Source organism: Elaeis guineensis, chromosome 12 (genome assembly GCF_000442705.2).
Source record: "Elaeis guineensis isolate ETL-2024a chromosome 12, EG11, whole genome shotgun sequence".
Lineage (NCBI taxonomy): Eukaryota > Viridiplantae > Streptophyta > Magnoliopsida > Arecales > Arecaceae > Elaeis > Elaeis guineensis.
This window is the reverse complement of record NC_026004.2, coordinates 19,440,800-19,512,888: the sequence shown is the minus strand read 5'-3', so window position 1 is coordinate 19,512,888 and position 72,089 is coordinate 19,440,800. Positions and strand designations below refer to the sequence as shown.

The following is a 72,089-nucleotide window of genomic DNA, read 5'->3' as shown; positions in this document are numbered from 1 at the left end:
CCCGGTTCTTGAGTTTGAGTTTGATCATTTTCGAACATCCACTTGTGCGTTAAATAACCTGGCTCATTGATTATATTACAACATATTTCCACCTTATGATTTGAATGTATGCTTTCTAATATAATCTTTGGGTGGCACGGAGACATGATCCATTTCTTTGTTTTGTTTTCCGAGCGAAACATTATCTTCAATGGTTAATTATGTTTTTGACATAGTGATTGTACAAACACAAAACCTTGTTTGAAAATGAATCTCAGAGTACGGTTTGGGAAGCGAAATATCAACTGGAGGAGATGTGTACAGCTATGGAATACTTCTCTTGGAGATGTTTACCGGAAAGAGACCCACTGGTGAAATCTTTAATGAAAGCCTAGATCTTCATCAATTTGTTGAGACGGCCTTTCCTACTCAAATTATGAACATCATAGATCCGCGATTGATACGAAAGGAAGAGTATGAAAGTATCAATGACATACAACAAAGGTCTAAACGATCCAAGATACTAGAGTGCTTAATTTCAGTGATCAGCATTGGGCTACAATGTTCCAACAGATTACCCCAAGAACGGATGCGTACAGGAGATATTGTAAAAAATTTGACTGCAGCGAGAGAGATAATTTGCAGGGTCTGAAGTCATAAAGAATGGTCCGCAAATATTACTAAGACATTATGAAGGCTTGCATAAACATACATTATATAGCTGCTGTTACTTCCTTAAGCCGCTTGTTCTTGTTTTCATTTTTCGGTCTGTTTTCATTTTTCGGTTTGTCTTTTTTTATTTTGCCTGCTTTTATTTGAGGGGGTTCGCTTTGGATCCTCTTCTATCACGAGGAATGAGTTTTATCACGAGGAATGAGTTTTATCACGAGGAATGAGTTTTATTTTGCCTGCTTTTTTTTTTTTATTAGTAATGAGTTTTATCATGGTTGAACATGTCCTGTTTTTCCTTAATAAATCAGAGAGGGCACTTTGTGATTTGTATGCTTTTGTTGTACAAGTCTCGTCATAGTTGAACAAGTCCTGTTGTGCTTGGGTACACTTATTTAATTGACTGCTTCGTATTGTTATTAATGATTGTTTTTTGAGAGGAACAAGGAGGAAGTAAGTTACTTCCCCCTCATGAGAACTGCATTAGATAATTTAATGTTTTACAAAAGAAAGAGTATTTAAAAGAAAAGATGGGGCACTTTTACGTAAGAGCCACGCTCACAACACGGTGCATGAAGAAGTCCTATCAAAGCACCTAAAAAACTAGACCCCAAGTAAAAATGCGAACACTCAAAATTAATTCCCCTCCTATACTAAAACAAGGAAAGTGGACAGTGTTTTTCTCCACCTAAGAACAGTCGATTACCCACTGGGAGACAAGGTCCCCAGAAGCTCGTTGCGTCGTTCACAATTCTTGCAGACGTGTGGCCCCCTCCAGCTCCAATTTTGCAAGGCCCTATCCCTTGTAAGATTTACCAAGTTGCCTTAAAATGCGCTTGGCATTGCTATTGTCAGTTAACTGCAACCAACTCCCAGTAGTATGAAGTGCTTATTTAGCTGACTCACCCACCGCATTTGGTTGAAACCTGAATTTTCGTTGGTTGCGTTCCCTCCGCAAACATCAACACCCGATGGCAAAAAGACTTTCTATAACAAGGAAAAGTTAAGAGATGGTTGTATGCTTTCTCCGAGCATCCCATACTTCCATGTACCTCTTAGGAAATTGAGGAACTCTGAAGTCCTTGAAGAGTGAACACTAGAACATCTTGGAGTAGTTGCACTGTGGAAAGAGATGGTCTATTATCTCTCTATTTTCACCACAGAGAGAACAGTGATCTGACAATGCCAGTTACTTCTTCATGAGATTTGAAGTTGTCAGTATTTTATCGAAGCAGCTCAGCCATGCAAAGAGCTTGATCTTCTTCGGCACTGGTAATCTCCAAAAGTAATTACCAAGAGGGGAGATTACCCCACCATACTTAGGGAACAAATAGCATGCATTTATTAATAGTGAATGTTCTTGCAGTGCTCCATTTTTAGAGCCAACGGTCTGGATTGTCGCTGAGCAAGCAAGAAAGCACGATCAAGGAGAGAGCATGAAAATCTCTGGAGGCAAGGGAGCTCAATGGATGTCTGAAAGCTTCTGACATCATTTACATGGGGGTTAAGGATCCATTTGTTTGCCTAAAGAAGTTATCTACAGAGATAAATTGATCCTTTGCTAGCATAAAGAGATGAGGGAAAGCAACTAATAGAGGTGAGTCTCGGGTCTAGACATCGTGCCAAAAGGAGATGAGGTCCCCTTTCCCAAGCTTGGGCCAAATGAATTGCTTAAATAAATCAAAAAGGTTGAGAACACCTTTTCAGGACGGTGAAGCCATGTTCTTCTTGTAGCGAGGAGGAGTTGATGGTAGCTTATTAGAATAGTAAATGGCTCTAACCAGTTTGCACTAGGGCTTGTACTGATCTTCGTAGAACCTCCACCACCATTTCAACAAAGGGGCAGTGTTAATGGAGGTTAGATGCAAAAACCCCAAGCCCCCCAACTTCCAAGGTCTGCAAATCTGCCCCCATTTCACCAAGTGTTTCACACGACTGCCAGGATGCTGATTGTTCCAAATGAATTCACAAAATAGTTGATTGATTCGTTCGCTCATAGTTACTGAAAGCTTGAAAACAGACATCCAGTATCGAAAGATCGCTCTCAACACCGTATTTGCCCAAATTAGATGATCCGCAGGGGTTAAAGCATTACACTTCCACCCACTTATCCGTTTGGAGACTTGTTCAATGGAGGACCAATCCCTACTACGAGGGACAGCATAATGAAGAAAAAATTCAAGATACTTAGAGGTGAAAGTGGTATGGATATTATCCATTCGAATCCGTTTTCATATCCGAATTAATCCGAATATGGATAGAAATTTGAGGATCCAACTAATATCTATATCCATATCCATCAAAGAAAAATAAATATAGATATCGATAAACAACTATCTAACCCGTATTCGAATATCCGAATCTACATATAATCTTATATTATATAATTTTATATAGCATTTATTAATTTTAAAAAAAATATATGACTATATAAACATATTTTTAACTTAATTTATCATTTATTTAATAATATCTTTGACTTTGTAGTCATAAAATTTAATCATCTAAGTTACATCCATCATTATATCCATACTTTCAATATCCAAATTGTATCCGTATTCTTTTAAAATAAATATGGATATGAATTTTTGTATCCAAAAAATATCCGTATCTATATTTGTATTCGTCAAATAAAATAAATATAGATATGAATATGCTGATATTCGATCCATATCCGATCTGATTTCAGCCCTAAAGATATTAAATGGGTAGCTTGGATGCTTGACAACCAAGCATATCATCAGCAAACATTCCCCCAAGATGTTCACTAATTTCCAATCCAACGAGCTGGGATTCTTGAAAGTTTATCTTCAACCTAGTTGCCAGCTGGTAAGCATATAAAATAAATTTAAGAAAATTTATGCTTAGCTTGTCTACTTTATAGAAAATTAATGTATAATCAGCGAAGTAAAGACTAAATGTGTTCAGTGATATGGAGCAAGTTCTGATTCCTTCGAGTAGCCTTTCCAAATTAATGATTTTTAAATTTTGGTGAGAGTATCCACAATCAAAATAAAAAGAAGAGGTGATAGTTTGTTACCTTGCTTTAGACCTCTTTTGTTGAGGTACGAAGACCCAATTGAGTTGTTTATAACAAGCATCGAGGTTGAAGAAATAAACAATAAGGGCATCCAATCAATCCATTTTTTGTCACATCTCCTTTGATGAAGTAGATCAAATAAAAAATCTCAAAAGGCATAGTCAAAAGTTTTTTCAAAATCAATTTTACAGAGGATGCTAGGACTTCAAGAGCATGGGCAAAAAGAGACGATTTCAGCAGCAGCTACAAAACCCTCGAAAATTACATGGCCTTATTCTAAAGTAGTTTGGCAATCCAAGATAAGTTCATCAATCTTAGCATGGAGACTAATGAATAACACTTTAGACAAGATCTTAATCATCCCATTCTTAAGACTAATTGGGTGATAGTCTGATACATTCAAGCATTCCCCTTTCTTAGGAATTAGAGTAACAAAGTTGTAATTCAACCTGGAGAGTGATAGAATATGTAATGGTGGTGGAACATACAACAATAGTATGAGAAACTATATAAAACAATGGAGCAATACAACTTTTTCTCACAAACCCTCTCTTTTTTTTTCTATTCTGGATACCACTTCACCACCCCATACATTCTACAACAACCACCTATTTATAGGTATAAGAAATGACCTTTTGACTCTCCTAATAAATTTATCATTTAGACTTCCCATGTGACTCTTAGATTTTTCATGTGACTCTTGGCTTTTCAATGTGACTTTTGATTTTTCCATATGACTCTTGGTTTTTCCCACTTCAATTAAGTTTACAAAATGACCTTTCGATTTCTTCAAATACATTTAATATTTGCTTTTTCCAACACCCCCCTTAAACTTAATTGTTCTTTCTTCATCATGCCAAGAGAACTTTTAAGCTTGGTGAAGAGCTCTGCTCCTAATGGTTTAGTGAATATGTCGGCAACTTGATCTTGTGTCTTCACATACAGTAGCTTTACTTCTTTATTCTTCACATGTTTCCGGATTGAATGAAAACGCACATCAATATGCTTGCTTCTTTGATGATTCACCGGGTTCTTTCCTAGTGCAATAGCCGACTTGCTATCAATGCTTATCTTGGTAGGTTCCTTTTGCTCAAAATGAACTTCCTTCAGCAAGCTTCTTAGCCATATAGCATGTGATACACATGCGGATGCAGCAACATATTCAGCTTCACATGTAGAAAGAGTAACAATAGGTTGCTTCTTTGACATCCATGAAAAAACTGCATCTCCCATAGAAAATACAAATCCGGAAGTACTCTTCCGATCATCCATGTCTCCAGCCCAATCACTATCCGAATAGCCCACAAGTTCAAAGTTACTATGATGAGAATAAAATAGTCCATCAGTAATAGTACCTTGGATGTAACGAAGAATTCTCTTTGCTGCCTTCCAGTGCATTAATTTGGGCTCCTCCATGAATCTGCTGACTAGGCCGACTGCATATAGAATATCCGGCCTAGTACATGTCATATACCTCAGACATCCTACCAAGCTTCTATAGAGAGTAGGGTCCACAATCTCTCCTTCATCTTCTTTTGACAGCTTTGCTCCACAATCAACGGGGGTGCTTATAGGGTTACAATCTTTCATCTTGAATTTCTTCAAGATTTCTTTGGCATAACCTTCTTGAGATAAGAAAATTCCTTTTTGATATTGTTTAACCTCCAAACCCAGAAAATATGTCATTAACCCCATGTCTGTCATCTCAAACTCCTTCATCATGGCATGCTTGAACTCCTCAAACATTTGTGGATTATTACCTGTAAAAATAAGATCATCCACATACAAACACACAAGTAGAATGTTAGAATTTTTCTCCTTTACATACACAGCATGCTCATAGGGACATTGCTTGAAGCCATTTGCTTTGAAGTAGCCATCAATTCTTGAGTTCCATGCTCTTGGAGCTTGTTTTAAACCATAAAGTGCCTTCCTTAGCTTTAAAACCTTCTCTTCATGTCCCTTCTTCACATACCCTTTGGGTTGTTCAACATATACTTCTTCTTCTAGAAAGCCATTTAGAAATGCCGACTTCACATCTAATTGGTAGATGTTCCAATTACTCTGTGCAGCCAAAGAAATCACCAGACGAATGGTCTCCATGCGTGCTACGGGAGCAAATACCTCTTTGTAGTCAATTCCGGCTTGCTGCTTGTAGCCTTTAGTTACTAATCGAGCCTTATATTTTTCCACCTTTCCTTCTGCATTCTTCTTTACCTTATATACCCATTTCACTCCAATGGGTTCATGACCTTCTGGAAGAGTAATAAGTTTCCATGTGTTATTCTTCTGGATTGCCTTCATCTCTTCATTCATGGCCATCCTCCAGTTTTTATTCTTCACTGCTTCTTCAAAAGAGATTACATCCTCATTAGCATATAAACAAATGAGATTAAGGGGACTCGTCACCTCATAGAGATCTTGAATGCTTCTTATCTTTCTGGATTCTTCATTTGAAGATGGAGATCTCGTGCTAGGTGATGAAGGTGATGTGAGATCTTCAACTTGAGCCTTCACTTGTTCTTCTTCTTCTTGCACCTCTATCATGTTGATGCCCCAATTCCAGATTCCTTCTTCATTGAATTTCACATCACGGCTTATGAGGATCTTCTTCGCCTTTGGATCATAAAGTTTGTATGCCTTGGATCTCTGATCATATCCTATAAAGATGCAAGGATAACTCTTGTCATTAAGCTTGCTTCTCCTTTGATCTGGGATGTGTGCATAGGCAATGCAACCAAATACTCTCAGATGAGATACATCTGGCCTATATCCATTCCATGCTTCTTGAGGGGTCCTTCCTTCAAGATTCTTTGTTGGGCAGCGGTTGAGAATGTATACCGCACAATTCACAGCTTCCGTCCAAAACTCTTTTGGCATTTCTTTCGTCTTCAACATGCTTCTCACCATGTCAAGAATGGTCCGATTCTTCCTTTCTGCTATGCCGTTTTGCTGGGGTGAGTATGGTGCAGTCAAAGTCCTCCAAATACCTTGAGATTTGCAGAACTCCTCAAATGCCTTCGAGGTGAACTCTCCTCCTCGATCTGATCTCAAAGCTTTGATTTTGCATCCGGTTTGGTTCTCCACAAGAGCTTTAAACCTTTTGAATGTCTCCAAGGCCTCACGTTTCTCCTTCAAGAGATACACCCAAGTTTTTCTGCTAAAATCATCAATAAATGTTAGAAAATAATGACGACCTCCAAATGAGACCGGTGTGATGGGACCACAAATATCCGTATGGATGAGTTGCAAAGGCCTTCGGGCTTGATGAAATGACTCTTTTGGGAAGCTAGCTCTTGAGTGTTTTCCAATAATACATCCTTCACATATTCCTTCAGGGGTATCCTCAATGAGAGGTAATCCCTTCACCATCGCCTTCGAAGATAAGAGTTTCAAGGAACCAAAGTTCACATGCCCGAACCTCAAGTGCCATAGCTATGTGTCATCCTTCATGCATGCACTCAAGCACTTTGTCATAACATACTTGATGTTCAATATAAACATTCGGTTCTTGGTCATAGGTACTTTTGCAATCAGCTGATCATATTTTCTTAAGTAAAGATATCTACCTTCCATAACAACATCAAATTCTTTTTCTAATAATTGATCAAGACTTAAGATATTTGTTTTCATATTAGGCACATAGTAAATATTAGAAATGAACTGTTGAGAACCATTCTTGAGTTGAATTAGGATTTTACCTATCCCCTTCACTTGAACTTTTGAGGTATCACCGAAAGAAACATTGCCTTCCATTGTCTCATCTAACTCTTTGAACATGTGTTTGTACCCACACATATGATTGCTTGCACCGGTATCCAAGTACCAAATATTTTCATTGGAAGCTTCTTCTCCCTTCTCTGCTAGTAGCAAGATACCATCTTCTCCTTCCTCCTTTGCATAGTTGACCTTCTCATGCACTTGGTTATTCTCATTATGGTAACATTCTGAGGAGTAATGACCATATTTACCACAAGTATAACATTTAATTTTACTTTTGTCATACCTTCGTCCTCCTCTTGAGAAACCTCGTTGCCTTCTTCCGCTAGAGGGACCTTGTGTGCTTTCTTCATTAGGTAAGACTCCTATGCCTCCTCTTCCTCTGCCATGCCCAAAGAAACCTCGTCCTCGTCCACGGCCTCGTCCATGACCGTATCCGCGGGTATAACTATGACCGCGATTTATTTGACTGCTTTCGCTAGTTGGGCCATCCTTCTTCTCATTGATGGTGAGCTTGCACTTCAAGGCTTGCTCCAAGGATTCTTCTTTCCGCATCAAGATCCTTTGCTCATGGACTTGTAGAGAACCCATGAGTTCATCAACTGTCATAGTGTCCACATCTTTGGACTCTTCAATTGCAGCTACAACATAGTCAAACTTTTGATCCAAGGATCTTAGGATCTTCTCCACCACACGCTTGTCCTCTACATTCTCACCATTTCTTTTCATTTGGTTTACATTAGAAAGAACCTTTGTGAAGTAATCCGAGATGGATTCTCCTTCCTTCATCTTCAAAGTCTCGAACTCGCCTCTCAACATTTGGAGGCGCACCTTCTTCACTTTCTCAACGCCCTTATGAGCGTTTTCGAGGATCTCCCAAGCTTGTTTTGAGTTGGTGGCACAAGCAACCTTCTCGAATCCGGCTTCATCTAGCCCTTGATAGATGAAATAAAGGGTCTTCTTGTCCTTTTTTCTTTGATCGACAAGCGCCGTTCTTTGTGCCGCCGTCTGTGCGCGGTCATCTTGGGGTTCTTCATATCCCTTTTCAACAACCTCCCAAATATCTTGGGAGCCTAGCAATGCCTTCATTTGGATGCTCCAATTCTCATAATTGGTGGTGGTGAGTCGTGGAATGGGGAATTGCATGCTGTTGGACATATTTTCAACCTCCGGGCTCTGATACCACTTTGATAGAATATGTAATGGTGGTGGAACATACAACAATAGTATGAGAAACTATATAAAATAATGGAGCAATACAACTTTTTCTCACAAACCCTCTCTTTTTTTTTCTATTCTGGATACCACTTCACCACCCCATACATTCTACAACAACCACCTATTTATAGGTATAAGAAATGACCTTTTGACTCCCCTAATAAATTTATCATTTAGACTTCCCATGTGACTCTTGGATTTTCCATGTGACTCTTGGCTTTTCAATGTGACTTTTGATTTTTCCATGTGACTCTTGGTTTTTCCCACTTCAATTAAGTTTACAAAATGACCTTTCGATTTCTTCAAATACATTTAATATTTGCTTTTTCCAACAGAGAGGTCATAAGGTGCATTATAAAAGTTAGAGAAAAGCTTCAACATGTCAGATTTTAAACAATCCCAGTATCTTTGGTCGAAGGAAGCTTGGAATGCATCTGGCCTTGGCGATCTATCCTTTGCCATTGGAAAAAATTGTAGATCGAATTTCTTCCTCTGTTAATGGTTTAACGAGGAAACTTAAATTACAATGTTTTTCATGGTAGAGTTTCTTTCAATTGAGGCAAACCAAGGTAGCTTCTTTAGTTCCCAACAAAGTGGTATAATAAGAGAGAAAAGCTTGATGAATGGCTTGATGGTCATGAAGAATATCATTGCTATGTTGAAGCTCAAATATCTTGCTCTTTCTCAGGCGGTTACTTGCTGAGATGTGAAAAAACTTTATATTTCTGTCACTGTCTTGTAGCCATGAAATGCGAGATCTTTGCTTCCAAAATGATTCTTCCTGTTGCACTAGCCAGTCAAGATGAAGTTTCAAGTTCATTCTATTCATTCTTTCCTCAGCACTGAGGGTCCTCAATTCTTCTAGTAAATCCAAAGCATTGATTTGATTACAGATAGAGGTTTTCCTATGGGTAATATTACCAACCGATTGTTTACTCCATTTCCTAAGTTTGGACCTTAGATAGTAGAGATGAAGAACCATATTGGCAGCCCTATCCTCAAAAGCTGGAGCTTCAGACCACCAGCTCTTGATGACACCATCCAAACTGTCGTAGAAATACCATATGTTTTCAAATCAAGAAGGCCTCTTAACCTTCTCATTGTTCTTTGTTGTCTATCTTGTAGATAGCTAAAGAGGCACATGATCTGAAGTTGCACGAACAAGGGGAATGAGCTCAGAGAGAGGGAAGGCGTTATGCCAAGACATGGAGACAAGACTTCTGTCTAATTTGGCGAGACTAGCACAATCTCTAAAGTTCGATCAAGTGAATTTGTGAGAGGTTGTACTAATCTCTATAGAGCTAATGAGTTGATAAAGGAGTTAAGAACCTTACACCTTTTAAAGCTTCTAGGAGCATCAGATCTTTTAGAGAAAAATCTGTTTACGTTAAAATCCCCCACGATTGCCCATGGGTCTTGAACGAAGCAATGAAGATCTTCTAGTTCAGCCAAAAAAAATTTACGACCTTTATCGTCATGCGAGCCATAAATATTGGTGATAATACACTTCTCCTGATTGCTACGAATTTGAAAAATCGTGCTGAAGGAATATTTATCGAAATGAAATGACATCCCCTCAACCATATTTAGGTCCCAAGCAGTAAGTAATCCACCTGAAGATCCAATAGCATCTGAGACATAGAAATCCTCGAACCTAATCCCATAGATGGAAGTCAACAAAGTATGGATGAAATGATCAAAGCTTCATTTCCTAAAGGCACACAACCTCATAGCTAGAATCTTTGATGGTACTTGTAACCAAGCGATGTTTCGAAAAAATCCGACTTCTCCTACATTCCAAAACAAGATCTGTATGAGAGCATGAGAGATCAAAATGACCAATGCTTTTTGAAAAGCAGATATAGCCTAACATCCCAAACTAGGGCTTCATTCTTGAAGAGGTCATAGGAAGAGAGTGAAAGAAAATCAGAAACTAACTTCCTAATGCAATATAGCTTGCAACACAACAACGTTGCACCCAAAGACAAGAACTTCATTTGGGGTGAAAACAACACGGCAAAATGGGAAACACCACTGAACACTGCCATTCTTGGAGGGTCTATCACGAACAAAACATTGCATTCGGGAGCTTCCCCATCAAATAGCATAGGTGATCGAGGCAAACTCCTTGGACCGTCCACAACATTGCAGCCTTAGGGTCTTCTTTTTTGCAATGGAAGGAGATGTAGTGTCCTCTGAGAATAAAAAGTCACATGGATGCCCCATCTTTATAATATTACCTACTGTTAGAGAGTTGATGAAGAGCAAATCCTCCTCCCTCAGATTTTGCTTGGCAATACCTAGAGATTTGAGTTTCTTCGATCAGATTCTATAATTTTTAAAATAATTTGCATGTGTTTATACATAGATTACGGTGAATCCCAATGAATGCATCCTTAGTTGATTACTTCATGTCATGGAACGCAAACAGTACTGCTAATTGGTCGTGATGGACGCATTCAACTTGATCTGGGCATGCCCAAATGCATTTGCGAGTGATGTGAATTAGTTGAATATTACAAATTAGAAGTTGGAAATAACTAAATTAAGGTGTTTTGGGATTTTCTTGTTAGGTTTTGAAGTTGATTTGGTTGGTCTAAATTAACGAGAAAAATGATTTGCTGTCCAGAGTGTAATATGAGCTTAAGAATTGCTTTAAAGCCTTATAAGTTCCCAATACATATTGATTTTCTGGCCTGTTGTGGTCATTGATGTCAGTATAATGTCGTGATTTTAAACAACCAAAAGAATATATATACATAGACATGTATGTGTATACATACATATATGTATACATACGTGCATGCATGCATATGTATATATATATACATATATGTACGCATATATATTATATTGAAATTCTTCCACTCGTTGTAGTCAAAGCATATATCACCTTGGATGGAGCTCAATATCGCAAGACGAGAGGGATTACTGCATGCAACTCCATATAATTTACCTTATTTCACTGTTTTAGTGTTGTGCTTTGCTGGGGAAGTGAGAAGAGAATGGTATGATAAGTCAATGATAATCTAATCACTTTTTGCAGATGAATCAAAGGCACATCTGCATTTTTTTGCTCTGGAAGAACCTAAGGTTTTTAACATACATCCTTCATTCTGAATTTTGATAAGAATGTGACTGTTTTTTTCTTTTGAAAATTCAAAGTAAGTCTTTTTGTTATACACATGTAACTATTTTAAAGGTCAGTACTGCTTACATGATGTTTTTATTTATTTATTTTTGGACGTGAATTACTCTTGGATTTTTTAGATTTTGTAATCTTGATGGAAGTTAAAGGTATGGATGACACATAAGTTATGTTGTACATGACGCTTATACATGTAAATAATGTCTTTAATTTTTCCACTGCATCTAATCATTTTAAATTCATTTTTTGCAATCATGAGTCTCCTTAATTGTTAGAATGGTTAAAGGCAAGAAGGGAATGATTGACTTGAAAGATTCTCTTGGACCAGGCTTTCTTTTTTTTTTTTTTTTTAATTAAGAGAAGATCAGACAAAAGCCTCATTGCTCTGCTTTTTTCTTTTTTTGAATTGTGCGCATTGCTTTTGTTCAGCAAATAAAAGTGAAGATTACATAAGAGAACGGGAGGGGGAAGAAGAAAGATGAGGGCGGAAGAAGTTCCAAAAGTTATTGAAAGATAATATTTCTGTATTTTAGAGCCACAAGATCAGTCCATTCATTCAAAATAAAAATCGAAAGGATAAGCCCCAGCATATTATATTCTAAATTGCAGAATTTACATATATTACTTTCTATCCGTGAGGACCAGTAAGATGCAGCTGCTAGAGTATCCTAACTACGGTTTTCAAAATCGATACCAGATACTATTTCGATCAGCCGGCAACATAAATTGGTACCATCCCGTATCAGATCGGACCAGCGCAAACCGATAAAAGGAGGAAGGGATGAACCGGAGAGGAGGAAAAGAGAGTATGAGAAAAAAAGAGATGAAGAGAAAAAGAGAGGGGAGGGAAGTAAGTGGAGGCAGCGAAGGTGCCGTCGGTGGCCACCGTGGCTCCGTGTCTTCTGCGGGAGAAAAGAGAGAAGAGAGAGAGGGGGAAGGAAAAGAAAAAGTTCGAGGGAAGTCCGCGGAGAGGCCGTTAGAGAGCCTCTGACTGGCCGCTATGGTTGTCAGGTAGTGTAAACACCACCTGCGGCTCCACGGCCATGAAACAGGGGCGATCGCCTCTATTTTAAGATTTTTTTAAAAAAGCTTGACAATAGTGAACCGGCAAACCCATTGCAGGCTTCACTATTTCTGAATTTTTTTTAGAAAAAAATGATGAAATAGTGAAGCTGGCAAATCTATTGTCGGCTTCTTTGTTTCTCAACTTTTTTTTAATAAAAAAATTGAAATAGAGAAAACATCATTGGGTTTGCTGGATTCATAGTCATTTCTAAAAATGCGATGCAAGGAACGGGGCGGTCGCCCCTATTCTGTAGCTGCGACTTCGCTCACTGGCCACAGCGGCCACCTAGCGACGGTAGAGATCCTTCTCTACCGCTGTCCCCGCCATCCGGTAGCATCCCCCTTCTCTCTTTCTCTAGGGGGTTAAAGCCCCTATCGGGCGACACTGAGCTTGGATGCCTCTGTAGCCCTCCGACAGCCTCGATAGGCTAGCTCCGCCCTCTGGCAGTGTCGTCATTTGGCATCTCCCTACCCTCTTCTCTCTCTCTCTCTCTCTATCTTCCTCTCTTTCCCTCTCTCTCCCACAGTGCCGGCATATGCTGCTTTCGAAGCTGGAACCGTTCTTTTTTTCGCCAGTTTAGTTCGACACGCCCTGAACCATCCGATTCGGGATGGTTCTGAAAATCATTCCCAACTAATCTATTCATTTTTTTCTTGATAATTTGCTGTCTCCAAGTTGTTCATGGGCTGAAACCTTGCATGGTAAATTGGCTTGGTTGAGTCAACATTAAAACTGTTTACTGATGCTGGCTGAACAGGACAATTAAGGAGCAAATGATCCAAATATTCTTCATTTTTGTAAAGCACACGAATGTAAGTGATGAATACTTAATTTAAGTCACTAGAGATATTAAATATTATAATAATTGATATTATTTTATTAAAATTTGATGCTCTCTAATCTATTTTATAGATAATTGGGAGTTTAGATTCATATGACTCAAATTAGACTCAAATTGGATTAGACTTGAGTGAACCAAGCAACCAGCTCCTATTCCAGTGTGAACACGACTTAAAGATCAATGAAGGAGAATCAATATGAAGATCCAAGAGTTCTTATTCATGCTTCCACCTCTCTTTTTATGAAACCCTAGCCTCCTCACTCTATAAATAGAACCCTAAGGCCTCCATCTTCTTCAATCAAGCCAACTCTAAATTCTCTTCAAGCTACTCTCTTTCTCTCTCTCTTCTTCTTCTCTATAAGTCTAGGAGAGGTACTAACCTAGCACGACACTATATTCCTCCACAGATCTCTTTTTCATGTCTCATCAAATCTAGAAGAGGTCCTAATCCTAGTGCCGCTATCTTTTTTCTTCTACATATCCGCTTCCATCAACCTTTCTTTCTTGGAGTTCCTAGACCAAGTCTTTCTGCCATCCTGCCACTGTCTGCACGGAGGAAGATGGTGGATTAAAGGAGATACATCCACCATCGGATGCAGCAAGAAGATCAATTTGATTTAGTTGTCTTGTATCGTAATTTTATTTTTCTTTATGTATGCTTCTTTATTTGATTAATGAAAAGTAATTTTATTATAATTTTCATGCTTCTTTCTTAGTTTCTTACAATCTATTATTTTTTTCTTTTGTATTGTCAAAACAATCAACTAAGATTCCTGCAGATACGATCCCAACTCATCCTATCTACATAGTAGTGAGTAGGGTTAATTTTGGTGTGCTAGATACGTATCAAATTTTGGTACCGTTGCCAGAAATCTTGACGTAATTATTTTGAAAAAAAATCAAAAAAATCTATAAAATAATAAAAAAAATATTTTACTATTTTTAGATTTTTATTTCTTACTTTAGATTACTTGACTGCCTTATATGCTTTACTGCTTTATATTTTTAGTTGATTATTTTTTTCTCTTATACTTTTATTTTCCATACTTTACTTTGCTGATTAGTAGTTTGCCTTTTATTGTTAGTTAATTTATTTTAATTACTTAATTACTTTCTATTTATTTTTTTAAAAAAATTTCTGTCTTATATTACTTTTCGTATATGATAGATTTACTATTTTATATCTAGATTTCTTTATTTGCATGCATAAAAAAATTTTCTACTTTCTATAATCTGGTGATCTACTGCTTTCTATAGGTTAGAATAATTTACTACTTTATATAATTAGTAATTTTTTGCTTCCTAAGTAGATTAGATTCTTTACTTTTATTTAGATTATGTAGTTATCTTTTATTCTTAACTATGAGATTACTTTATTTGCATAGTGAGTAGTTACCTTATTTATTATTATCTATTATTCCTAGTGATTTACTATTTTTCATAGCTTAGAATAATTTATTACTCTAAAAGTAAATTTAATTTGTTGCTTTATTTGTAGGCTACCTACTTGCTTTTTAATCTTAGCATTATTTACTTTCTATTTAATTAGATTTACTAGATCTTCTCATACCTAATTAACCTAATTTAAAACTCACCTCTTATTCTTTTTTGCTTAAAGATAATATAATATAAAAAGAATACAAAGACACCACATAACACTTGACTAATATAAATAAACTAATTAAATTTTAAAAGCTACTTAACATGTTTGGATACTTTTTCCTTTTGCATTGCATATTTTCATAAAAACTTTTAAGGGCAAAATCTTAATCAACATAAGGTAGGGATTTCATCACCCTTCCTTGACCCACAAAACACCATCTTGCAATTGCATTGACCTAAACTTCTAATTTAAAATCGATTAGACATTGACCCCTAAAGATCCTCGAGCTCAGTAGGACAAAAAATCCTAAAAGTTGGATCGGGCTCAGGTTAGTCAATTTAACTGGTGTCTAGAAAAGTGGTTCAGGAATTACGTCTCAAAAAAAGATGGTTCATTAATTGATTCCGTTCACTTACCTGATCAATACAGTTGGTGTCTAAGGAAAGCAACAGGGGGATCTCCACCAACCTTATATTTATCTAGCTAGTTGAGCGGCTAATCTGCTACTTGGAGTGCTTGAAGGTGACCTTGACAGTTAGGAGCTATCTAGATCTAGGATAATCCATAGATAAGATTAATTGAACCACTTGATTGTTAACTAAAAATATCAAATCTAATTAATTCTTCTCTATCTTCTTAGCATTAGAACTCCTTAGGTTCTTTTCTTTAGAACTCTTTTTCCTCCTCCTTTTCTCCTCTTCTCTTTCAAAAAAAATTTTTTTTATTGAAATTAAAACTCGATGAGATCTTTTGGGTGTATGCTAGGACGTCGATCATTACAACCTGATTTACACCCATTAGACTTAGACCTAGAAAGAATGATTTGAGTAAATCAAATCAAAATCATGGATCCAAAATAAGAGACTGACCCACCAAGATAATTGAGGGAGTATTTTACTCCCTCATCTTATACCTACTCGTCATATATCCAGCCTCCTCCTATGGAGGTGGCACAATACGAAATCAAGTCTAGTATTATTCAAATGCTACCATCATTCTATAGACAGATGAACGAGGATCCATATAAACACTTAGATGAATTTCTTAAGATATGCTCCACAGTAAAAATCCAAAACTTCTCTGATGATGCCCTCAGATTGAAACTGTTTCTTTTTTCACTTAAGGACAAAGCCAAGCATTGGTTAAACTCCCTAGATTCCATAATCATTTTAACTTGGGACCATCTTCAGAGAGAATTCCTCAAGAAATACTTCTCAATTAAAAAAATAAATCAAATTAGAAAAGCCATCACTGATTTTTTTCAATTGGATGGTGAACTTTTTCATGAGATATGGGAAATGTTAAGAGACCTTATTCATAAATGCCCCCACCATGCTGTCCTCAAATGGCAACTTGTTCAGTGTTTCTACGATGGTCTATCAGAGAAACACTGATAAATGATCGATGCATCGTGTGGTGGGACATTCTTGCTAAAGAGTGAGGATGAGGTTTGGCAACTTTTTGAAACACTTAATGAGAACTCCCTGCATCATATCTCTGCCATCTCTAGAGAACAACCCATGTCTCAATAGAAAAGAGCTGGAATCTATCAAATTGGAAATGTTATGGATATCCACAGTAAGATAGATGAGTTATCTCAAAAATTAGACCGTCTTCTGAATACTGGATACTCTTCGACTCTACCTAACATAGTCCAAGATGTTTGTGCATTGTGTGCAAGTCTGACCCATTTTATTAGTGAATGCCCAACCGCATCTCAATTTTCTGAGTTTGTGCACGAGCAGGTCCAGCAAGCTCAAACCCAACAAGCTCATAGATCGAAAAATAATTCATATTTTGAATACTTATAATCCCGACTGGAGAAACCATCCAAATTTTTCTTGAAGACCACAGTCAGTGGTTGGTCCTGCTGTACCTAGACCTAACTATCAGGACCCGATATATAGACATGGACCATACCATCAGTTCCAAAATGCTCCTCAACCGTCTATTATCGGTCATAGCTCAGCTTTTGAGGAGAAAGTTTTAAAAGTACTAGAACGATTAGAAGTCAACACCCAAACCCTTAACTCCCACATGCAATCCATTGCTAAGCTAGAGATCCAAATAGGTTAACTAGCAACCACAATCAGTAGGAGGGAAGGAGAAAAATTACCTAACCAATCTGAGAGCAATCCGAAAGGGTAATTCATAGTTGAGAGCTTCAATAATCTAGATACCTTTTTTGATCATGCCAAATTAATCATGACTCTCAAAATGGGAAGGTCATTGAACACATGAGTATAACCAATAAGACTTACCCTAGACCTCTGACCAAGTCTGAATCACCCAAGAATAAAGAGGACCCAAAAGTAGAGAATAGACCAACTGCACTGGAATCACCTTACTTGCCTAAAGCCCCTACTCCTGCAGATAAGAAGGGAGGAAGACTCGACGAGATGTTAGAATTATTTAAGCAAGTCCAAATTAATCTCTCCCTTCTAGACGCAATCAAACAGGTCTCAGCTTACGTAAAATTTTTGAAAAAAATATGCACTCAGAAACGTAAATCCCGATCATAACTCCCAAAGAAAGTATGCCTCACCGAACAAGCTGGCTCTATATTCCATCATGTTATCCCTCCAAAGCTTAAAGATCCAGGTACCACTATCATTTCTTGCATTATAGGAGACTTTCACATCAAACAAACTCTCCTGGATCTAGGGGCCAGTGTGAACCTTTTACCTAGCTCGATTTATGAACTTTTTGGATTTAGAAAACTGAAACCCACGTCGGTCACTTTACAGTTAGCTGATAGATCAATTAAGACACCACATGGGATGATCGAAGATGTTTTGGTCAAGATAAATGAGTTCTATTTTTCAGTTGATTTTTTGATTTTTGACATAGAACTGAGTGGCAATCCAAGGCAAATTTTCATTATCTTAGGCAGACCCTTCCTAGCTACAGCAAACACATGCATCAATTGTAGGACAGGAGTTATGGACGTATCGTTTGGGAATAAAAAATTGAGCCTGAATGTGTTCAGTGCATCCCAGGGACCATCAACTAATAGTTGCTTCGAGATAGATACATTCGAAGACATCATAGAGGAAGCAACATAAATGATTTTTGCACATGATTCTCGAGAAACCCACTTGACGCACTTTGGAATGGATGACTGTGATATGGAGAGAGGTAGCGAAGAAGTAAATATTCTAGTTGATACATCAAATGCTGAAACTACTCCCCCTTGAACAATCAAGTATGAGCCATTGTCCGCATTAGCCAATACATCCACAGTCCCGTCATTAGAATCACCACCTGCAATAGAATTAAAGCCACTTCCAGTCGCACTCAAGTATGCATTCCTAGGACCTAATGACACCCTCCCAGTGATCATTGCATCAGACTTGACCCCGGATCAGAAAGCACAATTGGTTGGTGTTCTGAAGGAAAACAAAGAGGCTATCGACTGGTCCATTATCGATCTAAAAAGAATTGACCCCTCCATCTATATGCACCACATTCATTGTGAGGCAGATGCCATCCCCATCTAGACATGCAGACGAGACTGAACCCAAACATGCAAGAAGTAGTGAAGAAAGAAGTGGTAAAATGGTTAGATGCTGGAATCATCTACCCCATATCCGATAGTAAATGGATCAGTCCTATCCAAGTAGTACCTAAGAAATCAGGTATTACTGTGGTGGAGAATGAAGAAGGTGAATTGTTCCCCACTCGCACACCATCTAGCTGGCGAGTATGCATTGACTATAGGAAACTAAACGCTGTTACTATAAAGGATCATTTTTCATTACCCTTCGTCGACCAAATCTTAGAACAGCTAGTGGGTCAACATTTTTTCTATTTTCTAGATGGTTATTCAAGGTACAATCAGATACCTATATTTTCAGATGACCAAGAGAAAATCACTTTCACTTGCCCTTATGGCACTTTCGCTTTTCGATATATGCCGTTCGAGCTCTGCAATGCACCCGCTATATTTCAACGATGTATTTTGATCATTTTTTCAGATATGGTGGACAAATATCTCGAAATTTTTATGGATGATTTCTCCATGTTTAGAACCACCTTTGAGGATTATCTTCATAACCTCTCCAAAGTCCTTAAGCACTGCATGGAAACAAATCTGATTTTAAGTTGGAAAAAGAGCCATTTCATGGTTCGAAAAGAAATCATATTGGGACATATTATTTCTGAAAGGAAGATTAAGGTAGACAAAGCCAAAATTGAGGTCATTTCAAAACTATCACTCCCTACTTCAATTCGACAAATACGATCCTTCCTAGGTCATGCTAGATTTTACAGATACTTCATTAAAGATTTTAACAAAATATCGAGACCCTTGTGCCATCTGCTAGCCAAAGACACGCCATTTGTCTTTAATGAAGAATGTCTACAAGCCTTTCACACATTACGAACAGTCCTGACAACAGCACCCATAATAAAATCTCCTGATTGATCCTTTCCATTTAAAATCATATGTGACACTTTTGATTTCACAATAGGGGCCATCTTAGGTCAAAGAATCAATAAGGAGCCACATGTGATCTATTACGCTAGCAAAACTCTATTCGATGCCCAATTGAACTACACCACGATAGAAAAAGAGCTACTAGCGGTGGTATTCATCCTTGATAAATTTCGTTCATATCTGTTAGGGTCTAAGATTCTAGTATATTCTGATCATGCGGCTCTGAAATATCTGCTTTCAAAGAAAGATACTAAACCACGATTGATCAGATGGATTCTTCTGCTTCAAGAATTTGATCTAAAAATCTGACTCTAAAACATCTGCTTTCAAAGAAAGATACTAAACTATGATTGATCAGATGGATCCTTCTACTTCAAAATTTTGATCTAGAAATTCGAGACAAGAAGGATTTCAAAAATATGATCGCTGATCACATTTCTAGAATCTTAGTTGGTCATACGATGAGTATAAATGAAGTTTAAGAGAAATTTTCTAACGAACAATTTTTTGCAACTTCCTCTGATCAAATCCCATGGTTTGCCCACATCGTTAACTATTTAGCAACAGGACAAGTTTCTCTCTATTGGATAAAATAGGAGAAGGATCGATTCTTCTCATAGGTCAAACATTATTATTAAGAGAAATCTTAATCGTTCAAATATTATTCTAACTAAGTGATTCGACGCTATGTCCCTGAGAGTGAGTATCAAAGTATACTTACCTTTTGTCACTCTCATGCATACGGGAGACATTTCAATGGGAAGAGAACGATCGCGAAAGTATTACAAAATGGGTTTTACTGACCGACATTGTTTAAGGATGCACATAAATTTTGCCTTGAGTGCTTGCCTTGAGTGCTTGCGTTGTCAACAGATCACCCAAAGAACGAATGCAGACAGGAGATATTGTAGAAAAATTGACTGCAGCGAGAGAGATAATTGGCAGGGTCTGAAGTCATAAAGAATGGTCCACAAATATTAGTAAGACATTATGAAGGCTTACATAAACATACATTATATAGCTGCTGTTACTTAAGCCGCTTGTTCTTGTTGTTGCTTCTTGCGCTCACCTCTTTCGATCTGTTTTCATTTTTTGGTTTGTCTTTTTTTTTTTTTGCCTGCTTTCGTTTGAGGGGGTTCTCTTTGGATCCTCAACCATCACGAGGCCAACAAACATCGGGATGAACTGTTCCATGGATTTGTAATGAATCTTATCATAGTTGAACATGTTCCTGTTTTTCCTTTGATATATCGGAGAGGGCATTTTGTGATTTGTATGCTTTTGTTGAGCAAGTCTTGTCATAGTTGAACAAGTCCTGTTGTTCTTGGGTACACTTATTTAATTGACTGCTTCGTATTGTTATTAATGATTGTTTTTTGAGAGAAACAAGGAAGAAGTAAGTTACTTCCCCCTTATGAGAATTGCATTAGATAATTTAATGTATTACACAAGAAAGAGTATTTAAAAGAAAAGATGGGGCACTTTTACGTAAGAGCCAAGCTCACAACACCGTGCATGAAGAAGTCCTATCAAAGCACCCTTTTCTTTTCTTCCCGCGGCTTGTTTTTGACCGAAACAGGGGATCTTTGATCCCCTCATTGGTTGGCCGGTCGGCGGCGCAGCCGGCGCGGGGATGGTCGGCGGCCAAAGGAGAGGTGATCCGGCGGCAAGAGGCGGCCAAACCGGTGGTCGGCGGTGACCACCGGCGACGGAAAACGGCAAAAAGAAGGATTTCTTCCGCAACAAAATCCGACGACTCCGGTCGCCGGCGAGCATGCACATCGGCACGGGAAGGAAGGGGAAGGAGAGAGGAAGGGGAGGAGGCTTACCTCCGTCGCCGGCGAAATTTTTCCGGCGAGAAATTGGACGTCACAGTGATGGGTCTCCGTGAGGAATTTCCAGCGATTGCCGCCGTTTTGCCCCGGGATTTTCGATGGAAAGGAGAGAGGAGGGATCTCCTGCTTAAATAGGGCCGGAGGGAGCATGTCTCCGACTCCGATTGGGAGCCGGTGAACGGAGGAAGAAGACTCCCTTCGGGAGTCTTCTCCCCTGTTTTTTTTTTTTTTTTTTTTTTTGTGGGCTGTGGCTGATTCTGGGCCCAATTTGGGCCGGGGTGATACAGAAAATGCGCTCATATTTGCAAAGACCCCGTCTAACGGAACCTCGCCTTCAAAGCTGTTTAAAGAGAGATTCAGAAATTGGAGCGAGTGAAATATTTGGAGGTATCCTGGTACATGCCCCGATAGGTTGTTGCTTGAGAGGTCCAGAAATTGAAGGCCTTTTAGATTGCCCAATGATGTCGGGATGATCCCTTCAAAAAAATTACTCACTCATATCGAGGTTTGCAAGGACCACGCATTTGCCAATGCTATCAGGGATTTCACCACACAATCTATTCTCAGAAATATCTAGGTTATTGACATTTATCAGGTTGCCAATTTCGGAAGGTAGGAGCCCATGTAATGCATTGTGTGACAAGTATAGGCCTAAGGATAGAGAAGGCAGGCTAAGAATCTCTATGGGTATAGTGCCTGTAAGCTGATTGTCAGAGAGAGCGAGAAACTGCAAGTTCTTGCAGTTTCCAAGTTGGGTTGGAATGCTTCCACTCAATTTGTTTCCTTGAAGTTCAAGCCGATTCAATTGACTAATGTTTCCGAGTGAAGGTGGAATTCGGCCAAGAAAATTGTTGTGAGACATATTCAGTACATGCAGTGCATTAAGATTTCCAAGAGAGGCAGGAATATTACCTGTGAGAAGGGTTGACTCCATGCCAAGTACCATCAGGTTTTTCAGGTTCCCTATATTTGAAGGAAGGTTTCCAGATATCTGGTTATTGGAAAAAGCAAGGACCTGGATTTCTGTGGAGAGGTTGGATATTGAATTGGGTAAGACACCAGCAAGATTATTGTTGTCGATTAGTAAAATTGTCAATTTGCTGCAGTTGGTTAGAGCAGTGAGGAAGCTCCAATCGTTTTCCTCCTTGGCTGCTAGTTGGTTCCCATCAAGGGACAAGACTGACAGGTTCTGTAAGTTTTCAAGGTTGCATGGGATTTCTCCACGGAGATTGTTCATTTGGAGCTGAATGTAATACAGCCCAGAAGCATTAGATAATGAAGAAGGGATACGTCCGGTGAACTGATTGAAGGCCATGTCGAGCCAACTGAGGTGGGGAAGAGTGCTGCCTATGTGAGATGGGATAGTCCCTCTGAGATTATTTTGTCCCACACTCAAAGCCTTGATACTTGAGAGATTGTATAGACAGGAAGGAATCATGCTTGATAACTGATTTAGTGCTACAGCGAGGACAATAAGAGAGGGTAGACGGCACAAGGAAGATGGAATGGCTCCCGACAGGGTGTTCTCTGTAAGACGAATATTGGTGGCGGAGGACAGGTTCCCTAACCAAGTAGGGATGCCCCCTGTAATCCTGTTGCTGGACAGGCGGAGGTAGTCCAAAGAGGTGAGGTTGGTGAAAGAAGTTGGGATGCCTCCTGTAAGATCATTCCATCCGATGTCCAAGACAATGAGCTGAGGAAGTGATCCCAACTCATGTGGCACTTGTCCGTTGAGAAGGTTCTTATGTAGGTCAAGTGTAATTACCTGTCTGCAGTTTCCAAGACTGGATGGAATTGGTCCTTCCAAAGAATTCAGGCTTAGATTGAGATATCGCAGCCGATGCACAAGGCCAAGCTCTTGTGGAATGGATCCTTTGAGTTCGTTTTCTTGGAGACTGAGTCTGCGGAGGAATGTGAGGTTGGCTATGGATGGTGATATGGTGCCAGCTAGGCCAAGAGAGGGTAAGTCCAGAGCAATGACCCTCTGAGGGTGCCGACTGCCACATGTGACACCTTTCCACTGGCAGAAATGAAGCGACTTGTTGTCCCAGGAGGACAGAGCCCCAAATGGATCATTATATATATTAGACTTGAATGAAATGAGAGCCAAGTGGTCACTCCTGCTTCTGCTGTTATTCCTGGCCACCAAGGAGGTTGCACTGCTGGTGATGGCAGGAAATTGGGGAGATGGGATCAAAATATGACATAAGAGTAGAAGAGTGGCATGCATGAGAGAGGACCACCAAGATGCCCTCTTTGAGTTGCAGAGACAACCCATGTACTCTAGGAAGTTGAGAGGAAAAGAATGAATAAGATAACTTGGGGGAAGCTTAATTTGGATGACCTTCTAAGAGCTAGCATGCAGACTTTATAATAGGATTTCTTGGCCGGTTGATGTCTGGAGGAGTCTCTATTTAGTCAGGCTTAGCGTGGTTGGTGGGTCTTTAAAAAAGAAACTGAGGAAAGATGAATGAAATTACCTGCCAGCTGGCATTCTAGCGAATCGAATTTCTGCCGCACATCCATGCACAATAATTGAGCGTGAATTATGGAAGAACTAAAGAAAGCAGTAGTCTTGCCGCCTCATGTACGTTTTCGGTGCACGGTCTTGTCCTATAATTGCATCGCATGCATCCTTTCAAACTTGAAGTTTTTAATGTCTCAAATACTTGGACGCAAGGAACATTTCAAGATAACTTTGTCACATTTTATACCACCAAATCACGGTGCATTTATAATTACATATTTTTTCTAACACTAATTTGAAAATTGATTATCAAGTCTATATAATAATCAGCAATCATTTTTATAAACTTAAACATAATTATTCATTATATGCATATCAATAAACATATGCGTAGACATGGAAGATACAGTTGTTTTCGTGTCTGATTTTTAGATGATTCCTATGTTGGATTTTTGTTTTTCTGGAACACCTGACATCTGGCACCTATCTCATGTCCAGATTACATTAACCAAATGCTCGCTTAATAGAAATCTCAATCTTGTTTTAAGAAATTCAGAAATCTCATTCAAAGTGTCACGCCCCGAACCCAACACCCGGGTCGGATACGTGATAGTCGCACAGTCCTTAGAGCAAGCCCTAAAGAATATGCAAGGCCAAATTAAATCATTACAACCTTATCAACCATAATATTTAATTTCAATAATAATTCATAAAACTTACATAATTACAATTAACATTCCTTCAATCCTCTGATCAGGTATCAATGGTACTCTATCTATGCATCCGCTCACTCACAAATCCATACCATAGCCAACCATGGACATCTTGTAACTCTGAGAAAAAAAGAAAGATGAAGGGATGTGAGCTTTATAGCCCAGTAAGAATTCCCATATCACATCAATATAATAATATAATCTGAAAATAAAGATAAGCAATAACACATAAAAGCCGATGTTCACTATCCAAAATACTGCAAACATTTATAGATTATCTGTTTTATCAAAAGAGATGCACTATCATATATTAATAAATGAAATAATTTTATTCAACGATTGTTTCATGTCTTATCTTTCTATTTTCTTCTGTTATCACATCATCTTTAATCCTTTTCTTTTTGGTTTTGGTTTTGGACTACCAGAATCATGCGACGATCTTTTATTCGGATCGATTTCTGTGATCTTCCTCGGATCAAAATATTCATGATCTTTCTCGGATCCAATTCTTCCACACATAAGCCTGTGGGGGCTGTCTCAGGCATAAGCTCCTGGCAGGCTATTCCACATGACAAGGCCAGTCCAAATCATATTTCTCTTTCTTTTTATTTTCATGAAATTATAATATTTGACTTCATTAATCAATTCAAATTTTGCAGTGTAATAAATATGTCATACCCATATAATAATGCCATAAATCGCTGATACATATGTATTGATATAACATACTCATGCTCAAAATCACATAAATAAATAATAGTGTCTCAGATATAACAAATTCATCGATCTCAAATTCAATGATGCAAAATCAATGAGATAAAACCAAAGGTAAAATAATATATATAATGATGATCATGTACAGGGATTTTTACCTTTACCAGTGACTGATCTAAGCACAGAAATCAATGTTCTTCTTTGATTTATGAATTTCTTTAACAAAATATTTCATTCGATATCTTATACAGACAATCGTATCTCTTCATGACCCTGATCAAATATAAAAATTATATATGAAGAAAATTATCGATAATCGATCCTAATAACACAAATCGAGGACCTCTCTTAGGATTAATCAAAATTAGGATTTATCTAAGTATCTGGATCCTCCACTGATCCATAAGACTTTTAGAGAGAGAAAATTCATGAAGAGAGAGAAAATCCTAGAGAGAGAAAGTAGAGAGAGAAAGTGGAGAGAGAATCTTCATATCCTTCAGATGAGGCAATCATGGTCGAGATCATCAGAGATCATATCAGGATGACTCAATATGGATTAACCATGATTGATATTATCAATTTCGAATAAAGATCGGATCGGGATCTAATCTACTGTATGAATTTCAGAGCAATCTCAGATCATCTTATTTTTATTTCAAATTTATCCTAGGGTCTGTGATGAAATCAAAGAGAGAGAAAGACTGTAGAGAGACAAAATCCATAAAAAGAGAGAAAGATCTAGAGAGAAAAATAGAGAGAGAATCTAGAGAGAAGATAGAGAGAGGAGAGGGGAAAGGGAGAGAAAGGAGGGAGAGGAGAGAGAAAATTCTCTCTCTCTCTCTCTTTTCTTTTTCTCTTTTTCTTTTTCTTTTTCTTTTTCTTTTCTTTTCTTTTCCCTTTTTTTTTTCTTTTCCTTCTTCTTCTTTCTTTTCTCTTTTTCTTTTCTTCTTCGGGCTCTTTCCTGGCTGAAACAGGGGACCGGCAAGTCCCCTCCTTTTGATCGGCCGTTCGGGCGACGACCGACACGGCGAAGGCCGGCGGCAAAGGGGGTAACCCTCATGGGTTTAGAGAGGCCAAACCGGTGGTCGGCGGTGACCACCGGCGTTGGAAAATTGAAGAAAAACAGGCAAAAATAGTGGTTCTTCCGCAACAAAATCTGACAACTCCGGTCACCGGCAAGCGTGCACATCGGCACGGGAAGGAAAGGAGAGAAGAGAGGAAGGAGGAGGAGGCTCACCTTCGACGTCGCCGAAGCTTTTCGGCGAGAAACTGGGACGGGCACAGTAAGGGTATCCGCAGCACTTTTCCCGACGATCGCTGCCGATTGACCCAAGATTCTCCGGTGAGAGGGAGAGAGGAGGGTTCTCCTCCTTAAATAGAGCTGGAAGGGGCTCTTTCCGACTCTGATTGGGAACCGGTGAACGAAGGGAGAAGACTCCCTGAACGAAGGGAGAAGACTCCCCTGTTTCTTTCCTTTTTTTTTTTTTTTTTTTGTTTGGGCTATGGCTGATTCTGGGCCCAATTGGGCCGGGATGTTACACAAAGAATTCGATCCCATATGGTGCGTTTGTAATGCTAGTGCTGAGTATTTCTTTGAGCAACAAGGGACGGCACAGGACATTATTTTCAGGCAGAAGTCTTTTTGTTTTTTTTGGTAGCAAAGAGAAGCTTCATTTATATTGTACTGAAAGATACATGGAAGTAACAAAAGTATGTTGCTGTATACACAAGGGGCAACCCTTATGCAAGGATAATCTTTTGACTGAAGTCTTTTGACTGACTTGCTGTGGAATAATCTGTGAGCGCTGATACCAACCCTAAGGGACGAAAGCAGGTCTTCAAGACTTACCATCGAAGCGGGTCTTCCACGCAGAAAGTTCTTGGACGAAAGCAGTGGCTCTTTACCAAAAAAAGAAAGAAGCAGTAGTCTTGCCCGCACATGCACCTCATTTTCAGTGCACAGTCTTGGCCTATATATAATTCCATCGCATGCATTCTTTCAAACTGGTAGTTTTTAATGTCTCAAATACTTGGACGCAAGAAACATTTCAGGATAACTTTCTGACATTTTATACAAGCAAATCACGGTGCATGTATAGTTACATATACATTTGTTTCTAACACTAATTTGAAAATTGATTATCAAGTCTATATAATAATTAGCAATCATTTTTATAAACTCAAAGATAATTATTCATTATGTATACATATATCAAGAAACATATGCGCGCATGCGCGCGCGCACACACACACACATATATATATATATGTATATGTATATATATATATATATATATACATATATATATATATATGTATATATATATATATGTATATGTATATATACATACATACATACATACAAGTGATCATGTGAATCTTTTTTTCTATCGATTTCAGACTCAAACCTAGCAATTGATCAACTCCTCGATCTACTAACTCCTAAATAAGACGTTCTGCTCGACTTCTTTTTGTGTAAATAATTGCAACTCTATAATCAAGATCAACATAAAAGTCACAAACGATCGTAGACGATGGAAATATTAAGATTAGTAGTTATAACACTACAGATCTAAAACTCCTCCCAATATCAATCAATTAGCTTGGGTTTGTCTAGATTCTGGATCATCCACTGGTCCATAGAGTATCTAAAGAGATAAAATAAAAAAATGATGAAAAAAAAATGTAGAAGAGAGAAAAATGGAAGGAGAGTTTTTTTTTCCTTCTTCTTCTCAATCAACTCTTCCGTTTTCTTCTTTCTTTTCCATAGAAAAGGAAAAAGAAAGTTCCAGGCCGCCCACCTTCTTCGGTGACAGCCCCAACAATAGTGATCCCAACAACTCCAACTATAGTGGCTCTGACCTTAGGCAATCCAACCATGGCTGTGTCCTGTGACACTAATTGTCCTAGTGGAAGAAAAGAAGAAAAACAAAAATAGGAGAAGGCCTAATCCATCATGAAATTTGATGGCTAATAGCTCAATCAAGCCATCAAAAGCTAAGAAAAAGTGAAGAAGAATAGGAGAGCAATACCACTACCCGATAATAGATTGATGGTGGCTCATCGAAAACACGATGAAAAACCCAGTAAATCCCATGGATTTCACCAGCAATTTGGCTAAAGATCAGGACGATGCTTAGAAGAAGAGAGAGGAATTTACAGGCTTAGAACTCCAATGAACCTTAGTGTCACGCCCCGAACCCAACACCCGGATCGGATACGTGATGGCCGCACACTCCTTAGAGCAAGCCCTAAAGAATATGCAAGGCCAAAATAAATCATTACAATCTTATCAACCATAATATTTAATTTCAACAGTAATTCATAAAACTTGCATAATAACAATTAACATTCCTCCAATTCTCTGATCAGATACTATGACACTCTATTTATCCTTCTGCTCACCCGTAAATCCAAGCCATAGCCAATCTAAGTCATCCTGCAACTCTGAGAAAAAAAAGAAAGATGAAGGGGTGTGAGCTTTACAGCCCAGTAAGAATTCCCATATCACACTGATATAGTAATATAGTCTGAAAATAAGGATAAGCAATAAAATATAAAATCTCATGTTCAATGTCCAGAATAATGCAAACATTCATAAATTTTCTGTCTTGTCAAAATAGATGCATCATCATATGTTAACCGGTGAAACACTTTTGTTCAACAATTGTTTCATATCTTATCTTTCATTTCTCCTTTCATAATCATATGATTTTTAACCTTTTCTTGCTGGCTCTGGACTATCCAAGTCTATACCTCAGTCATCATCCGGATCGAATCCACTTTAAAAAGTCTTTCAAGACTGTCCCAGGATGAGCTCCTGGCCGGCTGTCCCACGTACCAAAGCCCGTGAGAGGCTGTCCCAGGCATAAGCTCCTGGCGGGCTGTCCCAGGCATGAGCTCCTGGCCGGCTGATCCACCTGTAAGCCAGTGGGGGCTGTCCCAGGCATAAGCTCCTGGCGGGCTGTCCCAGGCATAAGCTCCTGGCCGGCTGTTCCACATGACAAGGCTAGTCCATACCATATATCTCTTTCTTTTCATTTAATCATTATGTGTTGATTTCATCAATCAATTATGTCTTGCATTATGATCAATTCAGATATGTCATATCCATATAATCATGCCATCAATCTCTGATACATATATATTGACATAACATACTCATTGCTCAAAATCAAATAACAGTATCTCAGGTATAATAAATTCATCGATCTCAAATCCGACGATGCAAAACCAACGATGCAAGACCAACAGTAAAATAGCATATACATAATAGTGATCATGTACAGGGATTCTTACCTTTACCGGTGACTGATCCAAACACAGAAGTCAATGTTCTTCTTTGATTTATGAATTTCTCTAACAAGATATTCCACTCGATATCATATGCAGACAATCATCTCTTCATAACCCTGATCAATATAAAAATCACATATATGGAGAAAATTACCGATAATCGATCTGATAACACAAATCTAGGATCTCTCTTAGGATTAACCAAAATTAGGATTTACCTAAGTATCTGGATCCTCCACTGATCCATAAGACTTCTAGAGAGAGAAAATCCATGAAGAGAGAGAAAATTCTAGAGAGAGAAAGTAGAGAGAGAAAGTGGAGAGAGAAACTTTCGTATCCTTCCGATGAGGCACTCATGATCGAGATCATCAGAGGTCCTATCAGGGTAACTCAATATGAATCAAGTGTTACAAATTTTGAATAGGATCGAACTGGGATCAGATTTACTGCACGAATTTCGGAGCAACCTCAGATCATCTTATTTTCATCTTCAACTTTATTCTAGGATTCATGATGCAATCAGAGAGAAAGAAAAGATCCTAGAGAGACAAAATCCGTAAAGAGAGAGAAAAGTCTAGAGAGAGAATCTAGAGAGAGAAAATGTAGAGAGAGAAGGTAGAGAGAGGAGAGAGAAAAGAGAGAGAAAGAAGAGAGAAAGGAGAGAGAGGAAAATTCTCTCTCTTCTTCTTCTTCTTCTTCTTATTTTATTTTATTTTATTTTTTTATTCTTTTCTTTTTCCTTTTTCTTTTCTTTTTTTTTTCTTTTTCCTTTTCCTTTTTCTTTTCTTTTTCTTTTTCCTTTTTCTTTTCTTTTTCTTTTCTTCTTCTTCTTCCTTTCTTCTTTTCTTCCCGCGGCCACCATTGGCTGAAACAGGGGAGGACCGTGAGGTCCCCCCCCTCGGTGGCTTGGGCTCCGGTGGCTTGGCCGGAGATCCGATAATGGTCGGCGATGGGGTTCGGCCGGCGGTGGCTAGCAGCGGACGGCCGGCGGCAGGGTTCGGCCGGGGAGAATCAAGAAGAGATCGGAAAACAGGGGGATTCTTTCGCGACTGATTTTCGGCAAAAACGGTGGCCGACGGCGAGGCTTTGGGCCAGGGGAGAAAGGGAAGAGGGAGAGGAAGAAGGGGAGGGGCTTACCTTGCTCCGGCGGTTGAGAAGAGCTCCGGCGAACCCCCTTTTCTTCCGATCAACCATCCACGGTATTCCTTGAGAAAATCTCTCAAATCCCTCGAATTTCTTTGAAATTTTTGTCGTAAAATCTTAAGGGAGGACGGGGGATCTTTATAGAAGAGATTTCCTACCCTAGTCGGACTCTTTGAGTCCGATTCCGCAGGTAACGGAGAGGAAGAAGACTCCGGTTAGGAGTCTTCCTCCTCCTCTGTTTTTTTTTTTTTTTTTTTTTTTTTTTTTTTGTATGGTTTTGGGTTTTGGGCTTGATTCTGGGCCGGGATGTTACATTCTCCCCCCCTTCAAATAATTTCGTCCCCGAAATTAAGTTATATTGTTTAAAATATATTTCGAAGTATAAATTCTTCATGTCATTCTCAAGCTTACGATAATGTCATATATATTATTTATTTCTCATGATCTTGTTATAACAAAATTATTTAAAATTTCAAACTCATCCCTTCTTATTGATTTCTCAACTTTTTGAAGAACTGTAACATTTTAAACTTGTATTAATATACCACCGTTATTTGTCTAATACATTTCACTCGAAATTCATAATTATCTTATACTACCCCTGATAAATAAAGTTCAAACATCGAGCACTCTTTACCATCATCGATTTCTTTCTTCACTTGATTTTCCAACAAATTTTATATATAGACTCTCATCTTAAGAAAAATCTCAATCTTCTATATCAGTTCGAGTAACAATATTAAATTTAAAAAAAATATGAGATCTATGTCAGGACATTCTAAATTTGAACTAATATCAGAACTATCAAGCTATTAATAAACTTGAGATATCTAGACTTTCTTGGCATTATCTATAATGAAGCAACCTACTAACAAAAATTATCCGACTATGATCAGATAAAAAAATTATTTTTTATTAACAACTAATGTATTCCATAATATCTTCAGAATCAAAGAATTAATATTTCTAATCAATTTAACCCACCATGCTTTTGCTGCGCACTTTGATCTTAATTTATCAATTTATATAATTATATCAAAGATAAAAATATCTTTATATGTTAGATCAATCCAGAATAGATCCAACCTTCAAATTTCATATAAGACTTAGGACAAAATTTTAAGTTTCTTTATCTTTACTACCTTTGAGTATAGCATATAAAAATTAAAATTTGATCCACTTTCTATGTTTGAAATCATTGCATAAGTTTCATCACTCTTCAAAAATCCAACATGTCTAGAATTAATTGGAGTTAATCTTAAATTTACCTTACAATCATTTAGATAATTTCTAAATCAATCTTTCTTTTTAAAAGAATTAATTCTAACTTGACAAATTAGAAGAACTCAAGCCAACATCTTTATAAATAGAATTAACTTGATTATTTCTTATAGAACTCTCTTCATCACAACCCTTAATATTAATCGATAAATCCATACAAAATCTTGTCCCTTGTATAAGTAATTCAAAATCCGTCACATCCTACTGATCTTTACATAAAGTTTTAATATCTCTTCATAATCTCTAGTGATCTTAAACCTAAGCTCTGATATTATTCTATCTCATCCTAATCATTTATATCGTAATCTCCAATGATCATAACCTAAGCTCTAATATCACTCTATAATATTCTAATCACTTATATCATAATCCCTAATGATCATAACCTATGCTCTGATACCATTCTGTCACGCCCCGAACCCAACACCCGGATCGGATACGTGATGGCCGCACACTCCTTAGAGCAAGCCCTAAAGAATATGCAAGGCCAAAATAAATCATTACAATCTTATCAACCATAATATTTAATTTCAACAGTAATTCATAAAACTTGCATAATAACAATTAACATTCCTCCAATTCTCTGATCAGATACTATGACACTCTATTTATCCTTCTGCTCACCCGTAAATCCAAGCCATAGCCAATCTAAGTCATCCTGCAACTCTGAGAAGAAAAAGAAAGATGAAGGGGTGTGAGCTTTACAGCCCAGTAAGAATTCCCATATCACACTGATATAGTAATATAGTCTGAAAATAAGGATAAGCAATAAAATATAAAATCTCATGTTCAATGTCCAGAATAATGCAAACATTCATAAATTTTCTGTCTTGTCAAAATAGATGCATCATCATATGTTAACCGGTGAAACACTTTTGTTCAACAATTGTTTCATATCTTATCTTTCATTTCTCCTTTCATAATCATATGATTTTTAACCTTTTCTTGCTGGCTCTGGACTATCCAAGTCTATACCTCAGTCATCATCCGGATCGAATCCACTTTAAAAAGTCTTTCAAGACTGTCCCAGGATGAGCTCCTGGCCGGCTGTCCCACGTACCAAAGCCCGTGAGAGGCTGTCCCAGGCATAAGCTCCTGGCGGGCTGTCCCAGGCATGAGCTCCTGGCCGGCTGATCCACCTGTAAGCCAGTGGGGGCTGTCCCAGGCATAAGCTCCTGGCGGGCTGTCCCAGGCATAAGCTCCTGGCCGGCTGTTCCACATGACAAGGCTAGTCCATACCATATATCTCTTTCTTTTCATTTAATCATTATGTGTTGATTTCATCAATCAATTATGTCTTGCATTATGATCAATTCAGATATGTCATATCCATATAATCATGCCATCAATCTCTGATACATATATATTGACATAACATACTCATTGCTCAAAATCAAATAACAGTATCTCAGGTATAATAAATTCATCGATCTCAAATCCGACGATGCAAAACCAACGATGCAAGACCAACAGTAAAATAGCATATACATAATAGTGATCATGTACAGGGATTCTTACCTTTACCGGTGACTGATCCAAACACAGAAGTCAATGTTCTTCTTTGATTTATGAATTTCTCTAACAAGATATTCCACTCGATATCATATGCAGACAATCATCTCTTCATAACCCTGATCAATATAAAAATCACATATATGGAGAAAATTACCGATAATCGATCTGATAACACAAATCTAGGATCTCTCTTAGGATTAACCAAAATTAGGATTTACCTAAGTATCTGGATCCTCCACTGATCCATAAGACTTCTAGAGAGAGAAAATCCATGAAGAGAGAGAAAATTCTAGAGAGAGAAAGTAGAGAGAGAAAGTGGAGAGAGAAACTTTCGTATCCTTCCGATGAGGCACTCATGATCGAGATCATCAGAGGTCCTATCAGGGTAACTCAATATGAATCAAGTGTTACAAATTTTGAATAGGATCGAACTGGGATCAGATTTACTGCACGAATTTCGGAGCAACCTCAGATCATCTTATTTTCATCTTCAACTTTATTCTAGGATTCATGATGCAATCAGAGAGAAAGAAAAGATCCTAGAGAGACAAAATCCGTAAAGAGAGAGAAAAGTCTAGAGAGAGAATCTAGAGAGAGAAAATGTAGAGAGAGAAGGTAGAGAGAGGAGAGAGAAAAGAGAGAGAAAGAAGAGAGAAAGGAGAGAGAGGAAAATTCTCTCTCTTCTTCTTCTTCTTCTTCTTATTTTATTTTATTTTATTTTTTTATTCTTTTCTTTTTCCTTTTTTTTTTTTTTTTTTTTTTTGTATGGTTTTGGGTTTTGGGCTTGAAAACCCAAAATAAAAAAAAAGAATCAAGCCCAAAACCCAAAACCATACAAAAAAAAAAAAAAAAAAAAAAGGAAAAAGAAAAGAATAAAAAAATAAAATAAAATAAAATAAGAAGAAGAAGAAGAAGAAGAGAGAGAATTTTCCTCTCTCTCCTTTCTCTCTTCTTTCTCTCTCTTTTCTCTCTCCTCTCTCTACCTTCTCTCTCTACATTTTCTCTCTCTAGATTCTCTCTCTAGACTTTTCTCTCTCTTTACGGATTTTGTCTCTCTAGGATCTTTTCTTTCTCTCTGATTGCATCATGAATCCTAGAATAAAGTTGAAGATGAAAATAAGATGATCTGAGGTTGCTCCGAAATTCGTGCAGTAAATCTGATCCCAGTTCGATCCTATTCAAAATTTGTAACACTTGATTCATATTGAGTTACCCTGATAGGACCTCTGATGATCTCGATCATGAGTGCCTCATCGGAAGGATACGAAAGTTTCTCTCTCCACTTTCTCTCTCTACTTTCTCTCTCTAGAATTTTCTCTCTCTTCATGGATTTTCTCTCTCTAGAAGTCTTATGGATCAGTGGAGGATCCAGATACTTAGGTAAATCCTAATTTTGGTTAATCCTAAGAGAGATCCTAGATTTGTGTTATCAGATCGATTATCGGTAATTTTCTCCATATATGTGATTTTTATATTGATCAGGGTTATGAAGAGATGATTGTCTGCATATGATATCGAGTGGAATATCTTGTTAGAGAAATTCATAAATCAAAGAAGAACATTGACTTCTGTGTTTGGATCAGTCACCGGTAAAGGTAAGAATCCCTGTACATGATCACTATTATGTATATGCTATTTTACTGTTGGTCTTGCATCGTTGGTTTTGCATCGTCGGATTTGAGATCGATGAATTTATTATACCTGAGATACTGTTATTTGATTTTGAGCAATGAGTATGTTATGTCAATATATATGTATCAGAGATTGATGGCATGATTATATGGATATGACATATCTGAATTGATCATAATGCAAGACATAATTGATTGATGAAATCAACACATAATGATTAAATGAAAAGAAAGAGATATATGGTATGGACTAGCCTTGTCATGTGGAACAGCCGGCCAGGAGCTTATGCCTGGGACAGCCCGCCAGGAGCTTATGCCTGGGACAGCCCCCACTGGCTTACAGGTGGATCAGCCGGCCAGGAGCTCATGCCTGGGACAGCCCGCCAGGAGCTTATGCCTGGGACAGCCTCTCACGGGCTTTGGTACGTGGGACAGCCGGCCAGGAGCTCATCCTGGGACAGTCTTGAAAGACTTTTTAAAGTGGATTCGATCCGGATGATGACTGAGGTATAGACTTGGATAGTCCAGAGCCAGCAAGAAAAGGTTAAAAATCATATGATTATGAAAGGAGAAATGAAAGATAAGATATGAAACAATTGTTGAACAAAAGTGTTTCACCGGTTAACATATGATGATGCATCTATTTTGACAAGACAGAAAATTTATGAATGTTTGCATTATTCTGGACATTGAACATGAGATTTTATATTTTATTGCTTATCCTTATTTTCAGACTATATTACTATATCAGTGTGATATGGGAATTCTTACTGGGCTGTAAAGCTCACACCCCTTCATCTTTCTTTTTCTTCTCAGAGTTGCAGGATGACTTAGATTGGCTATGGCTTGGATTTACGGGTGAGCAGAAGGATAAATAGAGTGTCATAGTATCTGATCAGAGAATTGGAGGAATGTTAATTGTTATTATGCAAGTTTTATGAATTACTGTTGAAATTAAATATTATGGTTGATAAGATTGTAATGATTTATTTTGGCCTTGCATATTCTTTAGGGCTTGCTCTAAGGAGTGTGCGGCCATCACGTATCCGATCCGGGTGTTGGGTTCGGGGCGTGACACTTAGAACTCTTCTTCTCCATCAGAATCGAAGAAAAGACTCTGACCGCGAGTCTTTCTCCCTGTGTTCAGCATATGAGCAGTGGCCCAGGTGGCCATTCTAGGGCCTCTGGACCAGGCCCGAAAAGGAAACAGCCCTTGCATGCATCAACTTGACGCATGATGTCTATAAGCATATATTGGGACTGTAAATTTGCACACATTCTCCACACCCGTGCAAAGGAATATATGAACCATAATCTCATCAACAACCACAGACTAACATGCAGGAGTGCATCCCGCTTTGATAGTCAGATTAAGTAGCACCAGCAAAGCTGAAAGGGGAAAAACTATTCTTTCAGCAAGAAGACTGAAGAACAGGATAAACCAAAGAACAAATCTAAACATGATCAACAGACGATGTAGTAGCATTACAGAAATTTCAGCAAAGCATCAGCCTTCAAAGTAGCGCACTCCAAACTTGTACATGTACCAACTAGCATATTTAGACAACAATATATATATATATATATATATATATAAAGAGAGAGAGAGAGAGAGATGCAAAAACAATATCCCGAAAGAACATCTAAAAGCACTTGCTGTGAACAATGGCCAGTGCAGACTCATCATATTCTGCCTTTCATATCCACATCTGCAATGCATTTAGAATAAAAGGGCAAGCAAAGGAAACCATCAGAAGAGAAGGAAAATAAGGCACCAAGGCAGATCCAAAATAGGGGACAAAAGACAAATGATGATGGTTCACCTGCTGGAATGTGCTAAGAGAAGCCAAGACGGAACCTCCAATCCACACACTATACTTACTTTCAGGTGGTGCCATCACCTTGATCTTCATGCTGCTAGGAGCAAGTGCGGTGATCTCTTTGCTCATACAGTCAGCAATGCCCGGGAACACGGTGGACCCTCCACTAAGCACAATGTTCCCATACAAGTCCTTCCTGATATCTACGTCACACTTCATGGTAGAATTGTAGGTAGTCTCATGGGTACCAGGGGTTTCCATACAATGAGAGCAGGCTGGAAGAGCACCTCAGAGCACCTGAAGCGCTCAGCCCCATTGAGAGCAGGCTGGAAGTGTAATAACCCAGATATAAAAAAAAAAAAAGAAAAGGAGAAAACAGAGGATATCGGAAGGAAGAAGACTCCCGTTAAGAGTCTTCTTCCCACCGTGAAAAGGAGAGGGGGAATCCGAGTAAAAAATGGATTCCTCCTCTATAAAACCCCCTTTCCCCTCCCTTTAGGTCTTTATCATGGGATTTTGAGAGATTATTAAGAGTTTAGAGGGATTTTTCCAAGAGGATCCATGGGTTCTTAGATGGGAAAAAGGGGTTCGCCGGAGCTCTTCTCAACCGCCGGAGCAAGGTAAGCCCCTCCCCTTCTTCCTCTCCCTCTTCCCTTTCTCCCCTGGCCCAAAGCCTCGCCGCCGGCTACCGTCTTTGCCGAAAATCAGTCGCAAAAGAATCTCCTATTTTCTGAATCTTCCTTTGATTTTTGCCGGCCGAACCTTGCCGTCGGTCGTCCATTGCCTACCGCCGTCTCCACCTGTTGCCGGATCTCCGGCCAAGCCTCCAAAGCCCGAGCCACCGAGGGGGGGACCTCACGGTCTTCCCCTGTTTCAGCCAAGGGTGGCCGCGGGAAGAAAAGAAGGAAGGAAGAAGAAGAAGAAGAAAAGAAAAGAAAAGAAAAAGGAAAAAGAAAAAAAAAAAAGAAAAGAAAAAGGAAAAAGAAAAAGAAAAAAAAATAAAAATAAAAATAAAATAAAATAAAATAAGAAGAAGAAGGAGAAAATTTTCCTCTCTCTCCTTTCTCTCTTCTTTCTCTCTCCTCTCTATCTCCTCTCTCTACCTTCTCTCTCTATATTTTATCTCTCTAGATTCTCTCTCTAGACTTTTCTCTCTCTTTACGAATTTTGTCTCTCTAAGATCTTTTCTTCCTCTCTGATTGCATCATGAACCCTAGAATAAACTTGAAGATGAAAATAAGATGATTTGAGATTGCTCCGAAATTTGTGCGGTAGATCTGATCCCAGCTGATATTATTCAAAATTGTAACACTTGATTCATTTTAAGTCACCCTGATAGGACCTCTGATGGTCTCGACCATGATTACCTCATCTGAAGGATACGAAGGTTTCTCCCTCCACTTTCTCTCTCTAGAATTTTCTCTCTCTTTATAAATTTTCTCTCTCTGGAAGTCTTATGGATCAGTGGAAGATCCAGATACATAGACAAGTCCTAATTTTGGTTAATCCTAAGAGAGGTCCTCGATCTGTGTTATTAGGATCAATTATCGATAATTTTTTTTATATATGATTTTTATATTGATCAGGGTTATGAAGAGATGATTGTCTACATATGATATCAAGTGGAATATTTTGTTAAAGAAATTCATAAATTAAAGAAGAACATTGATTTCTGTGCTTGAATCAGTCATCAGTAAAGATAAAAATCCCTATACATGATCACTATTATATATATGCTATTTTACTGTTGGTCTTGCATCGTTGGTTTTGCATCGTCGGATTTGAGATCGATGAATTTGTTATATCTGAGACACTATTATTTATTTATGTGATTTTGAGCATGAGTATGTTATATCAATATATATGTATCAGCGATTGATGGCATGATTATATGGGTATGACATATTTATTACATTGTAAAATTTGAATTGATTAATGAAGTCAAATATTTTAATTTCATGAAAATGAAAAGAAAGAGAAATATGGTTTGGACTGACCTTGTCATGTGGAATAACTTGCCAGGAGCTTATGCCTGGGACAGCCCCCACAGGCTTATGTGTGGAAGAATCTGATCTGAGAAAGATCATGAAGAATCTGATCCGAGGAAGATCATGAAGAATCTGATCTGAGAAAGATCATGAATGATTTGATCCGAGAAAGATCATGGTCACTTTGATCCGAGAAAGATCATGAATATTTTGATCCGAAGATGATCATAGAAATCGATCCGAATAAAAGATCGTCGCATGATCCTGGTAGTCCAAAGCCAAAGCCAAAGCCAAAGCTAAAGCTAAAGCCAAAAAGAAAGGATTAAAGATGATGTGATAATAGAAGAAAATAGAAAGATAAGACATGAAACAATCGTTGAATAAAATTGTTTCACTGATTTAACATATGATGATGCATCTCTTTTGATAAAACAGATAATCTATAAATGTTTGCAGTATTCTGGACAGTGAACATTGACTTTTATGTGTTATTGCTTATCTTTATTTTCAGATTATATTATTATATTGATGTGATATGAGAATTCTTACTGGGCTGTAAAGCTCACACCCCTTCATTTTCTTTTTCTTCTCAGAGTTACAAGATGTCCATGGTTGGCTATGGTATGGATTTGTGAGTGAGCGAATGCATAGATAGAGTACCGTTGATACCTGATCAGAGGATTGAAGGAATGTTAATTGTAATTATGTAAGTTTTATGAATTATTATTGAAATTAAATATTATGGTTGATAAGGTTGTAATGATTTATTTTGGCCTTGCATATTCTTTAGGGCTTGCTCTAAGGAGTGTGCGGCTATCACGTATCCGACCCGGGTGTTGGGTTCGGGGCGTGACAGAATGGCCGGTATCAGAGCTCAGGTTATGATCATTAAGGATTATAATATAAGTGATTTAAATATTACAGAGTAATAATAGAGCTTAGGTTATGATCATTGGAGATTACGATATAAATAATTAGGATGTGATAGAATAATATCAGAGCTTAGGTTTAAGTTCACTAAGATTATGAAGTGATATCAAAACTTTATGTAAGATCAATAGGATGTGACAGAGTGATATCTGAGCTTAGAGCTTAGGTTATGTTCATTTGGAGACAATGATACAAGTGATTAAGATATGACAGAACAATACTAGAGCCCAAGTTTAAGGTCACTAGGGATTGTCATATAAGTGATATCAAAATTTTGGGATTATAATCAATAGAGTATGATTGATAATATCAGAGTTTAAGATTATGATCATTAAGGATGTAATAGAATGATATTACAATATAGGTTATGATCATTAGAGAATATGATTTAAGTGGTATTTGAGTTTAAAGTTATAATTATTCAGAATTATAATTTTAGTAATATCTAAACTTAGGTTATGATCATGAGGAACATGATAGGTATAAAAGAGAAGATTCAATATTTAGATTTTGAATCAATAGATATTAAGATAAAATTTATGTATAAGTGGCATATGTTATCTATAATAAAATTGACGAGTTATATCTTAGATTTCAATTAGTAAGATTGACCTAAGTATGAAAAGAGTTGACCTTGGAATAAAGTGGGAGGTATTGATAAGATATGTTGAGTATACTAGAGGATTTTGGAATGTAAAACTTATATGATTGAAGATCATGATAATTTTTTTTAATTTCGATGATAATTGTCTGAGCATTATGAATTTTGGACTTATCAAAGAAAGTTAATTAGGGTATGGTCTAAGAAGAAATTACATCATATGAGAGAGAAATATTTTTTTTTTTTGAACACTGAACCTATAAGAGGTCATATATGAAACCCAATCTTAGATAAATATATATATATATATATACTTAAATTTTATTATGAGAATATGAGATACACATCTTGATGAAATTTTTGGTTACTCAAAATATCATATTCTGAATATGATTCCTTGATCTTTCAAGTTGCATTGAATTTCAAGTCAATAGTTTATTTTTCTAAGTGGATCAAAAGTATTTTGATATTGTTGTTAAATTAAAGAAGAAAATTTATTTTGTCAAAGTATGATATACAGGTTATGATGAAATCCTTAATAATTCGTATTACTATCTTTGGATTAGAATTTTTTAAATTTTTTGTGATTATTGAAGATGGTGAAGTGTATTAATTATTCAAGTCAAAGTTTAGATATATTTTTTAAATTGAACTAGGACATCTTGCTAGTGTTAAATTTTGAATGACTTATACAAGGGACAAGATTTTCTATGGATTTATCGATTAATATTAAGGATTGTGATGAAGAGAGCTTTATAAGAAATAATCAAGTTGATTCTACTCATAAGGATGTTGGCTTGAGTTCTTTTAGTTGTCAAGATAGAATTAATTCTTTTAAAAAGGAAGATTGATTTAGAAATTATTTAAATGATTGTAAGGTAAATCTAAGATTAACTCCAATCGATTCTAGACATGTTGGATTCTTGAAGAGTGATGAAACTTATGCAATGATTTCAAACATAGAAAGTGGATCAAGATTAATTTTATATGCTATACCCAAAGGTAGTAAAGATAAAGAAACTTAAAATTTTGTCCTAAGTCTTATATGAAATTTGAAGGTTAGATCTATTCTGGATTGATCTAACATATAAGGATATTTATCTTTGATAGACTTATATAATTTGGTAAGTTGAGATCAGAGTACGCAGCAAAAGTGTAATGGTCTAAATTGATTAGAAATATTAATCTTTTAAATCAAAAGATATTATGATGGAATACATTAAGTTGTAAATAAGGAAGGATTTTATTGATAATGAAAGGATGCTATAAATTTTGATCTAATCTGATCATAGCCGGATAATTTTGTCAGTAGTTTGCTTCATTGTAGATAATACCAAGAAATTTTAGATATCTCAAGTTTATTAAAAATTTGATAGTTCTGATATTAGTTCAAACTTAGAATGTCCTGACATAGATCTCATATTTTTTTTAAAATTTAATATTGTTACTCAAACTGATATAAAAGATTGAAGTTTTCTTAAGATGAGAGTCTATATATAAAATTTGTTGGAAAATCAAGTGAAGAAAGAAATCGATGATTGTGAAGAGTGCCCGATGTTTGATCTTTATTTATTTTTCTATCAAGGGTAGTCTGAGATAATTATGAATTTTGAGTGAAATGTATTAGACAAATAATGGTAGTATATTAATACAAGTCCAAAATATTACAGTTCTTCAAAAAGTTAAGAAATCAATAAGAAAGGATGAGTTTGAGATTTCAAATAATTTTTGTTATAACAAGATCATGAGAAATAAATAATATATATGACATTATCGTAAGTTTGAGAATGATATGAAGAATGTATACTTTGAAATAGGTATCTCAAACGACATAACCTAATTTCGAAGACGAAATTATTTTAAGGAGGGGAGAATGTAATAACCCAGATATAAAAAAAAAAGGAGAAAACAGAGGATATCAGAAGGAAGAAGACACCCGTTGAGAGTCTTCTTCCCACCGTGAAAAGGAGAGGGAGAATCCGAGTAAAAAATGGATTCCTCCTCTATAAAACTCCCTTTCCCCTCCCTTTAGGTCTTTATCACAGGATTTTGAGAGATTATTAAGAGTTTAGAGGGATTTTTCCAAGAGGATCCGTGGGTTCTTAGATGGGAAAAAGGGGTTCGTCGGAGCTCTTCTCAACCGCCGGAGCAAGGTAAGCCCCTCCCCTTCTTCCTCTCCCTCTTCCCTTTCTCCCTTGGCCCAAAGCCTCACCGCCGGCCACCGTCTTTGCCGAAAATCAGTCACAAAAGAATCTCCTATTTTCTGAATCTTCCTTTAATTTTTGCTGGCCGAACCTTGCCGCCGGCCGTCCATTGCCCACCGCCGTCTCCACCTGTTGCCGGATCTCCGGCCAAGCCGCCAGAGCCCGAGCCACCGAGGGGGGGGACCTCACGGTCTTCCCCTGTTTCAGCCAAGGGTGGCCGCGGGAAGAAAAGAAGGAAGGAAGAAGAAGAAGAAAAGAAAAGAAAAGAAAAAGGAAAAAAAAAAAGAAAAGAAAAAGGAAAAAGAAAAAAAAATAAAAATAAAAATAAAATAAAATAAAATAAGAAGAAGAAGGAGAAAATTTTCCTCTCTCTCCTTTCTCTCTTCTTTCTCTCTCCTCTCTATCTCCTCTCTCTACCTTCTCTCTCTACATTTTCTCTCTCTAGATTCTCTCTCTAGACTTTCTCTCTCTTTATGGATTTTATCTCTCTAGGATCTTTTCTTTCTCTCTAATTGCATCATGAACCCTAGAATAAACTTGAAGATGAAAATAAGATGATTTGAGATTGCTCCGAAATTTATGCGGTAGATCTGATCCCAGCTGATACTATTCAAAATTGTAACACTTGATTCATTTTAAGTCACCCTGATAGGACCTCTGATGGTCTCGACCATGATTGCCTCATCTGAAGGATACGAAGGTTTCTCTCTCCACTTTCTCTCTCTACTTTCTCTCTCTAGAATTTTCTCTCTCTTCATGAATTTTCTCTCTCTGAAAGTCTTATGGATCAGTGGAAGATCCAGATACATAGACAAGTCTTAATTTTGGTTAATCCTAAGAGAGGTCCTCGATCTGTGTTATTAAGATCAATTATCGGTAATTTTCGTTATATATGATTTTTATATTGATCAGGGTTATGAAGAGATGATTGTCTGCATATGATATCAAGTAGAATATTTTGTTAAAAAAATTCATAAATTAAAAAAGAACATTGATTTCTGTGCTTGGATCAGTCATCGGTAAAGGTAAGAATCCCTGTACATGATCACTATTATATATATGCTATTTTATTGTTGGTCTTGCATCGTTGGTTTTGCATCGTCGGATTTGAGATCGATGAATTTGTTATATCTGAGACACTGTTATTTATTTATGTGATTTTGAGCATGAGTATGTTATATCAATACATATGTATCAGCAATTGATGGTATGATTATATGGGTATGACATATTTATTACATTGCAAAATTTGAATTGATTAATGAAGTCAAATATTTTAATTTCATGAAAATGAAAAGAAAGAGAAATATGGTTTGGACTGGCCTTGTCATGTGGAATAACTTGCCAGGAGCTTATGCCTGGGACAGCCCCCACAGGCTTATGTGTGGAAGAATATGATCTGAGAAAGATCATGAAGAATCTGATCCGAGGAAGATCATGAAGAATCTGATCCGAGAAAGATCATGAATGATTTGATCCAAGAAAGATCATGGCCACTTTGATCCGAGAAAGATCATGAATATTTCGATCCGAGGAAGATCACAGAAATCGATCCGAATAAAAGATCGTCGCATGATCCTGGTAGTCCAAAGCCAAAGCCAAAGCTAAAGCTAAAGCCAAAAAGAAAGGATTAAAGATGATGTGATAATAGAAGAAAATAGAAAGATAAGATATGAAACAATCGTTGAATAAAATTGTTTCACTTATTTAACATATGATGATGCATCTCTTTTGATAAAATAGATAATCTATAAATGTTTGCAGTATTCTGGACAGTGAACATTGACTTTTATGTGTTATTGCTTATCTTTATTTTCAGATTATATTATTATATTGGTGTGATATGGGAATTCTTACTGGGCTGTAAAGCTCACACCCCTTTATTTTCTTTTTCTTCTCAGAGTTACAAGATGTCCATGGTTGGCTATGGTATGGATTTGTGAGTGAGCGAATGCATAGATAGAGTACCGTTGATACCTGATCAGAGGATTTAAGGAATGTTAATTGTAATTATGCAAGTTTTATGAATTATTATTGAAATTAAATATTATGGTTGATAAGGTTGTAATGATTTATTTTGGCCTTGCATATTCTTTAGGGCTTGCTCTAAGGAGTGTGCGGCTATCACGTATCCGACCCGGGTATTGGGTTCGGGGCGTGACAGGAAGAGCACCTCAGGGCACCTCAAACGCTCAGCCCCAATGATGATGACCTGGCCATCAGGTAGCTCACAGCTTTTCTCAACTGCCGAGCTGCTCTTGGCAGTCTCGAGCTCTTGCTCATACTCAAGGGCTACATAAGCAAGCTTCTCTTTTATGTCACGAACAATTTCCTGCTCGGCTGTGGTAGTGCAAGTATTTCAGTCAAAATCTTCATCAATGCATCCGTCAGATCTCTACCAGCAAGATCAAAGATCGGGACTGTGTGGCTGACACTATCATCAGAGTCCCGCACAATACTTGTTGGGTGGATGTCTGACCAGGACATTATCTCTCAAGATCTTTTCAATACCGCACGATACAGCAGAAAGAACTAAGAAATAAAACAGAAAACAATCAAAATACGTGGATCAGCCAAAAAAGGACTAACATCCACGGGGCATTCAAACTTTACTATGAAAAAGAAATATTACAAGAGGAGATCTCATTCTCAACCCTTGTACACCCAATTTCTCTCTCATAGAAAGTTCTTCCTCACAAAAGCTCTCTCTGGGAAGATCCTCCTAAACTCCTGAAGCGACTGCTGTCCCGAAGCCTCCTGCTCTTTAATCTTCTCAGCGCCGCATCCCTCTCTCTTCTTCATGGATTTGGGTTTCCCACACCGCACGATGCCACGAGGCCACAATGTCTCATTTCCTCTATACAGGCCTTTATAGGCTTAAAAACCCAGTTAGATTAACATAAGAACTTCTAATAAAGCCCAAACAAGGCCCACGGACCGTCGGATCATCACCGCAATCAACCCACACCCTCCGATCACGCTCCGATCCATGAAATAGTGCCGTGGACTGTGAGAAATGCATGAGAAATGCCCACGCGATCCACCGTGGATCGAAAAAAATGGGCTCCCAACGGCGCCTGGGCCTCGACCAGCCCGCACATGGGCCTGGGCCGCGCTCGCGTGCCCTGTGCGCCCAGGCCCTGGCCAGCCCAAGCGCCTGGGCCGTGCGCCGCGCGTTGGGCCACGCCCAGCCACATGCTGCCGCACCTGGGCCGTGCACGGCCATGCCGCTGCCGCTCCGCCGGCCCGCTGCCGGCGGTCCTCCACCGCCTCGAGTTCCGTGCTGACTTTTTTCGCACGTATCTTAGCCATCTGAACTCTGTTTGAAGTGATCTTTGTCTCGTTGGACTCCATTTTTCGTCGCGGACCTCACTGTGGGATCAGTGTGGACTGAATCTCGAGATATCAAATCTTAACAATACCTTCACAGGAGGAACAGATGAGGCTGATATGTATTACCATTTGGTAAGCAATGTTTAACAAAACAAAAGGTGAGCCTCAAAGTAATCTGTCAAGTTTTGACAATGCATAATTTCATCATCTAGACCATGATAATTTCCACAAAAATTCATTTCTTAAAGCCAGGGAGTTTCGATTTCTCCAAGAAAACCATAAGAGAGTGTAGTTCTGCCTAAGAAGTAGAAAGATAAAATGATAGCAAACAGATTGCTATTTTCCTAAATTGAATCACAAATCTAGACACCAAAAAACTACCATAAATCTAATGATCCCTGGAAATGATGAATGTAAAACAAAGAGAGGGAATCAGAGCTCAACGATGCAGCTAGAAGGTTAACTCTTGGTGAGCAAGGTAGCAATAACAGAAGAGAGGAAGATTTGATTCTATTTTTTTTGGCAAATAATCTTGACTAGTTCTTGGGTGAAAGCATATACAAACATTCAAAAAACCTTTGATTACCCCCATAATGATATAGCACAACTAAACAGAACAATCTGAAAATTGGCAGAGACAGAAAAACTATGTCGAAGTACCTTGATAGAGAAGATTCATTAACCTCACATTCAAATAAAGAATATAAATAAACATACCTGTTGTAAGTCTACTGGCATAAAGAGAGAGGACTGCTTGAATGGCAACATACATGGTAGGGACATTAGATGTCTCAAACATTATTTGTGTCCTCTTTTCCCCGTTGGCCTTCAGGTTCGGAGGGGAGACGAGCAGCATGTTCTTCAGGTGCTACACAGAGCTCATTGTAGAATGTATGATGTCAGATCTTCTGTTAAAATTTGATGCCTCGAGATTCGATTCTTATGGAGCCCACAGTGAGGTCCGTAATGAAAAAAGGAGTCCAACGAGTCTAAGATCACCTCAAACGAAGTCCGAATGATCAAAATATGCTCGATTGAAGTTGGCACGAAACCCTTAACGGCGGAAGACTAGCAGCGACTGGCGGTGGGCCGGCGGAGTGGTAGTGGCGCAGCCGCATGCTATCGGTGGAGTGGTGGTGGTGCTGCTGCGTGTGGCAGCGTGCAGCCCGGGCTCGGCAGCGCGCGGCCTGGGGACAGAGCACGGCCCAGCACACAAAGCGTGGCCCAGGCCTAGGCGCATGCGGGCGCAGCCCAGGCCCACGTGCACGCGAGCGACAACTAAATATGATAAAGAAATGCAAAGAACGACAACTAAATATTGTGAGTAACACAAGCTAGATTCACAATTGGTATAAAGCTTTATTTAAAGTGGAGAACTAAGTTTTTCATTTCTTTGATATTCAAAGAATGTACCAACTCTTATCCAGCACAAAACCATACCACTTTGGAACTATACATGAATAACGATGAATGACATAAAAAAACAGCTACCGAACTTTTCAAAAACCACCCAGAAGATCATGCTTATGTGAACCAAGGGGCAGTTGATATAGGTAGGCACCATGATGCATTTCATAGACAGAACATGAGACCAAACCACAGCCTAGGCTACTTACCTTCAGAGTTACATTATCTTATTTTATTTTTAGATCAGAACACTCAAAGCTACAATGACAACAAAAAAAAAAAAAAATGGAAACAACAACTTCAAAAAGTTCATCCTTGCACATCTAGACTAAAAATCCAGAATTACTTGGAACAGTGGGGTCATTATGTTAATTTGGATTAAAAACATGCTCACTGGATATCTCTGTATTTACCTTTACTCAACATTTTGCTAATAAAGTATTAAAAGTGAGAAGATAGGTAGAGATACAAGTACAACGAGAATCCTCAATGATAGAAGAAAATCGTCAACAAAGTAGCATTCTTTTATTAAAGTCATGCAGCTTTTATCCATAATTTAACCAAATGCACCAGCCCCTTAACAAAAGAAAAAGGTGCAGCAAAAGCAGAAGGTAAATTTCCTTTAAGTTTTGGCATCTTGACTATCAGATTTCTAGGCACGCTAATATGGTAAAGCAGGGAATAGGAATCCTGATTTCACGGTTCTTGTAGAGGAGGGACAGCTACACTGACAAATTATCCTATATTCAAATACCATATAGAAACTTCACTGAGGCATCTCATGACTACCATCAATATTCCTTCCCAAAACAGATATTAGCATCTTAGTATGTTTTGAGAACATTGTAAGACATTTCTAATTAATTAAAAAGGCTGGTGTAACTAACCCTGGAATTAGATGGCAACAAATACTGGTGTAAGCCACTGAATGGAATCTATTGGTTAAATTGAAAGAGAGATTAGGAGTCCTATTAGACCTTGAAAATCCAGTCTCAACCTAATATTTGGGAAAATAAAAATTATTGCCCCCTCCATAATAACAAGAGAACAATACAATTTTAAGAAAAATTCTGTCATGGTGTGCATGCAAACTGTTAAGAAATCAGAAATGCAAAGAAGGTAAAATAAAATCTAATAACAGTGAAGGTAGATCAAAAGGAAGTAAAGAAAAAAAGGGGAAAAAAGAAAAGATGAAATCCATCTTAAAAAAAAAATTATTCTTAATATTTCATAAAATCCATGTAGAGTCAGCACCTATCATTGATAGATATCCATATCGACCAAACAAGCATAAAATGCTTTTTAATCTTAAGAAGACTTCCAACCAACTTACGCTGACCAAGGCTCACTGAAAGATATTTTTGCTTAAAAAGGATCACTATTAAAACTAAACTCCTAGCATCTATAGTTATTAACTTCACCATGTAGATGACTTTAAACTCATTGTAGGCGAGAAGTAGAAATTTCTTTTCGGTGCTACTTGTATGCTTGACCTCATCTCCATATTGGCATAGAACTTGAATGGACTCATGGTTCAACCTTCTTGGGTAAGGGCTCCAAATTTTGTTTGCACAATTCACCCTCAAAAGGATCTTATAGAATTCTCTACATATCCTAATTTCAATGGATAAAATAACATGACACTGTTACTTTTCAAAATGAAAGTAGCATATTTATTAACACAACTTTGATGTGTTATATCTTAATCAAGGATCTACATCAGCTAAGAGTACAATTGCCATACGTATCGAAACAATACTCATAATGCTTTATCAGTAAAAGTTCTGTGAGTGAATTTTGCATTATAAAGTCTCTTATTTCCACAGTCACAATTAAACCATGAAAGGAGTTGTTGGAACCAAGCACTTGATCTCCCTATCAAGATAATTCACAAGATCCAAATACTACAAAAATTTCTTGTTGGTGCAACTTTCCAAATGTCAAAAAAGAATTCACCTTCAATCCTACTGAAGGCTTTTCTATAGGTGCAATTCCCACTATAAAAGCTCACCATTGATATCTAGCAGTACTTTCTTCTAGCACTCAAATTGCTATGATCATTTTGGGCAACAATTTGCTGTCCAACAATATTACACATGAACCATTAGCTGTGTATCTTGCATTGGAGAACTTTAGGTATATATCTCTAAGTAGAACAAAGACAACATAACGAATTGTGCAAGCTTCTCTTCTATGTGCCTTGTTATGACAAATGCAAGCTTTGCTTCTATGTGCCTTGTTATGCAACACTCCAAAATCTAGTAGATATCATGAAATTTTCTTCGAACCTCGAGTTCAAAGATTCTTTTAACAGCAATTCACTTATATTCAAACATGAATCAACAGGACCTTTCATGTGCGATACTTCCATCCAATACTAAATACCGATGGAATTTTTTGTAGATGGAATAAGCATGGGATTTTCAACAGTCAAGGACACATGTACTATTTTGATAAATGGAGGCAACTTATCTCCTATTGCTTCTTTTTCTTGGAAAATATATCTACCTGAAAGGTTAAAAATTGTGTTGTCCTATAAAAAACCTCCATACAGTTGATAAACTCTGAAACAAAAGATTGTTTGGACCTTACTGATGCATGTCCTAGCACACCAAAATTAACCCTACTCACTACTATATAGATAGGGTGAGTCGAGATCATATCCGCAGAGATCTTAGTTGATTGTTTCAAAAATGTAAAAGAAAAGAATAATAGATTGTAAGAAACTAAGAAAGAAGCATGAAAATTATAATAAAATTATTTTTTATTAATCAAATAAAGAAGCGTACATAAAGAAAAGAAATGAAATTACGATACAAGACAACTAAACCAAGTTGATCTTCTTGCTGCGTCCGATGGTGGATGTGTCTCCTTGAATCCTTCATCTTCCTCCATGCAGACAGCGGCAGGATAGCTGGAAGGCTTGGTCTAAGAGCTCTAAGGAAGAAAGATTGATGGAAGCGAGTATGTAGAAGAGAAAGGGTAGCGGCACTAGGATTAAGACCTCTCTTAAATTTGATGAGATGTGAAAAAAAGATTTGTGGAGGAATATAGTATTGTGCTAGGGTTAGTACCTTTCCTAGACTTATAGAGAAGAAGAAGAGAGAGAGAGAAAGAGAGAAGCTTGAAGAGAACTTAGAGTTAGCTTGATTGAAGAAGATGGAGGCCTTGGGGTTCTACTTATAGAGTGGAGAGACTAGGATTTCATGAAAAGAGAGGTGGGAGCATGAATAAGGACTCTTGGATCTTCATATTGATTCTCCTCCGTTGATCTTTAAGTCGTGTTAACACTGGAATAGGAGCTAGTTGTCTGGTTTACTCTAGTCTGATCTAATTTGAGTCTAATTTGAGTCATATAAACTCAAACTCCCGATTACCTGCAAAATAGATTAGAAAGCATCAAATTTTAATAAAATAACATCAATTATTATAATATTTAGTACCTCTAGTGACTTAAATTAAGTATTCATCACACCTTCCAACTTGAACTTTTACTCATCCTCGAGTAAAATAGATACATTAGCATTGTGCACTAAATTATCCTTGAATCGAAAGTTATCCTAGACATTTCTAACTGCAGTGGATATCCGGTTAGATCATTAATGAGGTACTTCACTGGATTATCAATTCAACCCAATTAATGGTTGAGTATTAGCCATAAAAATTTTTAAAGATCTTTTTTCACCAACTTTTCACTCTACTCTTTAAGTCCTCTAACTTGATGTGAGCAAGGTTTATTGTCTTCTTACGATTTAGTCTCCTTATTCTTCCTCTTCTTTTTTTTTTATAAAAATATTTACATATATAGTCAGTGCAATATCGTAACCCCTTAAGTTTTCTAATTGACTCTTGTAGCGAGCTTTAGGCCAATGACTCCCAAACCAGTTGGCTTTAGGATATTAGGTATAAAATATCCCTCAGGCTTACTGACTCGAGTCAAAAAGGCTACAAATTAAAAACTGACTATACAAGAGATTTCTTCATATTCTCACCTTTTGATGCGAACAACAATGCTTACTTAGGTGAAAAAGTCCGATTAATTAGTGAGAAATGCTAAAAATCTCTCTTTTTTAATTTTATCTTTTTTATAATAAAAATAAATTTTTGCATATCTCGACCTTTCCACCCATACCCCCATAAAACAGATTCTTCATTGAGATGGTGGGAAGAGGGTTCTAGAATCACTCCAAAATTTAGTCTGATCTAAATTCTCCCATTAATTGGACATCCTTAATAATTTTTTCTTCAATATCTCTAAAATTATCTAAATCGTTAATCACTCATTGATTAAGGTGCTTAGTTAACTTCAAATAGAGATAAAATTCAGAGGAAGGACACCACCTGAGTTTAATGTGTGTAATCTTGATTGAGAGGTCCTTCATTGCTGGGCGTGGTGTGTTTTTGACTTCATTGATCGTGGTGCTCCCCCCAACTTGGCTAATTATCTTTCTCAAAAATTTCTACAAAATAAAAAAAAATGGATAACTAAAAAATAAAATATTCACTACAAGATATTTAATTTTTTGCAACAAAATTTTTTCGATGCTAAAAATTATATTTTCATTACTAAAAGTATTTACGACAAAAACTTCCGTCACTAAAAGTTTGTGGAGAAAGGCTCGTAGCAAAAGGCCTTAGCGATGAAAAAATTTTATTTCATCATCAAAAATAGTCAACCTAAACGACGAAGAGTTCGCAGTATTAGCGATGAAAATTTTTTGTCGCAAGAGCTTAAATTTTCATTGTTAAAATTGCGATGAAAAATATTTTCATCATAAAAAATATTTTTTTATTTTTTTTATTTTAGCGATGAAAATTGAATTTTGTCACAAAGATTAGAGATGAAAATGATTTCATCATTAAATATAGGGATTAAAAAAAATTCCTTTAATATTTTGTGATGAAATTTTTTTTCATCACAAAAATTGCGATGAAAAAAAAATTCATCACAATTTTTGTGATGAAAAAAAAAATTTCATCACAAATAATTGTGACAAAAGTATTTTCATCACAATTTTTGCCTAAAATTAAAATTTTGTAATAAAAAATTGTGATGAAAAAAATCATTGCTAAAAGTAAAATAAAGAAAAAAATAATACTTTTTAGCGATGAAATTTATGTTTTGTCACAAAATTAGCAACGAAATAAAAAATTTCATCGTAATGTATAATAAAATTTTATTTTTGGGTTCATAAATTTTTTTTTATGACAAAATTAATATTTTGTTGCTAAATTAAATTTTGGATAAAAAATTTAATTTTTATTTTTTTATCAAAAAAAATCTGTTCAAATATAAATTCTCAGATCAAACATATTTTACATAACAATATATTAACACAATAAAAATATTCTAATTCAAAATATCAATTTTAAGTAACAAAAAGTTTCATAACCATCGTTGTCATATACAAAAGTATAAGTCCATACACCATTCTAAATTTAAAAAAACTACAAACTAGGTATGATCTAACTCGTTGGCCTCGTTCCCTTCTCCAAGCATCGATTCTTGACCCGATATGTGTCGCGATGATGGTGCAGAGGTGGTGTCATGTGACTATAGAGGTGCTAACTCAAAAGCATCAATATCGAGCCATCCCACCATCGCAGCCACTATCCTCTCAAGCATCTGACTACGATTCATCCAGTAACTAATCTGATCTTGCATCATGCTCATGGATGTCCTAACTGCCTCTGGCACCGATGCATCATCAGACCGATCGGATGATAAACTGCATAATTTTTTGGACCGCATGCTATGACCAGATCCTAGCTGTCGTCCGAGGATGGTATCCAGAATCGTATTATCTGTCATCAAACAAACCTGCTGCAATCCAGTATCACTGTCAAATCTAACCTCCCTCATCGTCTGCTTTCTCAATTATAACATTTTTTTCTTCATAATAAACAATAAAATCATAATTTTTTTTCAAACTCTTTAAAAGTATTCAAAATATAGAGTAATGATACTTACATGACGCTGCCTCGCCTCCTCGATCATGAACTTGCCACTCTTGTTTTGATAGAATTTAGCATAGGCATCGACTCCGGATAGTCCCTATTCAAACAAAAGAAAAAAAAAATATCAAAATAATATAAATATTTAATAAGAAGTTACAAAGTATGATTGCAAATGTAGTTACGTACCATCCTCTTCGTTCCCTGTGCAAAGGAGGCACTTCCTTGCATGTGAATAGAATCAATCTTACTCATATTCACCTTATTCGCCTCCTATTATCGCTATAAATAACAAGCAATTATAACCAATAAAGGACATAACAAAATTAAAATAACTTGAAATACTAGACATACCTGAAATGCCTCACTTCCAAAATGCTCACATAACCACCGCCAGTCGTCACTAGACCCAGCCCAAGTTCTATAAGGCTGGGTCACAGGATCAATCTCCTTCACCTGCAGCTCATTGCAGTATTTATGAAGCCTACATCATCGATCTCTGTATCTATTTGCAGCCATTTTGAGAATACATGCCATCACTTCTTCGTCGGTGCAATCCTCGAAGTCAATATTATCCTACACAATCATCATAACAAAAAGCAAATACATGAAATTATTTATATAATAAAAAATTTATTTATATAACCAAAAATAATATGGATCATGTAATGATATGCAAGACATCCAAATTTAATTCTTACCTTGATGTGAGAGACTAGAGCATTGCAGTATCGAGGAGCTACATGCTTGAAACTTTCAACGGCCCACGAAAAATGATTCCACATATACAAACTGATCTCATTTGTGACGATACTAGCCTCTGTGCCAATCAGATGATCTCGAAATATCTGTACCTTTGGCTTTTCATTGTGCATATGCACATATTTCTCCAAAAAAAGACCCCTACTAGGACCATGCACTACACATCGATGCTGTGTTCCTGCATGTAAAAATTCCTGAAATGAACATATATCATGTATCACTAGATGTATATAACAAAAAAATATATATGGTTTATAAATTAATAGAGATGTACCTGTAAGGGGATGATGCTGCGGTGCCATGACCTCCGGCTGGGCAAGCTCTGGCTGAGCACTAGTCTGCTCTGTAGACTCGGACAACTGAGTCTCATCTAAATCCTCTGACTCATCATGCAAAATTCTAAAGTGAGGATGTGTATCATCAAGCGGAGCCTACTGTCTACCTCGCGAACGTCTACATCCAGGACCAGTCATGATGCTGCAATAATTAAAATAATTTAAATCAGCACGTAATCAAAAAAATTCAAGTATTATATGATGTAACAAAAAAAATAAATTGAATTACTTATTCATATTAATTATTATTCTCAGATTCTGAACTTATGTCCATATAGTCATCTTCGATGGGACTCATAGAAGACTTCGATCCTGAAGTGCTATCATCATCGTCGTTAATGAAGTCATCATCCATATGTGATTGTAATCCTAAATTATTATTAGATTGTGCTCATGCCTGTGCCCTTATCAATGATCCAACAATAGGAACATCCTCAGGTTTGCAGTCATCTCTTTGCAATTGTCCTATGTCAACCGTGTCATCTGGTACTAATATGTTATCTGGTACTTACATTTGATATGCTTCATTTTCAATAATTGCATGGACTTCATTTTTTAGATCTTCATCGTTTGAGCATATGAAAAGTATAGGATCAAACAAATGCCTATGCTGAGCCCTTATTGTAACTCACCAAGGCTCTTTCATTTTGTTATCATCAATATACCACACTACTCTCACTTGCTTTGCAAAAATATAAGGATCACTTTCGTACCATATGTGATCAGTGTGGACACTGACGAGTTGAGGATCTATAATAATTGGCCTGTGTCATCTTAAGTCATACTATCGATACTTGAATAACACAACCCATCGAAGATCACTATATCTCAACTCTATAACCTCATGTAGAACATCAAAAAAATCTATTATTTCATCTTTGTGCTCGCCCTCTACGCTTATTCCACAATTCTGTGTGGTTCGATCATGATCACGATTTTTCATTAAGAACTACACACCATTGACTATGCATGCTGAATATACTGATACACGTCTATCAGATTTTCGTGCAAGTATGGCTAAGTCATTGCTGATACAATTTTGATTGTCTATACGTAGCTGAGCTATCTACAATTAAAAGAATAATAAGCAAGTTAAATTTGATAAAATAAATACTATATAAATGAATCTTTAATCATGGATGAACATTAACATAACTTATCCGTTCGTCAAACCATGATGCGAATTGATTTCTATGTCGTGCCATTGCTAATGTAGGATTGATTCTTCTGAGCTCACTTTCGTGCTCACTGAAGTGATACAGTAATACCATATATATTTTAATTTAGGGTCCATGTACATTCATTGATATATCAACAAATAAAAATTAAATGTATATACTCACATCATATACGCTTCTACCTCCTCGCAATTGTTTAGCACATACCAATGCATGTCATCCGTTTCTTATGGTGTCAACATTCAAAAATCTTTTTTACCATATGATCAAGCAACATTGGAGAATACGGACAATCCATCGGTCAGAATCTCGTCAACATAGATATTCTTTTGTGGCCTTGTAAATTTGGTCTCCACTCTCTGAAGGTATATAGAGTAGAATGTCAGACATTCATTCATAACATGTGCCTCTGCTATTGAACCTTTGGGTCGTGCTTTGTTAGTGATGGCACTCTTGTATTCTCGCATCTTCCTATTCAATAAATTGTCAATTGATATACATATATAATAAGAATATAATAATGAATAATAAATATTACAATATCATGCAATTATTTTTCAATTTGGTACATCCATCTTGTATGTACTGGCCCACCCAATCTAGCCTCATGTGGAAGATGAACAGAAAGATGCACCATGATATCAAAGAAGGCGGGAGGGAATATCATCTCGAGCTTACAAAGAGTAATGATAATCTTCTTCTCTAATATGTCGATCTGGCTTCGTCTTAATGTCTTTGCACATAAGTCCTGAAAATAAATTTTAGATCAAGTAACACATCACATACATTATTCGGCAATAATCCGTGCAAACCAACTGGGAGCACATGTTGTAGAAGCACATGACAATTATGACTTTTCATCCCGATGATCTTCCCATCTTTTGGCTTGATGCACTGTTTCAAGTTTGAGGTATATCCATCAGGAAACCTTACTGATCTCAAATATGAGAGAAATTGATTTCTCTCTCTTCGGTTTAGTACATAACATGCCAGTGGGTTCACCAGCCTATCTCCCTGTTGAATCAAATGTAATTCCTTTCTAATCCGCATATCCTCTAAGTCAAGACGAGCCTTCACGGTATCCTTCGTTCTTCCTTCGATATTGAGAATGGTATAAAATACATTATCAAATATGTTCTTTTTAATGTGCATGACATCAAGATTGTGTCAAAGAAGAAGCATTTTCCAATATGGAAGATCAAACAACTTGCTCTTTTTTCTCCAATTTTCGATACTTGTTCGCACCCCTACTTGGGTGGCCAGACCCTTACCAAATATAACATCATGTGGGTTGGGTAACTAATTTAAAATATCATCCGTAGACCAGAATCTTGACTGCACACATCGTTCATGCTTGCTGTTGAACTTAAGACTTCTCCTCCATCTATGATCATCTGGCAAGAAATGTCGATGGCCGGTGAAACAAATCTTTTCACGAATACGGTCTGATGTAATATCATCGTTACAAGTTGGGCATGCTTTATACCCTTTTGTACACCATCCAGAAATATTGTCATATGCAGAAAAATCATTAACTGTCCAAAGCAGTGCTGCATGCATGCGAAAGATGCCTCCTGCAACATGATCATACATTTTGCATCCTTCTTCCCACAAGTATTGTAACTCTTCGATCAACGGCTCTAAAAATATGTCTATGTCTCTTTCAGGGCCATGGAGACTCGAGATCAACAAGGCCAGTAGATTAAAAGGTGATTTCATATGCTTCCATGGCGGTAAATTATAAGGAAATACCATAACAGGCCACATACTATAAGTAGTACTAAGATTACCATATGGATTAAATCCGTCTGTTGCCAACCCTAGCCTGACATTTCGTGAATCAACTGCAAACCATGGATGTTCACGATCAAAATATTTTCACACATCTCCATCTGATGGATGTCTCATGACATCATCATCGATATTATTTTTCTCTTTATACCATCGCATGTCACAAGCAGTATGCCTCGACATGAATAATTGACGCAATCATGATGTAATCAGAAAGTACCGCAAATCTTGCATGGTATTTTCTTTTTCTTCTTATCCTTACCACGACTTTCTTTTCATCTTCTTGAATGATAAATCGGACATGCTTATAAATCTTTTTTATCCTTCCAAAATAGAACACAATCATTCGGATATGCATGTATCTTTTCACAGCGTAGGCCCAAGTCATCGACTCCCAAACTGAGTCTTTTCAATAATTTTTTGGCTTCATAATGACTTGACGGAAGTAACTCTCCCTCTGACAGTAGGTCCTTCAAAAATTTAAGCAACCAATTAAATGAATTGTTTGACCACTTACCAAGTATCTTCATATGTAATAACTTTATTACGACGGACAACAGAGAGTACTTCTTACAACCAAGATAAACATCACTTTGTGCATCTCTTAATAGACACTCGAATCTATCATTTACAGATATGTTACTGTCCTCTTCAGCTTCTTGTCTCAGAATGGGATGCCGATGTTCTGCTCTCACTTTCACATTTATTTCAAATAACTCTGGATGGAGATCCTTTAAAATTTCTCTATCTTTTGCACCGAGTGTTTGCCTTTCACGACTGCATGATCCACCGACTGACAACGGATTTATGGGACTCCTAGACAACATGCTCGAGCTAGTCGACAAATCTTCACCATGATAAGTTCATCTCTTGTAAGTCACATCTATACCGTGTTCGTATAAATGATTCTAAATATACGATAAGGTACATCAAAATAAATTCTTACATCGACGATATGGACAACGAGCTTTTCCATCTTCTCTAGTATGATTGGATGCCACGTTCATAAAAAACGTCATATCCACAATATACTCGGGACAGAACTTATCATGCAATAATATCCAACCACGATCCATGCCTACATATTTATGATGCAAACTATACAATCAATTTTATGTAATAATAGTTGACTAATGCCTTATATCTCCTACCTATAGGGTGATAGTCCTATCCCATTCAGGAACATAAGAATTTAATATTGCAATACATGATTTCTATACCAAAAAAATTTCGACAGTATTTTGGCACAGTTCTCCAGATACATAAGCATTAAAGTTGTGCTATGTATCCAGAGAACATAATCAAAAATACCGACAAAACTCTGTGATGTAGAAGCATATGGTATACAATTTTAAATTCATTCACGTGCCCAAACTATCCACGAGGATAATTCAAGGATAGTGTGTAGAGCACCAATATTTTTTTCATAAAAAATAAAAATTGATTTATGCACGCTATCCTCGAACAAAAATTCTAAGACTTATAAATTTGTTATACTATAATTAATATATTCTTATTATAATTATTTTTATTTTTAAAATATTTTTAAATCATGACTAAAATTAATTATATCTAACAAATAATTATATCTAATAATTATATCTAATGACTAAAATAATAAATAATTATTTTTAATAACTAAAATTAATTGAGAAAGAAAAGTAAAAATTAAAAAAATTTAAAAATTTAAAAAATTGCTCTCACCTTCAACTCTCCCGTGAATCCGATAGCTGCGCAGTGATGGTGAGGCAGCTGGTGATGGTGGCGGTGGCCTGGCGGTCGTGGTGGCGGCGACCCTACGAAACCAGACAAGCCAGGTGTAAGAGAGGGAGACAGGGAGAGTGACAGAGAAAGTGAGGGAGGGAGAGTGAGAAAGAAAATAAGGGAGGGAGACAGGGGAGGGAGGGGTCGATCAGCGGTGAGAGGGAGGCTCGACCAGCGGTGAGAGGGAGGGCTCGACCGGCAACGGGGAGGGAGGAAGAGTGAGAAAGAGAGGGAGGGAGAGTGAGAAAGAAAGTGAGGGAGGGCTCGACTGGCGGCGGGGAGGGAGGGCTCGACCGACGATGGTGGTGAGGAGGGAGGACTCGACCGACGGTGACACAGTGGAGACCGAGAGGGAGAGAAAGAAAGAGGACGGTGCACGGAGGAGAGGGTGGCAAGGTGAGAGGGAGATGACACATCGGGGCGTGGGCTTGATCGATGACGGGGGGCGGGCTCGAGCGGCGATGGTGGCGGGGAGGGAGGGCTCGACGGTGGTGGGGAGGAAGAGAGAGAGAGGATGGTGGCGGGGAGGGAGAGGACTTACCGGGAAGGATGACTGACGATCGGGGAGGGAGGACTATCGTCGGCAACTGGGGAGGGAGAAAGGGATTTGGCGACCGCAGCGGCGTGGGCAAAGAAGAGAACAGGCCGATTTTCTTTGAATTGGGGCAAAATTTTGCCCTAATTCAAAGAGCTCTTTTTTTTTAAATTAAAAAATATTTAGTGATGAAATTATTTTATTACAAAAAATAAATATTTTATCATAAAAAAATAATTTTTTTGTAACAAAAATATTTTCATCACAAATGATTATTTTTTTGCAACAAAAATTTAATTTTATCGTAAATATAAAAAATTTTGTCATAAAAATCAAGTTTTTTGCAACGAAAAAAATTTTTCGTTGCCAAAAATCATATTTTTTGTGACAAAATTTTTTTCTTCATAAAAAAAATTATTTTTGGCAATGAAAATTTTTTTCATCACCCAAAAATATGATTTTTTGTGATGAAAAAAATTTTCATCGCTAAAGATTAATTTCTAGCAATGAAATTTAAAATTTTATTATAAAATATTCAATTTTTTTCAACAAAATAATATTTAGTGATGAAATAATTTCATCGCTAAATATAAAAAAATTGGTCAAAAAAGCTCTTATTTTTTGCAATGAAATATAAATTTCATCGTAAAAAATATAATTTTTTATGACAAAATATTTTTTCATAGCAAAAAATATTTTTTTGCTACATAAAAAATATTTCATCACTAAAAAAATTATTTTTTGCAATGAAAAAAAAATTTTGTTGCTAAAGATTAACTTCTAGCAACAAAAATGAAATTTTCATCGCAAAAGATATAACGCTTTGCAATGAAATTTTTTTCATCGCAAATACTTGATTTTTGGGGATAAAATTTTTATTTTATTGCAAAGGCTTAGTTATTTGTGACGAAAAAAATTTTGCCGCTAAAAATCTAATTTCTTGTAGTGATTGGGTTGCCTCCCAACAAGCACTAAGTTTAAGGTCTTCAACTAGACCAAGCCAAAATTTAATTGTAAACTGGATCCTGTAATTCAATTGATTCAACTTACTCACCATCTCTGATTTCATCCACATATTGTTTCAATCATTGGCCATTTACTTTGAAGGTATTTCTCTGTTTAGGATCTTTGATTTCAATTGCTTCATGAGGGAATACCTGAGTTACGATATATGGTCCATCCCAACATGAACAAAATTTTTAAGGGAATAGTCGTAATCTCGAATTATAAAGTCATACTTTTTGATTATGTTTGAATATTTTTTGTGAAATATATTTATCATGATAAGTCTTAGTTCGAGCCTTATAAATTCATGAACTCTCGTATGCTTCATTGTGTAGCTCTTCTAATTCGTTCAATTATAGTCTCCTATTACTACTCATATTTTTCATATCAAAATTAAATTACTTTATAACCTAAAATGCATGGTATTCTAGCTCGACTTGCAGATGGTAGGCTTTTTCAAAAATAAGCCGATAAGGAGATATTCCTATTGGAGTCCTATATGCAGTATGGTAGGCCCATAATGCATCGTCTAATCGTCCAGACCAATCTTTTCGATCAGGTCTAACCATCTTCTCAAGAATTCGTTTGATCTCCCTATTGGAGACTTTCACTTGGCCACTAGTTTGGAGGTGATATGGTGTGAAACTTTGTGAGTGATTCCGTATGTCTTCATTAAACTTTCAAAGTGTCTATTCGTGAAGTGTGCACCCCCGTCACTAATAATTGACCTTGGGCAACCGAATCGACTTAAGATGTTCTATTAGATGAATTTGATTACCACCTTGTGATCATTCGTCCTGGTTGCCATAGCCTCAACCCATTTAGATACGTAATCTACCGCAATCAAAATATATTCGTATCCATAGGATGGAGGAAAGGGGCCTATAAAATCGATTCCGTAAATATCAAAAACTTCTATGACTAAAATGAAAGATAGGGACATCATATCTTTTTTAAAAATATTTTTTGTCTGTTGACAATGCAAGCACTCAAGGCAATTTATGTGCATCCATAAACAATATCGGTCAGTAAAACTCACTTTGTAATACTTTCACGGTCGTTCTCTTCCCATTGAAATGTCTCCCGTATGCATGAGAGTGACAAAGGTATGTATACTTTGATACTCACTCTCAGGGACATAGCGTCGAATCACTTAGTTAGAATAATGTTTGAACGATTCGAATTTCTCTCAATAATAATGTTTGATCTATGAGAAGAATCGATCCTTCTCCTATTTTATCCAATAGAGAGAAACTTGTCCTGTTGCTAAATAGTTAACGATGTGGGCAAACCATGAGATTTGATCAGAGGAAGTTGCAAAAAATTATTTGTTAGAAAATTTCTCCTAAACTTCATTTATACTCATTGTATGACCAACTAAGATTCTAAAAATATGATCAGCGATCATATTTTCGAAATCCTTCTTGTCTCGAATTTCTAGATCAAATTTTTGAAGTAGAAGGATCCATCTGATTAATCATAGTTTAGTATCTTTCTTTGAGAGCAGATGTTTCAGAGTCAGATTTTTAGATCAAATTCTTGAAGCAGAAGAATCCATCTGATCAATCGTGGTTTAGTATCTTTCTTTGAAAGCAGATGTTTTAGAGCCGCATGATCAGAATATACTAGAATCTTAGACCCTAACAGATATGAATAAAATTTATCAAGGATGAATACCACCGCTAGTAGCTCTTTTTCTATTGTGGTGTAGTTCAATTGGGCATCGAATAGAGTTTTGCTAGCGTAATAGATCACATGTGGCTCCTTATTGATTCTTTGACCTAAGATGGCTCCTATTGCGAAATCAAAAGTGTCACACATGATTTTAAATGAGAAGGACGAATCAGGAGATTTTATTATGGGTGCTGTTGTCAGGACTGTTCGTAATATGTGAAAGGCTTGTAGACATTCTTCATTAAAGACAAATGGCGTGTCTTTGGCTAGCAGATGGCACAAGGGTCTCGATATTTTGCTAAAATCTTTAATGAAGCATCTGTAAAATCTAGCATGACCTACGAAGGATCGTATTTGTCGAATTGAAGTGGGGGGTAGTAGTTTTGAAATGACCTCAATTTTGGCTTTGTCTACCTTAATCTTCCTTTCAGAAACAATATGTCCCAATATGATTTCTTTTCGAACCATGAAATGGCTCTTTTCCCAACTTAAAATTAGATTTGTTTTCATGCAGTGCTTAAGGACTTTGGAGAGGTTATGAAGATAATCCTCAAAGGTGGTTCTAAATATGGAGAAATCATCCATAAAATTTCGAGATATTTGTCCACCATATCTGAAAAAATGAACAAAATGCATCGTTGAAATGTAGCGGGTGCATTGCAGAGCTCGAACGGCATATGTCGAAAAGCGAAAGTGCCATAAGGACAAGTGAAGGTGATTTTCTCTTGGTCATCTGAAAATATAGGTATCTGATTGTACCTTGAATAACCATCTAGAAAATAGAAAAAATGTTGACCCACTAGCTGTTCTAAGATTTGGTCGACGAAGGGTAATGAAAAATGGTCCTTTATAGTAACAGCGTTTAGTTTCCTATAGTCAATGCATACTCGCCAGCTAGATGGTGTGCGAGTGGGGAACAATTCACCTTCTTCATTCTCCACCATAGTAATACCTGATTTCTTAGGTACTACTTGGGTAGGACTAATCCATTTACTATCGGATATGGGGTAGATGATTCCAGCATCTAACCATTTTACCACTTCTTTCTTCACTACTTCTTGCATGTTTGGGTTCAGTCTCGTCTGCATGTCTCGATGGGGTTGGCATCTGCCTCACAATGAATATGGTGCATATAGATGGAGGGGTCAATTCTTTTTAGATCGACAATGGACTAGTCGATAGTCTCTTTATTTTCCTTCAGAACACCAACCAATTGTGCTTTCTGATCCGGGGTCAAGTCTGATGCAATGATCACTGGGAGGGTGTCATTAGGTCCTAGGAATGCATACTTGAGTGCGGCTGGAAGTGGCTTTAATTTTATTGCAGGTGGTGATTCTAATGATGGGACTGTGGATGTATTGGCTAATGCGGACAATGGCTCATACTTGATTGTTCAAGGGGGAGTAGTTTCAGCATTTGATATATCAACTAGAATATTTACTTCTTCGCTATCTCTCTCCATATCACAGTCATCCACTCCAAAGTGCGTCAAGTGGGTTTCTCGAGAATCATGTGCAAAAATCATTTATGTTGCTTCCTCTATGATGTCCTCGAATGTATCTATCTCGAAGCAACTATTAGTTGATGGTCCCTGGGATGTATTGAACACATTCAGTCTCAACTTTTTATTCTCAAACGATACGTCCATGACTCCTGTCCTACAATTGATGCATGCATTTGCCGTAGCTAGGAAGGGTCTGCCTAAGATAATGAAAATTTGCCTTGGATTGCCACTCAGTTCTATGTCAAGAACCAAAAAATCAACTGAAAAATAGAACTCATCTATCTTGACCAAAACATCTTCGATCATCCCATGTGGTGTCTTAATTGATCTATCAGCTAACTGTAAAGTGACCGACATGGGTTTCAGTTCTCTAAACTCAAAAGTTCATAAATCGAGCTAGGTAAAAGGTTCACATTGGCCCCTAGATCCAGGAGAGCTTGTTTGATATGAAAGTCTCCTATAATGCAAGAAATGATAGTGGTACCTAGATATTTAAGCTTTGGAGGGATAGTGTGATGGAATATAGAGCCAGCTTATTCGGTGAGGCATACTTTCTTTGAGAGTTATGATCGGGATTTACGTTTCTGAGTGCATAATTTTTTCAAAAATTTTACGTAAGCTGAGACCTGTTTGATTGCATCTAGAAGGGGGAGATTAATTTGGACTTGCTTAAATAATTCTAACATCTCGTCGAGTCTTCCTCCCTTCTTATCTGCAGGAGTAGGGGCTTTAGGCAAGTAAGGTGATTCCAGTGCAGTTGGTCTATTCTCTACTTTTGGGTCCTGTTTGTTCTTGGGTGATTCAGACTTGGTCAGAGGTCTAGGGTAAGTCTTATTGGTTTTACTCATGTGTTCAACGACCTTCCCATTTTTTAGAGTTATGATTAATTTGGCATGATCAAAAAAGATATCTGGATTATTGAAGCTCTCAACTATGAATTACCCTTTCGGATTGCTCTCAGATTGGCTAGGTAATTTTTCTCCTTCCCTCCTACTGACTGTGGTTGCTAGTTAACCTATTTGGATCTCTAGCTTAGCAATAGATTGCATGTGGGAGTTAAGGGTTTGGGTGTTGACTTCTAATCATTCTAGTGCTTTTAGAACCTTCTCCTCAAAAGCTGAGCTGTGACCGATGATAGACGGTTGAGGAGCATTTTGAAACTGATGGTATGGTCCATGTCTATATATCGGGTCCTGATAGTTAGGTCTAGGTACAGCAGGGCCAACCACTGGCTATAGTCTTCAAGAAAAATTTGGGTGGTTTCTCCAGTCGGGATTATAAGTGTTCGAAATATGAATTATTTTCTGATCTACGAGCTTGTTGGTTTTGAGCTTATTGGACCTGCTCGTGCACAAACTCAGGAAATTGAGGTGCGGTTGGGTATTCACTAATAAAATGGGTCAGACTTGCACACAATGCACAAACATCTTGGACTATGTTAGGTAGAGTCGAAGAGTGTCCACTATTCAGAAGACGGTCTAATTTTTGAGATAACTCATCTATCTTACTGTGGATATCCATAATGTTTCCAATTTGATAGATTCCAGCTCTTTTCTATTGAGACATGGGTTGTTCTCTAGAGATGGCAGAGATATGATGCAGGGAGTTCTCATTAAGTGTTTCAAAAAGCTGCCAAACCTTATCCTCACTCTTTAGCAAAAATATCCCACCACACGATGCATCGATCATTTATCGGTGTTTCTCTGATAGACCATCATAGAAACACTGAACAAGTTGCCATTTGAGGACAGCGTGGTGGGGGCATTTATGAATAAGGTCTCTTAACATTTCTCATATCTCATGAAAAAGTTCACCATCCAATTGACAAAAACCAGTGATGGCTTTTCTAATTTGATTTATTTTTTTAATTGAGAAGTATTTCTTGAGGAATTCTCTCTGAAGATGGTCTCAAGTTAAAATGATTATGGAATCTAGGGAGTTTAACCAATGCTTGACTTTGTCTTTAAGTGAAAAAAAAAATAGTTTCAATCTGAGGGCATCATCAGAGAAGTTTTGGATTTTTACTATGGAGCATATCTCAAGAAATTCGTCCAAGTGTTTATATAGATCCTCATTCATCTGTCTATAGAATGATGGTAGCATTTGAATAATACTAGATCTGATTTCGTATTGTGCCACCTCCATAGGAGGAGGCTGGATATATGGCGAGTAGGTGTAAGATGAGGGAGTAAAATACTTCCTCAATTATCTTGGTGGGTCAGTCTCTTGTTTTGGATCCATGATTTTGATTTGGTTTACTCAATTCATTCTTTCTAGCTCTAAGTCTAATGGGTGTAAATCAGGTTGTAATGATCGGCGTCCTAGCATACACCCAAAAGATCTCGAGTTTTAATTTCAACAAAAAAATTTTTTTTTGAAAGAGAAGAGGAGAAAAGGAGGAGGGAAAAGAGTTCTAAAGAAGAGAACCTAAGGAGTTCTAATGCTAAGAAGATAGAGAAGAATTAATTAGATTTGATATTTTTAGTTAACAATCAAGTGGTTCAATTAATCTTATCTATGGATTATCCTAGATCTAGATAGCTCCTAACTGTCAAGGTCACCTTCAAGCACTCCAAGAAGCAGATTAGCCGCTCAACTAGCTAGATAAATGTAAGGTTGGTGGGGGTACCCTGTTGCTTTCCTTAGACACCAACTGTATTGATCAGGTAAGCGAACGGAATTAATTAATGAACAACCTTTCTTCGGGACGTAATCCCTAAACCACTTTTCTAGACACCAGTTAAACTGACTAACCTGAGCCCGATCCAACTTTTAGGATTTTTTGTCCTACTGAGCTCGAGGATCTTTAAGGGTCAACGTCTAATCGATTTTATATTAGAAGTTTTAGGTCAATACAATTGCAAGATGGTGTTTTATGGGTCAAGGAAGTGTGATGAAATCCCTACCTTATGTTGATTAAGATTTTGCCCTTAAGATTTTTTATGAAAATATGCAATGTAAAAAGAAAAAGTGTCCAAACATGTTAAGTAGCTTTTAAAATTTAATTAGTTTATTTATATTAGTCAAGTGTTATGTGGTGTCTTTATATTCTTTTTATATTATATTATCTTTAAGCAAAAAGGAATAAGAGGTGAGTTTTAAATTAGCTTAATTAGGTATGAGAAAATCTAGTAAATCTAATTAAATAGAAAGTAAATAATGCTAAGATTAAAAAGCAAGTAGGTAGCCTACAAATAAAGCAACAAATTAAATTTACTTTTAGGGTAATAAATTATTCTAAGCTATGAAAAGCAGTAAATCACTAGGAATAATAGATAATAATAAATAAGATAACTACTCACTATGCAAATAAAGTAATCTCATAGTTAAGAATAAAAGATAACTACGTAATCTAAATAAAAGTAAAGAATCTAATCTACTTAGGAAGCAAAAAATCACTAATTATATAAAGTAGTAAATTATTCTAACCTATAGAAAGCAGTAGATCACCAGACTATAGAAAGTAGAAAATTTTTTTATGCATGCAAATAAAGAAATCTAGATATAAAATAGTAAATCTACTATATACGAAAAGCAATATAAGACAAAAATTTTTCAAAAAGAATAAATAAAAAGTAATTAAGTAATTAAAATAAATTAACTAACAATAAAAGGCAAACTACTAATCAGCAAAGTAATATATGTAAATTCTGCAATTTAGAATATAATATGCTGGGGCTTATCCTTTCGATTTTTATTTTGAATGAATGGACTGATCTTGTGGCTCTAAAATACAGAAATATTATCTTTCAATAACTTTTGGAACTTCTTCCGCCCTCATCTTTCTTCTTCCCCCTCCCGTTCTCTTATGTAATCTTTACTTTTATTTGCTGAACAAAAGCAATGCGCACAATTCAAAAAAAGAAAAAAGCAGAGCAATGAGGCTTTTGTCTGATCTTCTCTTAATTAAAAAAAAAAAAAAAGAAAGCCTGGTCCAAGAGAATCTTTCAAGTCAATCATTCCCTTCTTGCCTTTAACCATTCTAACAATTAAGGAGACTCATGATTGCAAAAAATGAATTTAAAATGATTCACTACAGGAAAAATGGCCATTAACGACGCTATTAATGGTCATTAACGACGCTTTAAAGCGTCGCTATTCGGCTTTACGACGCTTCGAAAAGCGTCGGCAAAGCGTCGACTATGCAAGAGTGGGGACGAATATCGCCGACGCTTTGTAAAAGCGTCGTTATTTTTTAACGACGCTTTAAAGCGTCGTAAATATTTACATTAACGACGCTTTAAAGCGTCGTTAAATTTTTCTTAACGACGCTTTAAAGCGTCGTTAATGTAAATCTTTACGACTCTTTAAAGCGTCGCAAAAGACAAATTTAACGACGCTTATAAGCGCCGTTAATGTAAAAATTTACGACGCTTTAAAGCGTCGCAAAAGACAAATTTAACGACGCTTATAAGCGTCGTTAAAGGTTTTAAGAGGAAAAAAAAATATAAATATTATTTAAAAAAAAAATAATACAATACATTCCTGTACGAAATCATATCACACCTGTACAATACAATAAACATGTACAATCACCACATTCACATTCACACCTGTACAATCACCATCATTCACATCACCTGTACAATACAATAAACATGTACAATCACCACATTCACATTCACACCTGTACAATCACCATCATTCACATCAAAAGCAAGCTGAAATAGAAAATTTAATCAAACCAAAAGACAATATTTTATATAAATAAAAATAAAGTACTAATCGTCCATTACAATCAAGAGTAATATAAATAAATATAAAAATACAACAAAAATAAAATAACATCAATCTGCAGGCGGATGGTCGTCGTTGTCTCCACGTGACGTGCCGCTATCTCGATGGGTGCCTGATATGCCAGGAGCCTACAAAAAATATATCAAAAGCATGATTTGCATATCTATAAATAAAATATATAAATCATTAAATTAATACAAAAATATATATTTAATATTATGTGTTTACCTGAGATGAACCATACATCTCTAATAAAGATGTAAGGCGATCAATCTGTCCCCTCATGGCCTGCATCTCGGCACGGCTCTGTCGCATCTCCTCCATCTCAGCGGCACGACTCTGTCTAATCTCCTGTATCTCCACCTCGAGTCTGCGAACGCGTGAATCCTGAGCATCTGTTGCAGCATGCTGCGTATATCTACTAACCTCAGATAACTGAGTGGGGGTGACTCCTACTCCATAACCCCTCACTCGGCCGTAGCGCTCTGGTCCCATCAACTCTGTGAATACCTCGGCCTCGATACGGCTCTGCTGCGTAGATGCTGCGGACTCGTCGTCACGCTCCGCAATGAGAGATGTAGCCCTCTCCTGTATTTTTTTTGAAAACAAGAGTTATACATTAATAGCTAACAAAATTAAATTTAAATCATTGCAAAAAATATAATATTAACAATGCCGTACATATAAATCTCTCGACTCATCTCGAACAAAAGTACCATCCTGATGAGTATGAGTCATCCGGTAAAATTCCACTTGTCCGGGTTCCCTCCCATGCTCATCCTCCTACACAAATAATTTCAATTTTAAGCAAACAGTTATGATAATTTAAAAAAATATATGAGTATCATGATACAGACATGGTCCACGATACATAATGATATTAGTTATATAAATATTTGAACATAAAAATTAAAAGTTAATTATGAAAGTTTAAGGAACATACAAACTCCTGTCGGAGTCGTGCATAACTCTTCGACCCCGATGTATGAGGAACAGACTGAGCTGCTCGTGCAGCTCTACCAATAGCAGAATAAGTCTGTAAAATAAAGTAAAGAACTTGTTATATATACAATATATAATAAAAATCAATATTTTTATAAAATATTTAAGAAAAAAAGATAATAAACAGATAATATACCTGTGCCCTCTCGGAGAACCAGTAATGAACCAACTCCATCCACTGATGAGGGGGTACATCAGGAGGACAATTCCTAGCAACCTCCTCCTCTGTCATACCCTGTCTCATATAGTCCTTCTTCAATTGTGCTTTATATTCTTTCCATTTGCGGTTGAGAGACTTCATTACAAAATCATGAGTGGATGGAGGGAGAACAAACTTGCTCTATAAAAAAAAAAGTTAAATGAAATAAATTATATAAATGATTAACAATTAATATACAGTATGAACATCAATTCATTACCTCTATAACTCGGAGGAGCTCAACTTTGTACGTTGGAAGCATGTCATTCCATTTTGCATAGCCCAACGGACATAGCTGAGGCCTCCGAGCAACAGTCCCCAAAAATGAAGTCAATAAGCAGGCAGCTTTCTTAATTGGCTGACCTAGCTGATTGCACTCCACAACAATCCTCTCGCCCTCACGCATCTGCCACACATCTCCTACTACTGTGGGTCCGCGTCTGGGGCGTACTCTCCCGGATCCGTCTGCAAAAAATACATAAAAGTAACTATATCATAAATATACATAAAATGAAATAAAAAAAAATTACATGAAAGACAATATATACCCTGCACGTGTATCTCATCATCTGGCTGATGAACAGGAGGATCGTGCTGTGCTGATGATGAAGGACAGGGCTCAGAATGCTGTGCAGCTGAACTGGCCTCAGGCTGCTGTGCTGAAGAAGACGTACCGGCCTCTGTCTGTGAAAACTGGAACTGCACACCAGCATATCGTCCCCTGCGACGCATGATGTCACCTAGCATTTATATAAATAAAAGGTAGAATCAGTTAATATATGGAGTAAAATAACACAATAATTAATGCAAAATATATACATCATAAATAATTATTACCAGTAACAATCAAGCAGTAGTGTTTTCTTCGAATTCTGTTCTAACCAACATCGTCGTAGCATTTAAATCATCAGCTGGCACAAAATTGTAGGGCATACATTGTGTATAAGTGTCATCGTCATCATCCTCCACTTGGTTTCCCATATCATATAAGTCTCTAGGTTTTGTTTTGATGACAGTAAACCAATCTTTATCTTTTGCGTCTTGTACATAAAATACTTGACGAGCTTGAGATGAAAAAATGAATGGGTCATCCTTCAATAACACACCAGTGTGTATCAACCTTGAAAAATTTACAAGTGTAAATCCATTTGCATCTTGTTTCAAACCCCTTGGTGAGTTTATGTCTATCCAATCACATCTAAACAGTACTACTTTAAATTTTTCATAATAATCCAACTCATAGATATCTTTAAGTGCACCATAATAGGATTTTCCATCCGCTTCCACCATAACACCGCTATTCTGTGTTTTTCTAAATTTCTCCCATTCTTTAGTATGAAATTTAAAGCCATTAATTATGAAACCATTATATCTATTCACAATCTTGTTAGGTCCTCGAGCAAGAGCTATTAGTTCATCTGACTTATTTGTCTCCATCATCTTTGATACCTAACAAAAAATGATATGACGAAGTGCAGTTGAGTTATCTGATATTAAATATGTATCAAAAATTAATATATACAATAATTAAATATAAATCACACCTGATTCGAAAGCCACATAGGGAATAACTCGACCAACCATCGCTGTTCAATCCTTGCATTAGGACGAATGTTATGATTGGCTCGTCTCTGATAAATTAAAAATTCACTGCATAAAATATAAATATATCATTTAGAACATTATATCTAATATAAAATTTAAATTTTGATGTCATTCCTTAAATATACTAACCTGCGATGGTCAGATATTATGTCACTATGAAGTAACACATAACGATGTGCTTGTGCTAAGGATTTTTGATCAAGTACAATACCTTCACCTCTTCCCAAGAATTTTCCAGCAGTTAAGAACTTATACAGTTCTGCATTCTCCATAAAGTCATTATGCCGTTGAGGTCGACTAAAAATAGTCTCTACACCTTGAAGATATCTTGAACAAAATGTCAAACATTCATCCGCAATATATGCTTCAGCAATCGAGCCTTCAGGATAGGCTCTATTTTGCACATAATCTTTAAGACGCACAAGATACCTTCAAGAATTAAA

General features: G+C 37.0%; 2 protein-coding genes, 1 non-coding gene and 1 pseudogene across 3 annotated transcripts in view; 1 reads left to right on the top strand and 3 right to left on the bottom strand.

Moving 5' to 3' along the window:
• Positions 1 to 834, top strand: part of LOC105035826 (uncharacterized) — a 4,020-nt gene extending 3,186 nt beyond the window's left edge. Inside the window, exon 2 of the mRNA XM_010911528.4 lies at positions 258 to 834. Coding sequence (XP_010909830.2) covers positions 258 to 631 — 374 coding nt within the window. The 3' untranslated portion in view covers positions 632 to 834. The remainder of the gene's footprint in view (positions 1 to 257) is intronic.
• A 15,683-nt stretch (positions 835 to 16,517) lies between these two features.
• Positions 16,518 to 16,623, bottom strand: LOC140852983 (small nucleolar RNA R71). Its single transcript, XR_012136060.1, has one exon. It is a non-coding gene; the product is annotated as a small nucleolar RNA R71 (small nucleolar RNA).
• A 20,337-nt stretch (positions 16,624 to 36,960) lies between these two features.
• LOC105037417 (actin-7-like) lies at positions 36,961 to 45,236 on the bottom strand (annotated as a pseudogene).
• A 23,541-nt stretch (positions 45,237 to 68,777) lies between these two features.
• LOC140852920 (uncharacterized) lies at positions 68,778 to 70,447 on the bottom strand. Its single transcript, XM_073246849.1, has 6 exons — positions 70,262 to 70,447; positions 69,979 to 70,182; positions 69,784 to 69,876; positions 69,522 to 69,623; positions 69,069 to 69,428; positions 68,778 to 68,968 (listed from the first exon to the last, which is right to left on the bottom strand). The coding sequence occupies exons 1-6, from the start codon at positions 70,445 to 70,447 to the stop codon at positions 68,891 to 68,893; spliced, it is 1,023 nt and encodes a 340-aa protein (XP_073102950.1). The 3' UTR covers positions 68,778 to 68,890.
• Positions 70,448 to 72,089: the final 1,642 nt, after the last annotated feature.

Coding starts and splice junctions, on each gene's coding strand:
- LOC140852920 (XM_073246849.1), bottom strand. CDS start 70,447: ATGCGTGAGGGCGAGAGGATTGTTGTGGAGTGCAATCAGCTAGGTCAG. Junction 69,877..69,978: donor GGTTCTCCGAGAGGGCACAG/GTATATTATCTG, acceptor TTTATTTTACAG/ACTTATTCTGCTATTGGTAG. Junction 69,624..69,783: donor CACGACTCCGACAGGAGTTT/GTATGTTCCTTA, acceptor TTATTTGTGTAG/GAGGATGAGCATGGGAGGGA.